This window comes from Antechinus flavipes, chromosome 5 (assembly GCF_016432865.1).
Source record: "Antechinus flavipes isolate AdamAnt ecotype Samford, QLD, Australia chromosome 5, AdamAnt_v2, whole genome shotgun sequence".
Taxonomy (NCBI): Eukaryota; Metazoa; Chordata; class Mammalia; order Dasyuromorphia; family Dasyuridae; genus Antechinus; species Antechinus flavipes.
Window position 1 is genome coordinate 221,137,307 of NC_067402.1, and position 72,089 is coordinate 221,209,395.

The 72,089-nt window shown below is 34.9% G+C and overlaps 3 protein-coding genes and 1 pseudogene across 3 annotated transcripts; 1 reads left to right on the forward strand and 3 right to left on the reverse strand.

Moving 5' to 3' along the window:
• Positions 1 to 5,390: 5,390 nt before the first annotated feature.
• Positions 5,391 to 6,329, reverse strand: LOC127538390 (olfactory receptor 6C3). Its single transcript, XM_051962128.1, has one exon. It carries the CDS (start codon positions 6,327 to 6,329, stop codon positions 5,391 to 5,393), a length of 939 nt encoding a protein of 312 aa, XP_051818088.1.
• Positions 6,330 to 20,994: 14,665 nt separating this feature from the next.
• Positions 20,995 to 21,933, reverse strand: LOC127538385 (olfactory receptor 6C3-like). Its single transcript, XM_051962124.1, has one exon. The coding sequence runs from the start codon at positions 21,931 to 21,933 to the stop codon at positions 20,995 to 20,997; it is 939 nt and encodes a 312-aa protein (XP_051818084.1).
• A 24,661-nt stretch (positions 21,934 to 46,594) lies between these two features.
• On the forward strand, positions 46,595 to 47,757 carry LOC127564505 (methyltransferase-like protein 22; annotated as a pseudogene).
• Positions 47,758 to 50,656: 2,899 nt separating this feature from the next.
• LOC127564507 (olfactory receptor 6C74-like) lies at positions 50,657 to 51,595 on the reverse strand. The gene has a single exon (XM_052001079.1). The coding sequence runs from the start codon at positions 51,593 to 51,595 to the stop codon at positions 50,657 to 50,659; it is 939 nt and encodes a 312-aa protein (XP_051857039.1).
• Between the last annotated feature and the right edge of the window lie 20,494 nt (positions 51,596 to 72,089).

The following is a 72,089-nucleotide window of genomic DNA, read 5'->3' on the forward strand; positions in this document are numbered from 1 at the left end:
GATTTTAGGGAATTATACCTGTTTGTTCTCTTCTTCCTAACTTGGAAAGTCCCTAACCTTTCCTCAATTATAAATCAAAATACCTAATTTTGCATCATGGTTAATTATTTTCTTTTAATCTATCAGTCTTATTTGATTAATAGTTTGTAGTGTCTAAATATCTGTCAAACCTCTATTTGGGATCCAGTGTTGAAGCAAAAGGTAACTTTTCCCAGTATTTTGGACAATTTATATGCATTTTTTAACAAATTGATATCCTCAGAAAGGCAAACCTTTGTTTCCTCAGTGATATCATATTTCACTTGCCATACTATAATCTGGAAAGTAATTTGAAAGAAACTAGCCCACATCCCTGTTACATTTGCAAAAGCAAATCACATTCTACTTTCAGTTCATTCTCATAAGCATCAAAAACCTTTTATTTATTTGTGCACTGCTATTATGCTAATAAAATGATTAAAATGCCCACACTCTATTATTTAGAGATTCTACCAAATTGCACATAACAAATGATAAAAAATAAAGGTCAGATATGCTACAAAATATTTATAGCTTCCCTTTTCATAGTTGTCAAAATCCAGAAATGAAGTAAATGCACATTGGTAAGCGCTAAACAAATTATGATACACAAATATAAGAGAATATGCTAAGAAATGATACTTGATTGATAATCATGAGAAAATCTTTGAATGAATGGAAAGGCAAGTAAAAAGAACTAGGAAAACAATACACAACCAGGATAAAAATGGGAAGGATAACAATAAAGCAATTGAAACAAAATGCTGAGAAATTATTATGATCAAGTTTGACCCCAAAGAAAATATATGAGAAATCAATTGAGTCTACTTCTTTGAATATATGGAAAATTTCACATAATATCAGATTATGATATATTATTTAGTATTTTTGGCTACTTTTAAATTTTAGTTTATTAAAAACAGAATAGAAAAAAGGAAGACATAAAGGAAAACAAAACAAAACAGAATATTGTCATGTGCTCAGCAGAACATCAGGGAAGATTAAAAATATTTACCAATAAATTTCCAGTTCAAGAAAGAATATATAATAGTAGAAGAAATTATATTCCATAGTGTCCATCATTTCTTTGCTTCTTCATAGCTTGTTCTTTTGTTCTTGGCTGCACACCTTTGTTACTTTATTCTTTTTTGACCATTTTCATTCCCCTACCTGACCCAAGCAGGCTACAGTTAAGTACACACACACACACACACACACACACACACATATACACACACACAAATACATATGTGTTCACACCCACCTATAGACCCACACACAAATACATAGAACTATATACTATATGCTTCATTATGGTACCACAGTTTTAAAAGCTCTATTAAGTTATACAGCTTTCACAGGAGCACAACAAGGAAGGTGAAGCATCTTAAATCAATGCCATTTGATAACCTATGGGAGAAACTAGGCATGTTTGGCCAAAAGAAAAGAACATTCATAAAAGACATGATAGCTGTCATTCTGAGGAGAGATTAGACTTGTTCTCTCTGACCCCACCGTGGAGAAGTAGGTTATAGAAATTTGAAAAAAAGTGAAAATTTAAGTTTGATGTTGGGAAAATATTCCTAAAAATGAGTGTTATAAAAAACAATTAAATAATGGGCTTCCTAGAAAAAGAAGTGCTCCTTGGAAGTCTTCAAACAGAGGATGATTGACCACTATTAGCAGTTTTAGAACAAGGATTCTTTTATGGGATTTATAGCTGTTGAGATCTCTTTCTAAAGCTCAAATTCTTTGACACAATTCTGGTTTTTTTAATTTTCTTGTTGACATATGAGTGGAAATAAAGGGAATGAATATTCTAACCCTGTCCCTGACTTGGCATTTAGCTTATCATTAACTAAAATCCTTAGGAAACTGAAAACTGAAACATCAGAAGAATATTACAAATACAGAATCTTTTCTGAATAAAAAGTGAAAGCTAATGAGTCATCTTTGGTACTCATTTCTTCCAAGAGCTACTCTTCACCTTTTTGGCTTTAATACATTCAAGGAGAGAGCTACTTCTTTTACATGAGCTGATATGATGAGATCATAGGCCTCTGTGCTGGCCAGATAGAAGGCACAAATTCAATTCTAGTCAAAGACATAAAGAAGCACAGCAGCTCAGCCTTTGCAAGCCTTCTGGGGGCCATAGACACCATTCTTTAAAAAACCTCGTCAAATTTCAGAAGTTCTCTTTGTAGACTCCTTTCTCTCATAACAGCTACATTCTCTCTCTCCCTGTCTCTATCTCTCTGTCTCTGTCTCTCTTTGTTTCTCTGTCTGTATCTCTCTGTTTTCTCTGTCTCTGTCTCTCTCTGTCTCTTTCCCTCTCCTTTCTCTCTCTCTCTCTCTCTCTCTGTCTCTCTCTCTCTCTCTCTCTCTCTTCCTCTCTCTTTCTCTCTTTCTCTCTGTCTTTCTGTCTCTGTTTTTTCACACACACACACACACACACACACACTTACACTTCATCCACTTATTTAGAAATCAATTGCTGGGAAAATGCAGGCAATATATCAGACAGCAGAGATTTATTGCTCTCCATTTCTATTTACTGCTATATAATCCAAAGAATACTAATTCAATCATCTTGAGAAATTCTCACATTTTGTGTAGGTATGGATATCATGTATGCATCACTGTTTGGAAGCCTACTATTTTCCCAAAATTTCTAATTTTTTTCCTAAAAATCTTTTAACCAAATTAGATGGGGAAAAGAGTGATATGAAGGACCATCTCCATCTTCTCCCCTTTGCTGTACTTCTAAAACTCAAGCATCTCTAATATGAAAACTTAACTAAGAAACATTTAATATCAGAGGTAAAATTAATAGCCATACTGCATCTTGAATTCATTTTTTGGCTTTTCATATAAACAATTCTTATATTTTCTAATATATATATACATACATATATATGTATATATATGCATTGATGGTTTAATTTCACTGCATTCAATTGTATACACTTTAGTTCAATAATTTGAATAAATTCTGATGAGATAGCACAGTGGTGAGAGAATTTGTCTGGAATTAGAAAATTGAGTTCAAATCCCAGCTCTGCTTCAACTTCTGCTAGCATGGATAGATCATTAAGCTCTCTGAGTTTTAATATTTTCAACTTTATTTAATCCTCTTTTAAGTCACTGTTTTGTTTCTTGAATGAATTATGTTGATGCCAATCTATTCCCACAGGCTTGCTTCTTTTCCCCCTTCTAGCTTCCCTACCTTATTTTAAGGTTTTTTTTTTTTTAATTAACTATCCATCTCTTCTTTCTTTAATAAAAAGTTTAATTAAAACATTGGTTTTATTCCCTTCTCTTTATTAAATTAGTTGAGATTAATTGAAATTTGCTTCCCCTTTTTGCCTCCAATCTTTTTTAAGTTATTTATAGTGACATTTAGATAGTACAATGGGATAGAGCACTGGTCCTAGAGTCAGGTGAATCTGAATTCGAATCCAGATACAAATACTTACTAGCTGCATGAATCTAGGCAAGTCACTTAACCCTGATTGAGCCCAAAGATTTAATTTACTTTTCTAGTATCCTTTTCCAAGATGTTTTTTTTTCCCCCTCTGAGTTATTTTTATCACTATTTCTCTCTCTTTTTTTTTTTTTTTGGTCTGTATTTTTACTTGTTTTTCATTGTTCCTCCCTTGTTCTCATAAGTTTAAAATTTCTGAAGCACTTGACTTTTCTTTCCTTTAATATATGACTCCTATACTATATACTTTATATAGTATATTCATCTCCCATCTTTGCATTTTCCTGCCATCCATCATGATTTGAAATTTCATTTAATGAGGGAAATCACAGAAGTAGGTAAACAATATTACATTGTATAAGCTACCCTATTTATTACTATTTCCTTCATATTGATTGCTTCCATGACACTGTCTATTCATCTTATCTTCTATTATCCTTTTTACCTTTTGCCTTCAATTTTTTTCAACAGTAGGGTGTTTTCCATCAAGTCTAGTCTTTTCATTATGTGACCTAAGTATTTGCCTGACACATAATAAATGCTTTCTGATTGATTATTGACTGATTCATAACGTAGGTAATCAAGAAAGGTCTTGTATAGGTAGTATTAGAGTTATTATATAACCAAAGTTAGAAAATTGATAAAAGAATAGAAGAAGTAGATTCCAAATATGAGAGAATATTTATACAAAAGCATTATTGCAAATGATGGAATGTTGTATAGGGAAATAGCTAGTAGAATGAAGATCAATATGAAATAAAACTGACAAGATTTTATAAATGGAGATCAAATCAGAAATTTGTTTTTTTTAATCTAGAGACAACAGAAAGATTGAAGATTGCTAAGTCATTTTATTAGATATGTGTTTTAATAATATCAATTTAGATGGGAGATGAATTGAAGAACCAAGGGCCTGGATGTAGGGAGACCAATTAATTACAGTAATCCAAGCAGGGAATGATAAAGAAATGAACTGAGAGATATTGAATAATTAGAGAAGAGGGAATATATTTATGGGATGTATTTAATATTAATTGCCTAGAAATATTATTAGCAACATTTATTAATTTCTTGCAAACTAATAAGGCACCATATAAAATATTGAAAGGGAAAGATTCAAACTCTGCCCGCAAGTAGTTGATAGTCTAATGTTTTGAAGAATATAATAAGAAAGATAGGAGAGGCAACAGACAAAGCATAGCATGTAGATTTAGGGATACTGAGTTTGAATACTGCCTAACACATCAATTAGGTATGTGACTTTAGGCAAGTCACTTAATCTTTTTCAGCCTCATTGTCCTCATCTATAAAATAAGGAAAATAATAGTGCATAGCTTCAAGGATGGTGATAAGAATAAAATAAGTTAATTTATGTAAATTGCTTCCAAAATTTAAAGTGTTATGTAAATGGGTTAATTTTATTAGTAGTACTATCCAACAGGAACAATAAAGTATTTCTTTTTCACTTCAATGAGACCATCAGCATCAGTACTTTGCACTTGGACCTGGACATTAAATTACAAAGTACATTAAACACCATATAAAATCTTCAATCAATGAACAATATTTTCATTGATGGATAAAATCCAAACTCTACTTTTCATTCAACCTCTATGAGAGGTTCAATCTCTATAAGATGGATAGGTTAGATATGGGGGAAAAGTTTATAGGAGGAGCCTGGCTTTCCAGGGTTGCCACAAATAGGTCTTAGTCATGGAATGCAGAATAGTAAAAGTTGCACTAATGGAAATGCAAATAAGAAGTTGGAAAAGATGAAATTAACTGTAATGTGAGGGAGTAGTGATTTGCAAGAATCAATTAACACTTAGATGTACTATTAAATATTCCTAAACTTCAATTTTTCTCTCACTGATAACAATATAACATTTTACTTTCTTGAGAATGGCATTACCTTTTGAACAACATCCTTAAAGGCTTGTTTTACTTGTTGGTTCCTTAGGGTATAAATGAAAGGGTTCAGCATGGGAGCAACTGAAGTATTAAGAATAGCTACTCCTTTGGTCAATGATGCTCTTTCTTTAGCCGAGGGATTCACATACATAAAAATGCAGCTGCCATAGGAGATGGAAATGACAATCATGTGAGAGGAACAAGTGGAAAAGGCTTTTTTTCTCTGGCTAGCAGAAGGGATTCTCAAAATTGTCCTAATGATATACATATAGGACAGAATCACTAATCCCAATGTAAACAGCAAAGTCACCAAAGCAAAATAAAAACCAATTATTTCTAAGAACTGTGTATCTGAACAAGACAGTTGTAAGAGGGGGAAAAAGTCACAGGAAAAATGATCAATAACATTGGACCCACAATAATCAAGCTGCAGAAGAAGCATGAGGGGTGGGAAAATAGTCAGGAATCCACCTAGCCAAGCACAGAGGACAAGAAAGATGCAGACTTTATTGCTCATAATGGTTGTATAATGCAGGGGCTTGCAAATGGCAACATAACGATCATAGGACATGGCTGTAAGTAAGTAAAATTCAGTAACCCCCATAAAAATGAAAAAGAATAGTTGAGCTGCACAGCAGTTAAAAGAAATGGTTTTGTTTCCAGTAATAATGGTGCTCAGGAATCGAGGAATGCAAACAGTAGTAAAAGAGACTTCTAGGAAGGCAAAATTCCTGAGGAAAAAATACATGGGTGTCTGAAGATGGGAATCCAGCAGGGTAAGGGTGATGATGGTGAGGTTCCCAGTAATACTTAAGATATAGGTAATAAACAGAAAAAGAAAAATCACAACCTGCAGTTTGGGGTCATCAGAAAGTCCCAGGAGGATGAACTCTGTGATCACTGTGTGGTTTCTCATTTTTGTTTCATTACCCAAATACAAGACCTGCTAGTGAAAATAAAAAAGCAGAATAAGGACAAGTGGAAGTGAAAGATTTAGTTACAACAGAACCACATATAAAATCACAGAATGAAAAAATTTCTGAACTAGAAGAGGGACCACAGCAATAATCATCAGCCAATATTTCATCAAGAATCCATTGCATAAGGCAAAGGAACTTTCTCTGTTTTGATCATTGTAGTGAATAAGAACCCACTATATAACAAATAAGTCATTTCCAATTTTAGACAGTTCTTGATTGTTATGAAATTCTTCCTGGTATGAAAAATCAGTCTTTCTGCAATTTTTATTCCTGTTCCAAGGTCACTGCCCTCTTCCCATGACACATACCAAGCAGCTTTCATGTTGGTTAGTTATGTCCAAGTCTTTGTTCCCCCATTTGGGGTTTTTTGGATAAAGATACTGAAATAGTTTGTCATTTCCTTCTCCAGCCCATTTTACAGATGAGGAAACTGAGGCAAAGAAGATTAATTGATTTTTCCAGAGTCACACAGTTAGTCTCTGAGACTGGATTCAAATGCTGGACTTCCTGTCTCCAGGTCTGGAGCTCTATTCACTGTGTCACTTGGTTGCCCACATGACATTTTTACAAATAAAAACAACTCTCCTTTCCCCACTAGGTCTGCCATTATTGAGACTAAATGTGATTATTTCCTTTGGCAATCTTCATATGACATGATCTCAAAACTTTTCATGTAACAGTCACAAGTTTATGAATCCTAAAGTGTCATGCACAGAAGTAAACACAAAGTAAATGCAAATCTGGTCTACTATCTCCTTGGTCTTAGATTTATATGCCACTCTTAATAAAGCCTAAAACCACATGAACTTTTCTTGGCTGCTATATAAGAAACTCACAAGTTGAGTTTGTCATTCTCTATCCCATGCTCACCAAAATCCACTATTTTCAGAAGCAAACAAAGCAAAAACAACAACAAAAACCTCATGTCTGGTCACACCTCTTTTTCAGATTTCTAAAGCTGATTTTTATGAAGTATTTTATGTATAGATAATTTTAAAATGTCTCTTCCCTTTCAAATATAAGATTCTAATTTAATCTCTATTAATTTTAATTTTTATAAAGAGATCTGAGAGTTACAACTTGTCAGATCTTTCTATATACTTTTTTTAATTATGTTAGCTTGAAGTTCAAATATTTTGTCCATAACAACATTTTAAGTTGGGTAGCCCAAGTCTTTCTAGCCTCATTTTACAGGTGAGAAAACTGAGGCTCACAAATATAAATAAAATACTAAGGATCACAGTACTAGTGATTACAAGAGTCTAGGACTCAAATATTAGGCCTTTCCATAAATTTATGGACAAACATATTCATTGAATATTTCATTCTCATATATCCTTACTTAATATTTTTGTGACTAAAATTGTTTCTCTGTAAAATATAAGCTATAATTCTTTATATCTATAAATAGAAAGAGCAATACTCATCTTGAAATTTAACAATGTAATTTTGCCAATGCAAACAAAAAATTATATACAAACTATAAAGTTCATAATGGTGAAATAAATAATTCTTGAAGATTCAGCAGACAATTCATTTAACATTCATAACTGCTGCATGGAAAACTATCTTCTTTCTTAAATAAACTGGAAAAATGTTACAAAACCTACAATTCAGACTTTCTTTTATAAGCACATATACTTTCTCTTCAATCTTATACCTCTCACTTAATTTGGAGCATTAACAGTATTTTATTTATTTTTCAATCTTTGAATATTCCTGAATGTATAATTAGGTAAAAAGCTAAAGTTGACTTAAATATACCCCTTGAATCAATTATGCAACTGTTGTCTGAAAAGTACTCTTCCTCTCTGTGATAGTAGTAACTGTCTAAAAGTATTGGTAATTATATTATTCATGGATATTACAAAATATAATTTGATATAACTGCAGCAATACCAATAGATTTTTTTTTTAAATTTGTAATTTCAAAACTGATAGCATTGATGTCTAAAACATAAAATTCTCATTTACAGGTGGTCAAATTTTGTCATTTTCCTGACTTTTTATTCAGCAAGGGTGCTCAAGTGTTTCTTATGTAAAGATTGTGAGGGGGGCAGTGTTACTTTCCTAGAATAGCTCAATAAATGATGACAAAAACTAAAGATGGACACATGGGCACCAGAATTATTTTCCCTACCATTTACTTCTTCTTTTTCCAAACATCATTCCACTTTTTCTTAGAATGTCACTCACAACTTCAAAACTCCTCTTATCGCTATGTTTTGTTGATGATAAATCCAAATAATACTCCTAACTAAAATTAATTTTCTGACTCTCATGACAATGAAAATCACTTCCCTAGGAGACTTATTAGCTTTTATAGGAATAATTTTAATTTAGTTGCTTTCAAATGTTTTTTTCAAAAAAAAATCTAGAAAAGTATTAAATTTGTATCTATAGAAATATAAACTTTCTCTTTCCAAGATCAGCAGTATTAATTTTCACACAGGACCTCCTTATTCTCAACCTTCATAAATATAATCACTTAAGAAAGGAGCTACAATCAAAATATTTCCTATAACCCAAATTGCTTAAAAGTCTCAGATATTGTAGGATTATATCAGTAATAACCACATATCCTCTCAAAGGGCAAAATGTAAAGCTAGAGAATCAAAGTGACAGTTCAGAGCTTAAAGTGGTTTGTCACATTTAATATGCAAGCTAGAAAAAGATTGGGTCCAGAACTCATTAATCATATATATTAAGAAATTATAGAAAAAAATTAAAAATAACTAAATAGCAAAAAAAATTAATTTGCATCTTCATTGGCAAATATTACTCACTTTTGACAGTTTTTTATGACTTCAGATGAAAGTGGAATACTGAACATTCTGAATAGTTTTCTTTCAAACTGAGATGAAATCCAGTCCTCTATAAAAGCAAACATTTCACTTTCACACAACTCACTTCTATCTCATCTTCCTTAGGGATATCAGTCATGTATGTAGATTTTTTAGAATCAAATAAAGAACTTCCCCTCATTTCCATCCCATGTCAGACAAAGACATATTTCACAGACCATTTGTTGATATCTACCCAAATGCTAATCTGGATTTCACAGCATTTTAAATTTTACTCATTGAAATTCTTAGATATCTTCTACCAAAGTCTAGATAGATTTCTTAAAGATGTCTTTAGGAAATAGAACATAAATTGCTTCCAACTTTTCTGGGCAATGAGCAATTCACATTTTTAGGTACGGGTTCATTTTAATCTACTCTATTTTCAGGAAATCTCTCAAAGTATATCACAATGAGACATATATAATATGAAAAAATCTATGATGAGGTCCTCTTAGTATTAAATTTTGATTAGAAGTGTTAGAGAATAGAAACAACTTAGAAAGATATTATAAAAGTATAAAAATATCAGTCAGAATGATTGATCAAGAAGCTGACTTTCCAATGTGAGTTATTTGCCATATTGTTCAAATAATATTTTCTTTTATCTCAAGAGAAAATATGAACTGAACTCTTTGGGGACAGGTCACATCCAATTTTACCCCATGAGGGGATACTGGAATGTCCTTTGCTTTCCAGCATCTAATCTCCTATATTCTATAGTGGATCTTTCTCATTGAATTGTGAATGAAGGGGTGCTCTCCCATAATTCCTATGTTAATATCCATTTTTCCTTCTTCATGTTTCTTACACTAGACTTGTGTATGATCATTCTCTTTTAAAATTTTAATGTATTTATTTATTTAAAACTTAAGTACAAAATAAGAAAAAAAAACAGAAAAAGAAAAAACAAAAAAAACAAAAAAAAATGTCCTGTGGCCCAGAAGAACATCAGGAAGGATTCACAGCATTAAATTTCCTTTTCAAGAAAGCATATATAATAATAGAAGACTTTGTATTCACGACTGTCCATCTTTTCTTTGCTTCCTTTTGGGTTTTATTTTGTTCTCTGCTATGTTCTTTGTATTTTATATTTTCCCCATTTAAAATAATATGTATATGCCTGATACAAAATGTAGATTTTTTGATTGAATTTTTTTAAGTTTGACTTTGACTAAGATGAATAATTGCTATGCCTATTTAAAAAAATTATAATCTTTATCATTGTTGCCATGTTTGTGTATTTGTTTTATTCTTGTTACCTCTTCTACTTTACTTCTACCTCTGAATTTGCCTATTACTTATCTTTTTTGCCCTGCCATGGATTCTTCCCTTATTTTCTCCTCCCACCCTTTCCTTTCCTCTTTATTATTTTCCCATTAATCTATAATAATATAATATATATTTATAAGAATTCAAGCCATTCTCCACTTGATAGCTGATCAGAGGATATGAACAATTTTCAGATGAAGAAATTAAAACCATTTCTTGTCATATGAAAAAATGTTTTAAATCACTATTAATCAGAGAACTGCAAATTAAAACAACTTTGAGATATCACTAGACACCTCTCAGACTGGCTAATATGACAGGAAAAGATAATGACAAATGTTGGAGAGGGAAAACTGGGACACATACATTGTTGGTGGAGTTGTGAACTGATCAAACATTCTGGTGAGCAATTTGGAATTATGCTCAAAAAGTTATCAAATCATGCATACCCTTTGATCCAGCAGTTTTACTACTAGTCTTATCTTCCGAAGATATTTTAAAGGAAGGAAAAGGACCTACATGTGCAAAAATGTTTGTGGCAGCCCTTTTCATAGTGGCAAGAAACTGGAACTGAGTAGATGCCCATCGGTTGGAGAATGGCTGAATAAATTATGGTATATGAATGTTATGGAATATTATTTCTCTACAAAAAAAATCAGGAGGATGATTTTAGAGAGGCTTGGAGAGACTTACATGAACTGATGCTAAGTGAAATGAGCAGAACCAGAAGTTCATTGTACATGGCCACAATAAGATTATAGGATGATCAATTCTGTTGAATGTGACTCTTTTCAAAGATGAGATGATTGATGCCATTTCCAATGATCTTGTGATGAAAAGAACCATCAACCCCCAGAGAGAGGACTGTGGGAAATGAATGTGGATCACAACGTAACATTCTCATTCTTTTTGTTGTTGTTTGCTTGCATTTTGCTTTCTTACTCATTTTTCTTTCCTTTTTGATCTGATTTTTCTTATGCAGCAAGAGAACTATATAAATGTTTCCACATATTGGATTTAACATATATTTTAATATGTATGATATATATTGGACTTCTTGCTGTCTAAGGGGTGGAGAGAAGGAGAAGAAAATCTGAAACACAAGGCTATGCAAAGGTCAATGTTGAAAAATTATCTGTGCTTATGATTTGAAAATAAAAGCTTTAAAAGAGTTTTTTAAAAAAGAAAATTGTCTGTTCATGTCCTTTGACCATTTATCAAGAAATACTTGATGTAAATATTATTTCCTAGTTTCATACCTCCCTTTTAATCTTGTTTGTGTTAGTTTTGTTTGTGCAGAAGCTTTTGCTCTCCAGTCCAGTAGTGTACTACTACCCCACTCCATGAATAGGGTACTGGCATACCTATTTTCATGCATTCCCCAATCATGTTATTTCTGGTAGGTATGAGGTAGTACATAAGAGATGTTTTAGCTATTCATTCTTCTAATCAATTGTGACTTTGAACATTTTTATCTGACTATAGATGGTTCTGATGTCTGCTTTTTGAAAATACCTTTTCATCACTATTTGACACAAATTTCTGGGAAAATTAGAAAACAGTATGATAGAAACTAAGCACTGGGCAACATTTCATATCCTATACCAAGGCCAAGATAGAAGAACTAGATAATAGTTGCAAAATAAATAATTTTGATTATATTAAATTTTAAAAGTTTTTTATTATAGTTTTTTATTTACAAGATATATACATAGGTAATTTTTCAGCATTGACAATTGCAAAACCTTCTGTTGCAATTTTTCCCCTCCTTCTCCCCACCCCCTTCCCCCAGATGGCAGGTTGACCAATACATGTTAAATATGTTAAAGTATAAGTTAAATACAATATATGTATTCATGTCCAAACAGTTGTTTTGCTGTACAAAAAGAATCAGACTTTGAAATAATGTACAATTAGCCTGTGAAGGAAATCCAAAATGCAGGTGGATATAAATAGAGGGATTGGGAATTCTATGTAATAGTTCATAGTCATCTCCCAGAGTTCTTTCTCTGGGTGTAGCTGGTTCAGTTCATTACTGCTCTATTGGAACTGATTTGGTTCATCTCATTGTTGAATAGGGCCAAATCCATCAGAATTGATCATCATATAGGATTGTTGTTGAAATATAAATGATCTTCTGGTCCTGCTCATTTAACTCAGCATCACTTTATGTAAGTCTCTTCAGGCCTTTCTGAAATTATCCTGCTGGTCATTTATTGCAGAACAATAATATTCCATAATATTCATATACCACAACTTATTCAGCCATTCTCCAATTGATGGGCTTCCACTCAGTTTTCAGTTTCTGGCCACTACAAAGAGGGCTGCCACAATCATTCTTGTACATACAGGTTCCTTTCCCTTCTTTAAAATCTCTTTGGGATATAAGTCCAGTAGTAACACTGCTGGATCAAAGGGGATGCACAGTTTGATAACTTTTTGAGCATAGTTCCAAATTGTTCTCCAAAATAGCTGGATGTATTTACAATTCCACCAACAATGTATCAGTGTCCCAGCTTTCCCACATCCCCTCCAACATTCCGCATTATATTTCCCTGTCATTCTAGCCAATCTGATAGGTGTGTAGTGGTGTCTCAGAGTTGTCTTTATTTGCATTTCTCTGATTAATAATGACTTGGAGCATCTTTTCATTTGGCTAGAAATAGATTCAATTTCTTCATCTGAGATTGTCTGTTCATATCCTTTGACCACTTATCAATTGGAGGATGGCTTGATTCCTTATAAATTAGAGTCAGTTCTCTATATGTTTTGGAAATGAGGCCTTTATCAGAATCTTTGACTGTAAAAATGTTTTCCCAGTTTATTGCTTCCCGTCTAATCTTGTTTGCATTAGTTTTGTTTGTACAAAATTTTCAATTTGATATAATCAAAATTTTCTATTTTGTGATCAATAATGATCTCTAGTTCTTCTTTGGTCATAAATTCCTTTCTCTTCCACAGGTCTAAGAGGTAAACTATCCTATGTTCTTCTAATTTATTTATAATCTCATTCTTTATGCCTAGGTCATGAACCCATTTTGACCTTATCTTCGTGTATGGTGTTAAGTGTGGGTCAATGCCTAGTTTCTGCCATACTAATTTCCAATCTTCCCAAACAGTGAGTTCTTATCCCAAAAGCTGGGGTCTTTGGGTTTGTCAAACACTAGATTATTAAAGTTACTGGCTGTTTTGTCCTTTGAACCTAACCTGATCAACTAGTCTATTTCTTGGCCAATACCAAATAGTTTGGTAACCGCTGCTTTATAATATAATTTTAGATCTGATACAGCTAGGCCACCTTCATTTGATTTTTTTTCATTAATTCCCTTGAAATTCTTGACTTTTTGTTTTTCTTATGAATTTTGTTATTTTTTCTAGGTCATTAAAATAGTTTTTTTGGTAGTCTGATTGGTATAGCACTAAATAAATAGATTAGTTAAAGTAGTATTGTCATCTTTATTATATTCGCTCTACCTATCCAACAGCACTTAGTATTTTTCCAGTTGGTTAGATCAGACTTAATTTGTGAGGAAAGTGTTTTGTAGTTTTGCTCATAAAGTTTCTGATTTTCCCTTGGCAGATAGATTCCTAAGTATTTTATACTATCAGTAGTTACTTTAAATGGAATTTCTCTTTGTAACTCTAACTGTTGGATTTTGTTAGTGATATATAAGAATGTTGATGACTTATGTGGGTTTATCACAAAGAGTGATAACTTGGTTTTCTCATTACCTACTTTAATTCCTTTAATTGCTTTTTCTTCTCTTATTGACAAATCTATCATTTCTGATACAATATTGAATAGTAATGGCAATAGTAATGGCAAATGGTTCCAGTTTGTCCCCATTACATGTGATGCTTATTGATGGTTTTAAATAGATGCTACTGATCATTTTGAGGAAAATCCCATTTATTCCTATATTGTCTAGTGTTTTTAATAGGAATGGATGTTTGATTTTATTAATTTTTTCTGCATCTATTGAGATAATATGTTTTTTTCTTAATTTGATTATTGATAAAGACAAGTATACCAATAGTTTTCCTAATATTGAACCAGCCCTGAATTGCTTGTATAAATTCTACTTGGTCATGGTATATTATCCTGGGGATGATTTTCTATAATCTCTTTGCTAATAATTTATTTAAGATTTTTGTATCAGTATTCATTAGGGAGATAGATTTTTGTCATACTTGGTTTAGGTATCAGTACTATATCTGTATCATAAAAGGAATTTGGTAGGAGTCCTTCATTCCTCTTTTTTCAAAGAGTTTATACAATATTGGAGTTAGTTGTTCTTTAACGGTTTGGTAGAATGTAAAGCCATCTGTTCCTGGGGATTTTTTCCTAGGTTGCTGATTAATAGCTTGTTCTATTTCTTTTTTTCTAAGTATTTAAGTATCTAACAAAATAAGTATCTAAGGACTATTTAAATAATTTATTTCCTCTTCTGTTAATGTGGGAAATCTATATTTTTGTAGGCATTCCTCCATTTCACTTAGGTTATGAAATTCATTGGCATAAAGTTGGGCTGAGTAATTGTTAATTATTGCTCAAATTTCCTCTTCATTGGTAGAAATTTCTCTCTTTTCATTTTTGAGACTAATAGTTTGATTTTTCTCATTCCTTTTTCTAATCAAATTAACTAAATGGTTTATCTTTTTTTTGTTTTTTTCATAAAGCCAACTTTTAGTTTTATTTATTTATTACTTCAATAGTTTATTATTATTTTTTTTATTTCAATAGACTTAATAAGACTATTATTAAGAATCAGTCAAACAAATTTTTTAATAGAAAAATAGAAGAAAATATGAAGTATCTCCTAGGAAAAACAACTAACCTGGAAAATATATCTAGAAGAGACAACCTAAGGATTATTGAGCTTCTTGAAAGCCATGACGAAAAAAGAACCTAGACATTATGTTACAGGAAATCATAAAAGAAAACTGCCCTGATATTTTCAAATCAGAAGGTAAAATAGGCATCAAAAGATTCCACCAATCACTTCCTGAAAGAGATCCAAAAATTAAATACCCAAAGAATATTGTGGCTAAATTTCACAATTATCGTACCAAGGAATAACTATTGCAGCCAGAGAGAAACAATTTAAATACCAAGGAACCACAATTAGGATTACTCAGGACCTATCAGCTTTCACTTCAAATATGGATTCTTTTATAAATAAAAAGTGAAAGCTTATGAGTCATGTTTGATGTCTTCATCTTATCTATGGCACCGTCACTCAAATCAACATTCTGTGTGACATAGCACACTATGTTATGTCACTTACTAGGTACCTATTTCCATTGCTATGTTCCCATGATCTGATCTAAGACTATTAGTTTCCTTGATAATAAGAAGTGCAGACTGCATTCAAATAAAAGGCCTGAGAAAACCTTCAGTCTCCCTAAAACTTCAATTAGCCACAAATATCATCCTTTAACAAACCTCATAAGAATGCATATAAAAACTGTGTAGACCATTCTTTTTTATCTATTGTTGAAGCTAGCTTAGAAGAAAATCACGGCAATTGTTATAAAATGTAGAAAATATTAGGAATAGGAGAGATTTAGTATTTCTCCTTTCAAACAGTTCAAACTCTGAACCTCAAATAACATTAATTCAGTTACTCTGTGGAATTCTAGTATTTGCAATAATAAATTGCAAAATCCATACATGAATGACTGCTGAAATCTGCAACTTTTATAGTTTCTATTTAACACATAAATATTCTTTTTTGTGTGTATGTATAATTTCCTATTTATTTAAACATCAGACTTTCACTAGAAATATGAAATGCAAGGATTTTCCCCCAAAATTATCCTTTATATTAGATATATCAATTTTGTTTTCTATTTCACTTAAAAGTCTCATGTGCTTCCATTCTCTCTGATGTTATGATTTCACTTAGGAAAACATTTGTATTATATGAATTAACCACACAATACACATTTTGAAGCTGTCTTCATTTATATTGTGATAGTCATCATGCATACTTTTAAGCCTTACTTTTTTTCTTCATAACTTCATAGGAGGTTCTGCATGTTCTCTGAGTTCTTCTATATTACATCTTTATAGCAATATCTACATATCTACATATCTCTTCATGTGAGTGTGTATACACACATATATACATACATTTAGAGGGGATGGGAGAAAGAAAGAGGGAGAAGAGAGAGACAGTGGGAAAGGGAGAGGGGGAAAGAAAAAGAGAGAGAGAGAGAGAGAGAGAGAGAGAGAGAGAGAGAGAGAGAGAAATTGGGGGAAGGGTGAGAGAGAAAGAAAGAGAGTTGGCTAGTTAGTTTTTGCTTTTGTTAAAAGACCCCCAAGTCTTGTTCTTCATTAATTTTGCTTAAGGCTGAAGGGGCCCTTCAAAAGCTATTGCCTATGTCTATAGATAGGCTTCTGCAAAGTCCTATGGAAACAATATAAGCCTAGCCCTTGGGTTTCATACAGCATAGATTTTGGAATTGGAGAAAGCTGAAAAAAAGACAACTTATGTGAGAAAGCAAGATTTTCTCTTTATATAAGGAAATGTCAGCAATCTTCCTTTGGGCTACTGCTTTATTTGAAATACACATCTCAGTAACTGATCCCAGTAATCAGTTTCTATAACTTGATATAAAATCAAGAAGTCAGTTAATAGAAGCCAAAAACTTCAGCCCAAGATATTATTGTTGGTATTCAGAAGTTATGGACAATTTTCTCATACTATTTTGTTTTTTTTATTTTTTTTTTTTTTTTTTTTTTGTTTTTTTGTAAGACTTTGTTTTAAACATAGTTTCATATTTGTCATGTTGTGCAAACAAACAAACAAAAAACAGATCAAAAAGGGGAAAAAAGCATCTCATACTATTTTGGACATTGAAATATCCAATATTTTTAATTTGTCATGTTCTTCTGTCATGATCCTTCATTTATCTTTGTTTATAGGGTTGTCAATGTCAGTTGTCTGCACTTGCAGAGAACATGTTTTTCTGAGGTTATTACCCTTTGCTTCTTTCCTATTAGTTTTTTCACTTCAATATCTTCATATTTCAATATTGTTGTATTCCTCACCCCTCATCTCTCTCAATCCCACTTATTTTGTCTCTATCTCTGTCTCTCTTTCTTCATTGTTTTAAAATCTTCCTCATGGATTCTTGATTTTTTTTTTCCTTTACTTTGCATATTGTGATCCACCACCACCAATTTGCCCTGAGAGTTCTAATTTTTCCATCTAAAGCTCTAATTTCTGACCTAAATTCATTCCTATTTTTATTTTATTTTATTGAATTTATTTCTTTAAATGATTCTGGATTTTCTTGTTATTGTTTCATCAATATTGATTTACACAGGTTCTATTAGTTCACTTTCCCTGATATTATAATGTTTATTTTAAAATAATATTGTCACAGAACCATGGAACTAAAGATAAAAAGTGTTCCTAGAAGCCATTTACTAAGCTTATTATGATTTCTAATTGTAAGTTTATTCAGATTTCCTCCCGTTTCAGGATCCTTTTTCTGGTTTACCTGCTAAGATACCAGGCTATTATTAAAATTTTTCTCTGAATGTTATTAGTGTTTCATTATTTTCCTTATGTCACATATTTTGGTTCACCTCTTCTTTCCTGGGTGTTCAGACTACAAACTAGGCTTTAAAGTTATCTCAGCCCCCTTGTTTTGATCTAGATAGGATTTACTACTCTGGGCCCTTGTCCTGAATTATCTTTTGGTGCTATAAGATTTGCTGTAGTTGATCTTCTAGTCTCCCTCCTAGTGCAGCTGCCTGAATGAATTTGTTTTCATGCTGACTCGCTCGTTTTTCTGCTCCACCCTTCCTCTTTTTTTGATGTTAAGCAGGGCAAGGAGTATATCTATTGAATTGATATTGAACTGCCTGTCTTCCCCTGTCAGAAAAAGCCTCTCTGGTTATTATCAAATATAACCAATTCTTAGACTGTCCTGTTTGTATTCAGTGATTGTGAGGATGGAACTCTTTATTAACCTCCATATCTATCCCCTAACCTCTATACATTCTTAAACAATTGATTAGAAATCTTTAGACAGGTCTGGGATTCTATCTGCCAGATGCATTCCATCTGGCTTTTCAATTTTCCTTCCAAGTTCCCATCTTTCCTTCCCTGATTTCCCAGAGAAACTCCCAAGACTTTCCCCTATAAAAAGATCTGGTTATAATGAAGATCTTTGCTAATTCTTTTTTTCAGGACTAAGCCCACTATGAAGTTACTCTTTCTCCTCCATAATGCCTTTTTTGGCATCTTTCCCCTTACTACAGTTAATTCTGGGATTAGTCTACTAAACTCCTCTATGGATCTAACTCATCAATTAATGACTTACTTCCACTTCAGGATGGGAATGTTTTCTTTCTACTGGATAATTGTGAGTTCAGGATCTCATGCTAATTCAGTTTTTCCTTGGTTACAGAATTCTGTCTTCTTATTTAATGTATTTAGATACTTAAAAACTTAAGTCACTATGGAAATGTATCTGATTTAATTCAGCAAACTAGGGAGCTAAAAATAAAAATAATCCTGCCTTGATGTAGTTTATTTTGTGCTGTGGAAATAGATGTATGCAAATAAATAAATATAAAGTGATTTCAGTATGGAGAGAATGTCCAACGCTCACCCATATTTTTAAAGAAAGAGAGAGAGAGAGAGAGAGAGAGAGAGAGAGAGAGAGAGAGAATACAAAAAAGAAAAGGAAACAAAATAAGCAAGAAAATAGAAAAGAACCTTGACCACAGAAAGCTACTATGGTGACAGGGAAGACCAAAACACTAACAAAATGTAAAATGTACACTGAGGAAATATCAAAGAATGATATGAATTTGTCTCAAGCCCAAAGAGGTTTCTTGGAAATGCTCATAGAAGACTTTAAAAGGCCAGCAAGAGAGGTAGAAGAAAAAATGAGAAAAGAAATGAGAGGTATGCAAGAGAGAGTCGACAGCTTGGAAAAGGAAGACAAATCCTTTAAAAATATAGTTGACCAAATATGAAAAAAAAAATTTTACAGAAGAAAAAAAACCTTCAAAAGTAGAATTAACTAAATGGAAAAAGAAATACAAACCCTAACTGAAGGAAATCACCCATTAAAAACTTTAGAATGGAGCAAATGGAAGCTGACTCTATTATACATCAAGAATTAGTTAAACAAACTAAATAACCTGCTTCCAGAAGGGTTCTGATCCTGTATAGGAGTGCCTTGCACAATCATGTTCTGTTGATAAGTCATGTGGCTTCTAGAAAGCTATTTGATTTTCTTCAGAGGCATTCAAAAAAAGATATAAATTTAAAATCTCCAGTCCAATTCTCTTTCTGATTCATTCACTCTCAAAAGGTTTAGAGATAATCCTACCTTGAGGAAAAAGGCCTTGAGTCTTAGTGCCATCTAGCCCTAGGAATATAATCGCAAGTATTTGTCTCCCTCAGCATTTGTTTTCTTTGAAATGAAAGGATAGCAATATCCTGAAGTCCTATCAACTCAATATCCAAATTGTAAACCAGCAATTCAACTTCAATGCTCTGAGAAGCAAGGAACAACCTTTAGAACCCAGCAAGCATTAGCTGAGATGAAAATTTATCAACTGCTCATGCCTAATCTGGAAGTGAATTTGATATGATCGTTGCTATTTTGAAACTGTGCTAAAAGTATACCCTGAGAGATGTGTGTGCAAGTTGGAGGGGAGGGGTGTTTATACTTTTGTACTTGTTTTAATCATAGCTGAAAACTGGAATGCTAAATTGATAACTACAGTTGGGAGAATATAAAAAGCTGGAGCTTCATCCAAGGGCAGGCTAAAAAAGATAATTATAATCCATCAGAGTAGAAAAGGCCAGTAAAATAACGAGCCAAAGGATGTTAACTAAATGTACAAAAGATTTTATTTTTCCACTGACTACTGGCACCCTCCATTTCTAACTACTTTAAATTTAATCACCTTACATATATTTTGTGTTTATTTGATATTACTTATATATGTATGCACTCTGTCTCCCAGTAGAACAGAAAAATAGGGTTTGCTGCATTTTTTTGTCTTTGAATCCTGATTCAGAATATATCATATGTGTGTGTGTATATAATCAGAAAAAGACATGATTAAAATAAATGCTTTTTGATTAATTGATTTTTTAACTGAAGTCATCAAGAAAAGTCTTGCATAGACAGTATCTGAATCATGCTTTGAAAGAAGCTAGAAATTTTATGAGTTAAAAGTACAGATAAAGTATATTACAGATATAAAACATTAATACAAAAACATTGAGACAAGAAGAAAGTCAAGGCAACAGGGAAAAGGAACAAATATTTATTATGCACTTACTGTGTGACATGAATTGATAGAAGTGTGAAAAAAGATGAAAAAATCAACTTTTATGGAAAGAAATAGTGAATTGCAAGAAATATAACACACCTGGATAAAATATGATGAGTACCAGAACTCCATGGCAATGAAGTCATGACTTACTGATGTCAATATAACATTTTACCTTCTTGAGAAAAGCACTACCCTTTGAAAAACATCTTTGAAGGCTTGTTTTACTTGTTGGTTCCTTAGGGTGTAAATGAAAGGGTTCAGCATGGGAGCAACTGAAGTATTGAGAATAGCTACTCCTTTGGTTAATGATGCTCTTTCTTTTGCTGAGGGATTCACATACATAAAGATGCAGCTGCCATAAGAGATAGAAATGACAATCATGTGAGAGGAACAAGTGGAAAAAGCTTTTTTTCTTTGACTAGCAGAAGGGATCCTCAAAATTGTCCTAATGATATACATATAGGACAGAATTACTAATGCTAAAGTAAATAACAGAGTCACCAAAGCACAGTAAAAACCAATCACTTCTAAGATGTGTGTGTCTGAGCAAGAAAGCTGTAAAAGGGGAAAATAGTCACAGGCAAAGTGATCGATGACATTGGACCCACAATAATCAAGCTGTACAATAAGCATAAGTGGTGGAAAAATGATAAGGAATCCTCCTAGCCAAGCACAGAAGACAAGCCAGGTGCAGACTTTGTTGTTCATGATGGTTGTATAATGCAGGGGCTTGCAGATAGCAACATAACGATCATAAGACATAGCTGTAAGTAGGTAAAATTCAGTTACCCCCATAAAAATGAAAAAGAATAATTGAGCTGCACAACAGTTAAAAGAAATGGTTTTGTTTCCAGTAATAATGGTGCTCAGGAATCGAGGAATGCAAACAGTTGTGAAAGAAACTTCCAGGAAGGCAAAATTCCTGAGGAAAAAATACATGGGTGTCTGAAGGTGGGAATCCAGCAGGGTAAGGGTGATGATGGTGAGGTTCCCAGTAATACTTAAAATATAGGTGATAAGCAGAAAAAGAAAAATCACAACTTTCAGTTTGGGGTCATCAGAAAGTCCCAGGAGGATGAACTCTTTGATCACTGTGTGGTTTCTCATTTTTGTTTAATTCCCCAAATACAAGACCTGCTAGTGAAAATTAGAAAGCAGAATGAGGACAAGTATAGGCAAAAGATTTATCTACTACAAAACCAACTATTAAAATAAAAAAAAAATAGAACCTCCTATTATAGAATTTAAAACTCTCTGGGTTAGAAGAAGGACCACAACAGTCACCAAATCCAACCCATATCTGGGCAAGAATACATTCTACAGGCTAACAAATGTGGACATTTAACCTCAATAAGTCTAGCAAATAACCCACTACAAACCAGGTGAGTCATTTAAATTTTGGATGATTCTTAATTATCAGGAATTTTTTCCTTGTATAAAAACATCTGAAATTTCCATCTTTGTTCCCAAGTGGCCTCCTTAATTTCTGGACTTCTGCAAAGTAAAAAAAATGTGACAATTTCTCTTCCACAGAAAAATTATTCAAATACTTGTAGATGATTATCATGTGCCTGTTTACTTCAACCAACAGCCATATGCCATGACTTAAAACCCTTCATCATCCTGGTCATACTCCTCTAGTTATGTGACTTGGTCACCAACATGTAAATAATAAAGTTGTACAACTCAAATTCTTTAGCACTGAATTAAAAACAGCAATACAAGGTATCCTAAACAGTACAGAGTTCAGTAAGTTTACCATCTCCCTGGTTCTGGACCATATGATACTTTTAATAAAGTCTAAGGTCACATTAAGTTTTTTGTTTTTTTTTTTTTTAGCTATGTCACAATTCTATCACAAGTTGTGCTTATAATTCACTATCCCCTTTCTACTTCCTCATTTTGAGATAAACTGCTCCTTATTCAATTTATATTTCGTTAAAAACTAGACCCTATATTCAAACTTGTTACATCTTTCTGGATCTTAATTTTTGTATCACATTAGCAATAGAAACTATTTCTATTTTAATATTCAAGCATTTTCTGCATAATAGATCTCTGAATTAGGTGGTAAAAGGTTAACCTTATTTTAAAGATGAGTGATTAACAGAATCTAGCACTAATAGCTTGGTCTTTTTCACTAGTTTATAAAAAGATTAAGCAAAACAAGTTATTCTTATGGCATAACTGAATTTCCTACAATTGAGTTCAATAAGAAGCTATTCTTTATATATGAAAATATATGAAGAACTATTATTATATTAAAAGCTAATACTTTCCTTTTCTCATGTCATAGTACAAATCATATTCAAGTTCCAAGGATCATGATTATGAAATGAGAAACAATTATTAATTGGACTCAATAGTGGAACAAACTCCAGTCCTGGTTCAGAAGGCAAATTTTGGGAAATCAGGTTGTTTCCTGGAAAGAGCAGGCAAAGTATCCCCTGCAAACACAAGGGACCCCTGTGTTTAAAGCCAAGGTTCAGAGCTGCTCAGAAAACTTGAGACAGTGCCCCCTTTATCCTAAGAGCAGAGTTCTACTATAAAAATAAGAGAGAGAGAGAGAGAGAGAGAGAGAGAGAGAGAGAGAGAGAGAGAGAGAATACAAAAATAAAAGGAAACAAAATGAGCAAGAAACAGAAAAGAATCTTGACTATAGAAAGTTTTTTAAAGTCTTTTATAAGCATTTTTAAGAAGCCTTTTAGGGCTTAAGATCAATTCATATCACTCTTTGAGATTTCCTCTTTTAGATATTTTCTCCTTTTCTGAGTTGGTCTTTAAAAAGCCAATAAGAGAGGTAGAAGAAAAAAAAAAGAGAGAGAGGTAAGCACTCACTCTCTCAGACTTTTGCATCTAGTTGCTCCCAATATGGGAAAAACAACATAATTTTTCATAATGATCTGATTGCTTGTAAATCCTCTCAGATAATGCAAGACTAGATCATATATAAATCATCAACTTATAAAAAATCGTATTAAAAAACACATATCTTCTCAAAGGATAAAATGTGATTCTAAAAAATCAAAATGATGACAGAGTTGTTTTTCACATTGAATTGATTTCTATGTACTTTAATACTTAAGTTTTGAAAGTCTTAGTCTAAAACCCAAGGATCATTCCTGCTAAGAATGAAGAAAATGAAATAACAATTCTCATTGACAAATACTACTCACTTTTGTAAAGTTTTTGATGAGTTCAGTCAAAAGTCGAGTCCTGGATTTTCTGTATGACTTACTTAAAAACCTAAATGTGGTACAATATTACTCTGAAAACAGGCATTGTTTTTAAACTTTCACATAGCTCATTCCTACCTTATCTTTTATATATGTATCCCACAGAAACAAATGTTACATTTTTAGATAATAAAGAATACTCCCTGTTATCCTTGTTCCATGCCAGACAAAGGGATATTTTCCAGTTCATTTTGTTATTATCCACCAAAAAAAAATCCCTGGATTGATATATTGAAACTCTAAGAAATAGTCTGCAAGAAATCTAGACAGATTTTTTAAAAAATGTTACTCTATTGTAGTTTTAACTTTTGTATGTCGTTAAATATATTCCACAACCTTTGGCACTCTGGCAAAGTTTATGAAATCCTTCTAAGAAAAAAGTTTAAATGCATAAAATAATAAAATATAGGATTAGAGAGCAAATGAAATAAATTGAAATAGTTACAAAATATTTTAAAAATCAAGTTTAAAGACCACAAGAAACTCCTGCCATCAAGAAAAAGAAGACAAGATGCTTTCAAACTTTCTAGCCAAGGATCATTTTTTATTACCCATAGCTGAATTTATTTTAATTAATTCTATTTGTTATGGGCTCTGAGGGATTCATTCAGCAAATTACAAAGGTTGTCAGGGAGAAATACATATACAAGTTATGAATGAAACCATGACAAAGTCCTCTTTCACATATAATTTTGATCAGAAAGTTTAAGGAATTATTGATCATAGAAATAACTGAGAAAGACTCTGTAAAGGAATGAAATTATTAGGAAGCGTGATTGATGAAGAAGCTGGGTTTCTAGTATGGGCTATCTCCCTCATTTTCTAGATAACATTTTACCTAAACTCAAAGGAAACTGTATTCTAAACTCCCTGGAGATAGACCAATTCCAGCAGAGAGTTCTACTATTTAACAAAATGAGAGGGTATTGGAATGTCCTTTGGTATCACAGCATCTCATTCTCATTTTCTATAATGGAATCTACTCATTAAACTCATTAAAGAATGAAAGAATACTTAGATTCACTTCCTATTTTTACATCCATTTGCTCCTTCCCCATCGTTTGCACAAATAGCTTTTATGTACCTGTTCAAACTCGTATATACAACTATTTTTGCATTATTTCAATGGTTTATATATTTACATATTATTTAAGAACAGCAAATATATTCTCATAAGATTAAATAAAAATAGCATGTGTTATCTCTGTTGCAATCATTAGCTACAGAAGGTAACTTCTGGAAAACTCTCTTTTTTTATCCTTGGAAAAAATGAAGACTAACTTTCTTTAAACAAGGATTTCAGTTAGGTGTTGAGAACATCAAGAAAAAAAATGGAGCAGTTCTTGCCTTCAAGGAACTTATATCTCATTAATTCTTATTTTATATGCATATGTTAGTTGTCTCTATAACTGAGAAGGAAGTGAATTTGTTTATTGATTTTTTAAGTTTTTTTATTTTATTTTCATATTTATTTTTAATTTTTTTCAAGTTTCATGTAAAACAATTTTTTACTTTTGTTTTTAAAACTTTGAATTCCAGATTCTCTCCCTTTCTCTCCACTCCCATCCCCACACCTTTTTAAGAAAACTTAAGTGAAGTTATGTAAAATAATTCCATAAAAGTCTTTGTTGTAAAATAACATTATCGAACCCCTTAAAAATGAAGTTAAAAAAAAACAAGCTTCAAATTGTATTCAGACATAATTAGTTCTTCCTCTGGGTATGGATAGTACTTTTCATCACAAGTGTTTCAGAATAGAATAGTCTTGTATCATTGAATTGCTTAGAATAGCAAAGTTATTCGCAGTTGATTATCCCACAACATAGCTATTAGTATACTACTTATCACATTGCTTGTGTGTATGAAGGACTTTACAATTTTTTCTGAGTGTTATCCTGGTCACCATTTCCCATAGAACAATAATTTTCCATCATAAACTCAAATCACAAATTATTCAGCTATTCCCATGTCCTCAATGTTCATTTCTTTGTTCTGAAAAAAGAAATATGATGATTTTTTTTTGGTACATAAAAGTCCATTTCTTTTTTTCTTTATAGTTTGTTTTGGGATTCATGCCTAGTGGTGGTATTGCTGAGTCAAAGTATATGCATGATTTCAGTCATTTGGGCATAGTTCATATATTTAGATCATTTCTCATTTGGAGAATGATCCTTGTTTTTTTGTTGTTGTTGTTGTTGTTTTTTTGTTTGTTTGTTTGTTTTTTGGGGGGGTTACTAAGTTCCCTATACATTTGAGAAATCAAGCTTTTATCAGAGGAACTTGTTTCAAAAAAATTTTTCCCAATTAATATTGCTAATAGTATTGTACTTGTTTAATCTATTCCTTCTATTCTTTCAACCTGATCTTCAAAAGTGTTTTACTACTGATCACCTCCTTTCCAAATATACTCTCTTTTCTATCATCCTCCCCCCTTCCATATATGTTTCCCTTCCCACTTTCCTGCATGGCAAGATGAATTTCTATACTTCTGAGTATGTATGAGTATACTCTGAGTGTGTATGTTTTTCCTCTTTGAGCCAATTCTGATCAAAGTAAAGTTTACTCACTCTTCTTCCCTTCCCCCACTCCTCCTCCATTGTAAAAGTTTCTTTCTTGCTTCTTTTATGGAAGATAATTTATACCAGTCCCTTTCTTCTAGTACATTCCTCTCTTACCCCTTAAATTTTAGATATGACCCCTTCATATTCAACTCACACATATGCCCTCTGTCTATATATACTCTTTGTAACTGCCATATGAGAAAATTCTGAGTTACAAGTATCATCCTCCTATCCATGAATGTAAACAAATAAACGTTGTTAAGCCTCTTCTGATATCTCTATTTTGATTATTCTTATTCTTCTCCTGAGTCCTAATTTGAAAATCAAAATTTCTATTTAACTCTGGTCTTTTCATTGTAAATGCTTGAAAGTCTTTTATTTCATTGAATATCTACTTTCCCCCTGAAAAATGCTGTTTTGTTGAATAGGTGATTCATGGCTATAATCTTAGATCCATTGCTCTTCAGAATATCATATTCTATATTCTCTGATCCTTTAATATAGAAGAATATACTTTAATTGTTTCTTTCCAGATGATTGTAATATGTATTCCTTGACTTGGGAGTTCCATAATTTGGCTATAATATTTCTTGGAGTTTTCATCCTTGGGTCTTTTTGAGGAAGTGATTGATGGATTCTTTCAATTTCTATTTTACTGCCTGGCACTAAAATATCAAAAATTTTCTTGATAATTTCCTTTTTTTTAATTTTATTTTATAATAACTTTATATTGACAGAATCCATGCCAGGGTAATTTTTTTACATTATCCCTTGCACTCACTTCTGTTCTGATTTTTCCCCTCTCTCCTTCCACCCCTCCCCTAGATGGCAAGCAGTCCTATATATGTTAGATATGTTGCAGTATATCCTAGATACAATATGTTTACAGAACCGAACAGTTCTCTTGTTGCACAGGGAGAATTGGATTCAGAAGGTAAAAATAACCCGGGAAGAAAAACAAAAATGCAAATAGTTCACATTCGTTTCCCAGTGTTCTTTCTTTGGGTGTAGCTGCTTCTGTCCATCATTTATCAATTGAAACTCAGTTAGGTCTCTTTGTTAAAGAAATCCACTTCCATCAGACTACATCCTCATACAATATCATTGTCGAAGTGTATAATGATCTCCTGGTTCTGCTCATTTCACTTAGCATCAGTTCATGTAAGACTCTCCAAGCCTCTCTGTATTCATCCTGCTGGTCATTTCTTACAGAACAATAATATTCCATAACATTCATAGACCACAATTTACCCAGCCATTCTCCAATTGATGGGCATCCATTCAATTTCCAGTTTCTAGCCACTACAAACAGGGCTGCCACAAACATTTTGGCACATACAGGTCCCTTTCCCTTCTTTAGTATTTCTTTGGGATATAAGCCCAGAAGTAACACTGCTGGATCAAAGGGTATGCACAGTTTAATAACTTTTTGGGCATAATTCCAGATTGCTCTCCAGAATGGTTGGATTCGCATAATAACTTTCTATTGTCAGAATCTTTTTCTATTGTTGCTCATTGTTCCAGTCTATTACTTGACTTTTAATGCTTTGTTAAAGAAGGCCTCCATTTCCAGGTTGGACGTCCCAAGCTATATTCAGAGATCCTCTTAGAGAACTGACCACAAGCATTGTTTCCTACCCTGGAAATATGAAAAATATCCCTTCCCCACTGTGGATGTAAATTCTGGTGTGCTAAAGAGGCAGAGTCCTTCCTCAGAGTTAGTAAAGATACTTCCTATGAGCTGAGGCATCTAGAAGGCCCTGCTGACAGCATTCCCCTTCCCCATTCCTGATTTTTTGGTTTCCCAAGGCCCTCTCACTCTACCAGCAAATCTTTCCTGCTGACCATCCAAGTTGTCTTTGTTATCACTGGGTTGAAGTGTCTAGAAACCACCAATACTTCTACTGATTCAGGTATTCAGGGCCTGTTTTTGCTTTGTTGGAGCTGGATCTGGGGTCAGGGCTGGAGCTGTGCTGGCATGGCCTGTGCTGGGACTGTGCACTAGACTCCTAAATTGATACCACAGATCTTTCCTGCTAACTTTCTAAGTTGTATTTGTCTGGAAAATATTCTACTTCATCTTTTTGTATGTTTTGATGCTCTGAAATTTGTTTATAGTCATTATTTAAAGGAATTTGGAATGGTTTTGAGAGTCCCTGCCTTTATGCCTCCTTTGGTGTGTGAATTTAAATGTTTTAATTATTTTGTTCCAAGTATGACTCCATTTTAAAAATAGATAACTGGTCTTTAGATTACTGAAAAGATTTGCTCACTTTTGATTTTTCTTTGAAGCTAATTCAAGAAACACAACCTCTGGAACTTCATGGGAAAGAGCAAAAATGATAGAATAAAGAAATCACTCAGTTGAACTATCTCAATATTCTCCTTGGAAAAACTTTAAAATTATGGCTCAAAATGAATTCTAGAGTGGCAGAGAAAACACAAGATCCATAGGAATTCTTCCTGCTCAAGGCAACATAGGAGGCTGGAAACAGAGATTTGTAATATGCAAAAGGATGCTAGAATAGGGCCCACCTGGATTAACCATCAAAGGTAAGGCTAGGTGGTAGTAATAGAAGAAACAGCAGTTTTAGGAGCTCTCAAGTTCAAGGTGGGAAGAGAATATGGCAACTAATCAGAAAGAGATTTCAGGATACCCCTATGATAGCATTCAATGGAGTATCAAACTGGTTGGCAATTCCATTGCCTTTACCTTGAGAGGAAGTTATACTTCTGGTATCAAGGGAGGAAGGTTCTAAAAAAGAATATCAACTTCAATACCAAAAAGTCAGGGATTTTCCTGAGTTAAGGCCATAATGCAAACAAAGAGAACAGTAACCACATGTCTGCCCAGATCATATCACTTTAGAAGCCCTGAAAATTTCCAAACCCTGAAGTAGCTCTGAAAATAATAGTGCAAAAAGCCTGAAGCTTGAGTTAGTATCCCACCCATCTCCCCAGAACCCAACACTATTATAAGGTTCCAAATTGAGAAATAAGCTAAAAGAAATGACCAAATAGTGAAAAAAATAAAAAGAACCTGTTTTGAAGACAGAGAATGTTAAGATACAAATTCAGAAGACAATAAAGTCAAAATAGCTACAAGCAAACCCTCAAAGAAAAAGAAATGTAAATTGGAATTAGCAAAGTAAGAGTTTCTGGAATAGCTAAAAAGATATTTTCAAAATCAAATGAGTAGTTGAGGAAAAACTAGGTAAAGAAATGAAGTCAAAGAAAATTAGAAAAAAAATTAATTCTCTCTTGTATTAATTCCTTATTATTGATTTAGTACCAATGGTTTTTTTTTTGTTGTTGTTGTTGTTTTTTTGTTTGTTTGTTTTTTTGTTTTTTTACCTTTTCCTCTTCCTCATCCAGAAAGGAAATCTTGGGCAAAGTTTTACCCAGGATAAGAAAGTATAAAAAATTCTAAGGTTAGACAAATGGATAGATTCCTGTTTATTGCGTTTGACCTAGGATAGAGGTAGATTCTGTCTTTGATATGTATATTTATGTCTCTTTTATCAAGGCTTGGATGATCCAGGTCATATACCCCCCAAGACACTCATTATAATGTTCATTCTCATTATAAAAGTATCATCCACATCTCTTTTTTTATTTACTTATTTTTATTAAAGCTTTTTATTTACAAAACATATGCATGGGTGATTTTTCAGTATTGATCTTTGCAAAACTTTCTGTTTCAAACTTTTCCCTCCTTCCCCTCAACCCCTCCCTTAGATGACAGGTAGTTTAATTCATGTTAAATATGTTAAAAATATATGTTAAATCCAATATTTATATATACTTATTTAGACAGTTATCTTGTAGTACAAGAAAAGTTGGATAAAGAAGGAGAAAAAAAACTGAGAAAGAAATTGCTTAAATAGTCTCATTTCAGAAAAAGAAATAGAACAAGTTATTAATCAGCTTTCTAAGAAAAAATCTCCAGGGCCAGATGGATTTACATGTGAATTCTACCAAACATTCAAAGAACAATTAATTCCAATACTATATAAACTGTTGGAAAACATAGGGAAAGAAGGTGTCCTACCAAATTCCTTTTATGACACAGATATGGTGCTGATAGCTAAACCAGGTAGGGTGAAAAAAGAGAAAGGAAATTATAGCCCAATTTCCCTAATGAGTATTGATACACAAATCTTAAATAAAATAGTAGCAATGAGATCACATTTATATTTAAAATAACTAATTCTGTATTTCCAGACATCTTATTTACCCTAAGTTATGCTTTTCTCTTTTTTTTTCACCCTTCCCTCCTCCTCAGTATTTTGCTTTTGATACTCACCTCCTTCAAACAGTTCTCCCTCTTTAGAGCCCCGCCCCATTTCTTACACCTTTATTCTAATACTTCGGCTTCCCCTTCTATTAGTTTTTCCTTTTCCTTCCCCCCTTTCCCTCTCACTTCCTTATAAGATGAGACAAGTTTCTTTGTGAAACTAAATATGTCTGATATTCTCTCTTAGAGCCAAATCTGATGATAGTAAGATTCGTAGAAAGCTCATCCCCGTCCCTTCTTTCCTTCCATTATAATAAGTTTTCTTTGCCTCTTCATGAGATATATTTTCCCTTATTTTGCCTCCTTTTCCCACTTTTTTCAGTACTTTCCACCTCTAGTTTTATTTCTCAAATGGAGGAAGAATCAGTATATTCCTCATTCAGTCTAATATACCACCATTGCCGATTATGCAATAAGAAAAGCAAACAGATGGAAGAAGGAGATTACACAATCAATCAGCCAAAGGCAATTGGAGGGGAAAAGGGGATTGCAATTAGGAAAATCAGAGTTGCATCCCATAGAGACTACTGAGATATCCCCTGGAGAGGTGAAATCTGTTCCTGTTCAGCCTATGGATCGCTTGCCTCCAGGCACAGTAGGCTTGACCATTTCACCTCCTGAGGGTGCTTACAAAACAGTGGCCATTCACACACTGATGTGGGAAACTGGGGAATTTGTAGCTAATATCCCAGTCACTAACACAGGTAGACAACCTGTGATTTATCAACCAGGAGAAGTAGTAGCATCAGGCTTACTATTACATACCCCTAATAGACAATCTGATGATAGTTGCCCTATCACATTGTATCTTTGATGAAGGACTGCTGTGGGGTGCCTCTTTCATAGCAAAAACTGTTATTTCCAAGGGTTTTTGAGTTACTCTTTCAACCACATTGGATAAAGCCAGTTCAACTTCTCTCAAAGCCTCTCCAGCTTCTTTTGTAAGCTGGCATGGTGAATTTAAAGCAGTGTCTCCCCTTAAAATGTCATATAGGGGTTGCAATTAATTGGTAGTTAAACCTAACACTGGACACATCCATTGAATATCTCCTATTAATTTTTGGAAATCATTCAAAGTGTTTAACTTCTCTGTTCTTAAAGAAAGTTTTTGTACTGTAAGTGCCTTAGGATATACTTCATATTCTAAATATTGAAAAGGAGCATGCCTTTGAATTTTTTCTGTAGCAATATGCAGTTTGTAGTTTCTTAGTGTTTCTGTGGTCTTTTGTAGGACCACATTTGTTCCTCATGTGCACATCCCAATATATCATCCATATAATGTAATAGCATAACTTTTGGAAGTGCTTTTCTTACTGGATTAGGATCAGAGGCTTTTCCACTGAGATCAGGATCAGAGGCTTTTCCATGAAATCCACTGAGGGCCCTGTCAGCCCCACGTTGGGTACCAAAATGTGGTGTTCTTGTTCTTCTTTAAAATAAAGGTTCTCTCTGGGAGCAGCTTTCTCGGGGAGGTTTTCTGGAGGCAGCCTTAGTTTCAGTTAAAAGTAATAATCACCCAAAATGCAGCCAGGTGATAAAATGCAAATGTTTATGTTCTCCTTCCAAAATAGCATGGTTACTTTTTCTTAGTGGTTACTTTTTTCTATCTTTCTGCTTGGTTCCAAGAGCTCCCTCCGAATGTCTCCAAATCCAAAGGTTTGTCCTTCAGCCTCCAGCCAGCCAGGTGGAAAATGAAACAAATCTCTCTTGCTTCCTTCACTTGGGGCTCAGCTAGCTTTCTGGAGAGCCTTTCAGACCAGCTTGGTCCCAGTGGGGGAAGTGCAGGAGCCCCAGCCACCACAGTGGTGTGAGATGAAGTCAGTCTGGTTGCCCCTCTAAGAGAGGGCTTCTCCTGAACTGAGTTGGCACTCCCCTCTCAAGTCTTTTCGTCTGAACTCACTTGACTGGCTCACTGAAGCTGTATTTATGCTCCTTCTCCAAGAGTGGGATTGTGGGATACGAGAGAGTGGGATTATGGGTTTCCTCCCAGAGTGTTCTCTGGTTTTAAGAGCTTCAAAGGAGGTGTGAATTCCAATGAGTACTTCTTGCTTATATGAGCTCCCTAAAGGTGTGAACACAAGCATTATTGTCTTTCAGTTCTACTTAGTACCTTGTTTCTTCTGGCCCATAACATTTCCTTGTAGGATCAGATCAATCATATTGAATCATGCTAAATTAGATAATTATTGTCTCTATCAACTCTAATGACTTAACAGTTTGTAAAGATTCCAACATACCACCTATTTTTACAAATAAAAATAGCAATAAAAAAATAAACAAACAAACAAAACCACCATAGTTTCAAACCTGCAACTCTATGCCAAGTCAGTAAATCCTTCCTAGATGCACTTTGAATAAAACAATATAGCTATCAAGGCCATAAAGAGAAATCTCATCCAAGTAAAATGAAATTGAATTATCTTAATAAACAGCCAGACTGATTAACATCCTCCCTCATCCCCAAAATCTCAAAACATTTCCAATATCTTTCCATCTCTAGTTTCTTTTTCATATTATCACAATAAAATCAAATTTTACCCTCATTCACTCTGTATACCCATAATAGAAATATAGTTCTCAAGATTTCTTTCCTTTTTACCTTTTTATGCTTCTCTTGAGTTCAGTGTTTGGAAATCAAATTTTTTGTTCATTTCTGAGCTTTTCATTAGAAATAGGTGAACGTCACCTATATTATTGAATGCCCATCTTCTTCCCTGAAAGATAATACTTATTTTAGCTGGATAGCTTATTCTTGGCTATAATCCAATTCCCTTTGACTTGCAGAATATCTGATTCCAGACCCTTCGATGTTTTAAGGTAGAAGCTGCTAGGTCTTAGATAATCTCAACTGTGTCTCCTTGGTATTTAAATTGTTTCTTTCTGGCTGCTTGAAATATCTTTTCCTTAGTTCAATAATTCTGAAATTTAGCTACAATATTAAATTAATAATTAGTAATCATAATTATAATTTTTATGTGAATTGTGAATGGAATGAACTCCTCCAAACTGTATTAGAAATCAGACCCCAGCAATAAGTTATTTGCAAGAAACATATTCGAAACTAGGAGACATAGAGAGAAAATAAGAGGCAGGTGCAGAATTTATAATGTTTCAGCTGAGGTTAAAAAAAAGGCAGAGGTAACAACTGTAATCAAAAATAGACCTAATTAAAACAAGTAAGCAGGGAAATTACTAACAGGTAATTTTGCCAACTGGTGCCACAGATAATGAAGTAAAATCATTACTAGACATATATAAATGAAATGTCATGACATTCATTTTCTTAAAGAAAAAGTTCAGTGAGGTAAAGGAAGAAATTTAAAACTATGATTAAAACTATGCTAATGGAAGACCTCAACTTTCCCCTTCTAGAATTAAATAAATTTAGTCAAAAAATAAATAAGAAAGAAGCTAAGGAGATGGAGATGAATAAGTTAAATATAATAGACCTCGGGTGAAAATTAAATGGAAACAGAAAGGAATATATCTTTTTTTCTCAGCTGTACATAGTACCTTTACAAAATTTGACTATGTATTAAGGCATTAAAGCCTCATAAACAAATGCAGAAAAATAAATTTTATAAATATATCCTTTTCAGACCACAATATAATAAAAATTACACTCATAGGAACATAATTTTTTACACAGATTTTATTTTATTCTATTTTTATTATAGCTTTTAATATACAAAACACATGCATGGGTAATTTTTCAACAATGATTTGGAGAAATATGTATATATATATATATATATATATATATATACACACACACATACACACATATGTTACATATGTATATATATATATATATATATATATATATATATACACAAATATACATATATTTGTGAGAAAACTATTGTTCTGTTGTGTTCAGATAGTTCCTGTGCGTGTCTTTCAATTTTGTTTTTATTGTTGTTGTTCAGTAGTTTTAGTCATATCTGATTTTCTGTGACCCTATTTGGGATTTTCTTAGCAAAGATATTGAAGTGGTTTGCCCTTTTTTTCTCCAGTTCACTTTCCACATGATCAACTAAGGTAAATAGGATTAAATGACTAAACCAGGATCACATATTTATTTTTTAATAACTTTTTATCGACAGAACCTATACCAGAATAATTTTTTACAGCATTATTCCTTGCACTAACTTCTGTTCCGACTTTTCCCCTCCCTCCCTCCATCCCCTCCCCCAGATGGCAAACAGTCCTATACATGTTAAATATGTCACAGTATATCTTAGGTACAATATATGTGTGCAGAATTGAACAGTTCTCTTGTTGCACAGAAAGTATTGGATTCAGAAGGTAAAAATAAACCTGGAAGAATAACAAAAATGCAAACAGTTTACATTCATTTCCCAGTGTTCTTTGGGTGTAGCTGCTTCTGTCCATCCTTGATCAATTGAAACTTTATTAGCTTTCTTTATCGAAGAGATCTGCTTCCACAGGATCACATATTTAGTGAGTGTTTAAAGTCAGATTTGAATTCAGTTCTTCCCCACCCTAGGTCCAGTAGTCTATCCATTGTGCCATCCAGCTTATCTCATTAGATTATTTTATTTTTAATTCATTTTATTTATTTTTTTTTAATTTTTATTTAATAATTACTTTATATTGACAGAATCCATGCCAGGGTAATTTTTTTTTACAACATTATCCTTTGCACTCGTTTCTGTTCCAATTTTTTTCCCCTCCCTCCCTCCACCCCCTCCCCTAGATGGCAAGCAGTCCTTTATATGTTGGATATGTTGCAGTATATCCTAGATACAATATATGTTTGCAGAACCGAACAGTTCTCTTGTTGCATAGGGAGAATTGGATTCAGAAGGTATAAATATCCCGGAAGAAAAACAAAAATGCAGATAGTTCACATTCATTTCCCAGTGTTCTTTCTTTGGGTGTAGCTGCTTTTGTCCGTCATTTATCAATTGAAACTCAGTTAGGTCTCTTTGTCAAAGAAATCCACTTCCATCAAAATATGTCCTCATACAATATCGTTGTCGAAGTGTATAATGATCTCCTGGTTCTGCTCATTTCACTTAGCATCAGTTCATGTAAGTCTCACCAGTCCTCTCTGTATTCATCCTGCTGGTCATTTCTTACAGAACAATAATATTCCATAACATTCATATACCACAATTTACCCAGCCATTCTCCAATTGATGGGCATCCATTCATTTTCCAGTTTCTAGCCACTACAAATAGGGCTGCTACAAACATTTTGGCACATACAGGTCCCTTTCCCTTCTTTAGTATTTCTTTGGGATATAAGCCCAATAGAAACACTGCTGGATCAAAGGGTATGCACAATTTGATAATTTTTTGGGCATAATTCCAGATTGCTCTCCAGAATGGTTGGATTCGTTCACAACTCCACCAACAATGCATTAGTGTCCCAGTTTTCCCGCATCCCCTCCAACATTCATCATTATTTTTTCCTGTCATCTTAGCCAATCTGACAGGTGTGTAGTGGTATCTCAGAGTTGTCTTAATTTGCATTTCTCTGATCAATAATGATTTGGAACACTCTTTCATATGAGTGGTAATAGTTTCAATTTCATCCTCTGAAAATTGTCTGTTCATATCCTTTGACCATTTATCAATTGGAGAATGGCTTGATTTCTTATAAATTTGAGTCAGTTCTCTATATATTTTGGAAATGAGGCCTTTATCAGAACCTTTAACTGTGAAGATGTTTTCCCAGTTTGTTGCTTCCCTTCTAATCTTGTTTGCATTAGTTTTGTTTGTACAAAGGCTTTTTAATTTGATGTAATCAAAATTTTCTATTTTGTGATCAGTAATGGTCTCTAGTTCATCTTTGGTCACAAATTTCTTTCTCCTCCACAAGTCTGAGAGATAAACTATCCTGTGTTCCTCTAATTTATTTATAATCTCGTTCTTTATGCCTAGGTCATGGACCCATTTTGATCTTATCTTGGTATATGGTGTTAAGTGTGGGTCCATGCCTAATTTCTGCCATACTAATTTCCAGTTATCCCAGCAGTTTTTATCAAATAATGAATTCTTTTCCTAGAAGTTAGGGGCTTTGGGTTTGTCAAACACTAGATTGCTATAGTTGACTATTCTGTCTTGTGAACCTAGCCTTTTCCACTGATCCACTAATCTATTTCTTAGCCAATACCAAATGGTTTTAGTGACTGCTGCTTTATAATATAATTTTAGATCAGGTACAGCTAGGCCACCTTCATTTGATTTTTTTTTCATTAATTCCCTTGAGATTCTCGACTTTTTATTGTTCCATATGAATTTTGTTGTTATTTTTTCTAGATCATTAAAATATTTTCTTGGAAGTCTGATTGGTATAGCACTAAATAAATAGATTAGTTTAGGGAGTATTGTCATCTTTATTATGTTCGCTCGGCCGATCCAAGAGCACTTAATATTTTTCCAATTATTTAAGTCTGACTTTATTTATGTGGAGACTTTTTTATAATTTTGCTCATATAATTCCTGACTTTCCTTTGGTAGATAGATTCCCAAATATTTTATGGTATCAACAGTTATTCTGAATGGAATTTCTCTTTGTATCTCTTGCTGTTGGGTTATGTTGGTGATGTATAAAAATGCTGAGGATTTATGGGGATTTATTTTGTAGCCAGCTACTTTGCTAAAATTATGAATTATTTCTAATAGCTTTTTAGTTAAAATCTCTGGGGTTCTCTAGGTATACCATCATATCATCTGCAAAGAGTGATAGTTTGGTTTCCTCATTGCCTACTCTAATTCCTTTAATATCTTTCTCGACTCTTATTGCCGAGGCTAGTGTTTCTAATACGATATTAAATAATAATGGTGATAGTGGGCAACCTTGCTTCACTCCAGATCTTACTGGGAAAGGTTCCACTTTTTCCCCATTGCATATGATGCTTACTGATGGTTTTAAATATATGCTCCTGACTATTTTAAGGAAAAGTCCATTTATTCCTATGCTCTCAAGTGTTTTTATTAGGAATGGATGTTGGATTTTATCAAATGCTTTTTCTGCATCTATTGAGATGATCATATGGTTTTTGTTTGGTTGGTTATTGATATAGTCAATTATGCTAATAGTTTTCCTAATATTGAACCAACCCTGCATTCCTGGTATAAATCCTACTTGGTCATAGTGTATTATCCTGGGGATGATTTTCTGTAATCTTTTTGCTAATATTTTATTTAAGATTTTAGCGTCAATATTCATTAGGGAGATTGGTCTATAATTTTCTTTCTCTGTTTTCAGCCTACCTGGTTTAGGTATCAGAACCATGTCTGTGTCATAAAAGGAGTTTGGTAGGACTCCTTCAATCCCTATTTTTTCAAATAGTTTATTTAGCATTGGAGTTAATTGTTCTTTAAATGTTTGGTAGAATTCACATGTAAATCCATCTGGTCCTGGGGATTTTTTCTTAGGGAGTTGATTGATAGTTTGTTCTATTTCTTTTTCTGAGATGGGACTGTTTAGGATATTTACTTCTTCCTCTGTTAGTTTGGGCAAGCTATATTTTTGGAGGTATTTTTCTATTTCATTTAAGTTGTCGAATTTATTGGCATAAAGTTGGGCAAAGTAGCTCCTAATTATTGCTCTAATTTCCTCTTCGTTAGTGGCGAGTTCCCCCTTTTCATTTTTAAGACTAACAATTTGATTTTCCTCTTTCCTTTTTTTAATCAGATTTACTAAGGGTTTGTCTATTTTGTTGGTTTTTTCATAGAACCAACTCTTAGTTTTATTAATTAATTCAATAGTTTTTTTACTTTCAATTTTATTGGTCTCTCCTTTTATTTTTAGAATTTCAAGTTTAGTGTTTGACTGGGGGTTTTTAATTTGTTCCTTTTCTAGCATTTTTAGTTGCAAACCCAATTCATTGACCTTCTCTTTCTCTATTTTATACAAATAGGCCTCTAGAGATATGAGATTTCCCCTTATTACCGCTTTGGCTGCATCCCATACATTTTGGTATGATGTCTCATTATTATCGTTTTCTTGGGTGAAGTTATTAATTATGTCTATGATTTGCTGTTTCACCCAATCATTCTTTAGTATGAGATTATTTAGTTTCCAATTATTTTTTGGTCTACTTCCCCCTGGTTTTTTGTTGAATGTAATTTTCATTGCATCGTGGTCTGAAAAGGATGCATTTACTATTTCTGCCTTACTGCATTTGAATTTGAGGTTTTTATGTCCTAATATATGGTCAATTTTTGTATAGGTTCCATGAACTGCTGAAAAGAAAGTGTATTCCTTTCTGTCTCCATTACATTTTCTCCAGAGATCTATCATATCTAACTTTTCTAGTATTCTATTTACCTCTTTGACTTCTTTCTTATTTATTTTGTGGTTTGATTTATCTAATTCTGAGAGTGCAAGGTTAAGATCTCCACTATTATAGTTTTACTGTCTATTTCTTCTTGCAGCTCTCTTAGTTTCTCTTTTAAGAATTTAGATGCTACCCCACTTGGTGCATATATGTTTAATATAGATAGTGCTTCATTATCCATGCTACCCTTTAGCAAGATATAGTGCCCTTCCTTATCTCTTTTAATTAGATCAATTTTTGCTTTAGCTTGATCTGAGATCAGGATGGCTACCCCTGCTTTTTTGACTTCACCTGAAGCATAGTAGATTTTGCTCCAACCTTTTACCTTTAACCTGCATGTATCTCCCCGCTTCAGGTGTGTTTCCTGTAAACAACATATTGTAGGATTCTGGCTTTTAATCCATTCTGCTAACCGCTTCCTCTTTATGGGGGAGTTTACCCCGTTCACATTTATGGTTAGAATGACCAATTCTGTATTACTTGCCATCTTGTTAACCCCGGTTTATGCTTTTCTCCCTTCTTTCCCCTTTCCCCCCTTCCCAGTATTAAGCTTGTGAGCACCACTTGCTTCTCACAGCCCTCCCTTTTTAGTATCCCTCCCCCTGCCTTAGAGTTCCTCCCCCTATCTTACCCCTTTCCCTCCCAGTTTCCGTATTCCCTTCCGCTTAGCTTATTCCTTCCCTTTTCACTTTTCCCTTCTCACTTTTCAATGAGGTGGGAGAAGTTTCACCATAGATTGAATATGTCTTAAGATTTTTCACTTAAAGCCAATTCTGAAGGCAGTAAGATACCCACTATATTCATCCCCCTCCATTCTTTCTCTCAGATATAATAGGTTTCCTATGCCTCTTCATGAGATGTAGTACCCCCACTTTACCCTTTTTCTGGTACAATGTCCTTTCCACATCAATTTCTAGAACAAGGTATACATGTATTCTTTATACATCTATATAGTCAAAATATAGTTCCCAAGATTAATCTTTACCTTTTTAGATTTCTCTTGAGTTCTATATTTGTAGATCAAACTTTTTGTTAAGTTCTGGCTTTTTCATCAGAAATAGATGAAATTCGCTTACTTCGTTGAATGTCCATCTTCTTCCCTGGAAAAAGATGCTCATTCTCGCTGGGTAAGTTATTTTTGGTTGCATACCAAGTTCCTTAGCCTTTCGGAATATCATATTCCAGGCCCTTCGATCTTTTAATGTGGATGCTGCCAGATCCTGGGTGATCCTTATTGTGGCTCCTTGATACTTGAATTGGGTTTTTCTAGCCGCTTGCAATATTTTTTCCTTCGTCTGAGGGTTCTGGCATTTGGCCACTATATTCCTTGGTGTTTTGATTTTAGGATCCCTTTCAGTGGGTGATCGATGAATCCTTTCAATGTTTATTTTTTCCTCTGTTCCTATGACTTCTGGGCAGTTCTCTTTGATAATTTCCTGGAAAATAGTGTCCAGGCTCTTTTTTTCATCATGTTTTTCTGGGAGTCCGATGATTCTCAGATTGTCTCTCCTGGATCTGTTTTCCAGGTCTGTTGTCTTCCCCAGAAGGCATTTCACATTCTTTTCCATTGTTTGATTTTTTTGGATTTGCTTGACTGATTCTTCTTGTCTCCTCTAGTCATTCAATTCCAATTGTTCAATTCTGATTTTCAATGAAGTATTTTCTTCACTCACTTTTTTAAAATCTTTTTCTAATTGTCCCATTGAGTTCTTTTGTTCTGTGGAATTTTTTTCCATTTCGCCAATTTTGTTTTCCAGTTCACCAATCCCATTTTTCAAGGATTTTACTTCTTTATCCACTCTCTCTTTACCTGACTTCTCCAGGTTCTTTTGCCAAGCCTCCCTCTCCTTTTCCCAAGCTTCCCTCTCCTTTTGCCAAGCCTCACTCTGCTTTTCCCATTTTTCTTCTAGCTCCCTTGTGAGAGCCTTTTTAATCACTTCTATGAGGTTCATCTGTGCTGAGGAACAGACGATCTCCTTCTTTGGGGATTCACCTGGGGACTGTCTGTTTTTAGTCTCCTCAGGATTTAGAGTCTGCTCTCTATCTGTATAGAAGCTGTCAAGGGTTAAAGTCCTTTTCAGCTTCTTGCTCATGCTGTCTAATAATCAAAGACAAACTAGCAAAGAAAAACAGAAAAAACTGGAGTCTTTCTTTGGGGGGGGGCTGGGTGTGTTATCGAGCTTCCTCTCCAGACTGCGGAGGCAGCAGTGAGGCACTGGCAGGACTGTGCTGGGCCTGCGCTCTGAGATCCCAGAGCGTGCTGAGTCACTGTGGCGGGGGAGGGGGGGCAGCCAGGTCCCGAGAGACTCCAGCTATTTGGGGTTGTATTCTTCAGCCCCGGTGTTTTTAGCTTCTCTGCTGGGCTGCTGACTTGCTGCTGGAGCAAAGTATCCAGTCCTGTAGCGAAGCTCTCCCCGCAGAGACGGCTGCGATCACTCCCCACCCCCTCTCCAGTCTGCTCCCGTGCTCTCACTGCCGCTGCCCGCCGCCTGCGCCCGATCTAAAACCGCCCCAGCCCTCCAGTAAAGACAGACCTTTCTTGGCGGATCTCAAGGATGGCTTCTCTTGGTAACTATTTGTGGGGTTTTTTTTTCAGTCAAGCATTAATTCAGAGGCTTGTAATGAAATGGATAGTGAGAGAAAGTGTGGAGCTTACACAACTGTGTGCCTCCTCTCCGCCATCTTAACCGGAAGTCCTAATCAATTTTAAATTTATGTTCCAGAACCAGCTACACCCTGAGAAAGAACACTGGGGAATGAGTATGGACCACAACATAACATTTCCACTCTTTCTGTTACTGTTTGCTTGCATTTTTGTTTTTTTCTTCTCAGATTATTTTTACCTTCTTTTTAAATCCGATCTTTCCTGTGTAACAAGATAACTATATAAATATGTGTACATATATTGTATTTAACATATACTTTAGCATATTTAACATGTATGGGACTATCTGCCATCTAGGGGAGGGGATGGGAAGAAGGAGGGGAAAAGTTAGAACAGAAGGTTTTGCAAGGGTCATTGTTGAAAAATTACCCATGCATGTGTTTTGTATATTAAAAGCTATAATAAAAAATAAAATAAAATAAAATCTGTGTAAAAAATTATGTTCCTATGAGTATAATTTTTATTATATTGTGGTCTGAAGGATATATTTATAAAATTTATTTTTCTGCATTTGTTTATGAGGCTTTAATGCCTTAATACATAGTCAAATTTTGTAAAGGTACTATGTACAGCTGAGAAAAAAAGATATATTCCTTTCTATTTCCATTTAATTTCACCCGAGGTCTATTATATTTAACTTATTTAAAATTCTATTCATCTCCATCTCCTTAGCTTCTTTCTTATTTATTTTTTGACTAAATTTATTTAATTCTAGAAGGGGAAAGTTGAGGTCTTCCATTAGCATAGTTTTAATCATAGTCAAGCTTTTGTTTGTTTTTACTACTGGCCTTGTGAAATCATAATGCCAAATGTAAAATGTGTATAAAAATTCCACATCCCTATACTAGCCACCTTATTTGAATGTCCACAATGTTAAGTTGTCCCTCAGTTTTTACATCATTCTTCCTTTAAAATATCAAGTTCAGAAATGGCTTCACCAAAATCAGTCTTTTTAAGGGAACAAGCTTTTTCTAGAGAGTTCATATCTCATAATAGATCACAGAAAAGTTGAAGGCCAGGCCCAAACTCCAAGATGATCTTTGGGCCCACATGTCATTTTTGTGAGGAACAGAGAGAAGATTACTTTCACTATCAGTTAATTTATCATCTTGCTTAGTTACAAATTTCGTGCAGGCAGCCATGTCATATCTTTCACCTTCCTTAGAGAATGTGGCCTTCTACACCAATTCATTTTTATTCATGATATGAACCTTAAAAGGTGTTCTTGACTCAGACAACCAAGCACTTAAGTCTAATTACCTATTGGACAATAACTCTATTAGCATATGTTTGGAAAAAATGGCCCTTCTCACTATTCTGTGCTGGCTCAATCTTTTGGTGTATATAGATAATCATAGGAGAGATTAGAGGGTGGAGTGAGAGAAGCCAGAAGCACTTGGCTGCAAGATGGAGAGGAGAAAAGTGTGGAAAATCTGAACTCTAGATCCTTGGCAAAACTCCTGGCAGTTTTGTCCATCTTCTTCACTCCTCCCCCTAAAGACCAAGGACTTTTGCTTATCCTGACTCTGGCTGACCCTGAGGCCTCCAGGGAGCTAGCTCAGACTTCACAATGATGGAATATATTCTGTCTGAAGTTATGGCAGACTGATGGATGGGAGTTCAGTACTATTTGGGATATAGCAATGGCAATGGCAGTGATGGAACAGAGAGTCCTATCATTTCTTTTTGTTTATGTGTTTTGTTTGTTTTTTTTTTTTTTAAGGAAAATAATTCTCTAAAAGTTAAAAGAAAAACAAAAGGCAATTATAAGACCTTAATAGGCTAAAGATTTAATGGGAATTTAAAAAACCAGAATTGAATTTACCAGCCAACGATTAAATTTCTAGATCCCCAAAGGTAAATCCACATCTTTTAAGAGAGAAAGCTGCTAGAATGGGAAGAAGAAATAAGGGACAAGGGATCTGGAGCTGTACTCCTACCAAATCCATAGATGAATATTAAAGGCATAAAAACTCCTGTAGTTAATCTCTCAGCAAAAGAGGAAGACTAATATTAATCATATTTCCAAAAGTGATTTTTTGTGAGGGCAAAACTGACTCTTTTTTTGTAGTATATTTACTATTATTATATTTCTGTCTTTTTTCTGTGAGACACTGAATGTACTGAATATTTCATTTTCTACTTCCTCTCATCATTCCATAATTACAAAAGAAAACTTAGAAGACTTCGAATAGTTCCAGGACCTCACCCTCTTCTCTTTTTCCTAAACAATAAATCAAGGTACAGAAGCTCAACAGATGATAATTAACAATTTCCATGCAAAGTAATATAAGGTTCTCATGCTAAAGCCCAAACAGTTGAAGTATCTACTTAATTTTTTTTAATAAATAACATCTTCTGCCTGTGGACCCTGTCATCAAGTTAATAAGATGTTCACCTCAGCATGGTACAGTGGAAAGAATGTTTTCAGTATTTTGAAGTAGAGGATATGAAATGCAATACTGATATTAATCTATTTGGAAGGTCCTTTCAAACTGTGAATCTATAATCCCTATGATGAAATGGTATTCTCCAATTTTATATGATCCAAAGGACTGAAAAAAAAAAGAAGCAAATCTGTTTCCATAGCAGTCCTATTGTTGTTAGGACTTTGTTCTTAACCTTGCTTTCATCATGGAATCAGGCTTGTCCAAAGGAAGTTCTTAAAGGAAGACTGTTAGATATTCTTCCAACACCCAAGTCACTCATGTCAAATGATTTTTCCACTCTGACCTTTGTAGAGAGAGCACCTCTCTCCCTTAAATTTTAGTTTGGATATTCTTTGTTTGTAATGGTCACTGCAGAGTCTTTCCAGTGCTTGAATATCATCTCATTCTTCTTCTGAGCCCAAAGCACTAGAAACATACACTGTAGGCTCATTGTCTATGCTGTGTCTCAGGTGCATTTTCTGCACTTCCTCCTTTTGGCTCATCAGGAAATGATGGTTATATAGCAAGGAACTTTACCCAAAGCCAAAGAAGGAATGAGTTACAAACCTAGGATTTTAACCTGTTCACTCTTGATTTAACATTCTTACCACAATCTCATACCACCTTTCTGTTCAAGCCTATTTTCATCAAGTGTTGTGTTTTTCTTCTTTAAAATATAATATATGATGGTTTTCTCTGCAAGTAAGTGGGTTTCTCGGGAGGTTTTCTGGAGGCAGTCTTAGTTTCAGTTAAGAGTAAATAATCACCCAAAACACAGCCAGGTGATAAAAGTTCATTTTATTGCTTCCAATATAGCCCGGTTAGCTTAGAGGCCTATCTCTCTGCTTGGTTCCAAGAGCTTTTGCAGTTCGTCTCCAAATCCAAAGGTTTTGTCCTTCTGTCTTTGCCTCTGCTTTCTTCAGCCTCCAGCCAGTACAAAGATGGAATGAATCTCTTGTCTCCTTCACTTGGGGCTCTGCTAGCTTTCTGGCAAGTCTTTCAGACCAGCTTGGTCTCAGTGGGGGAAGTGCAGGAGCCCAGCCACCATAATGGTATGAGATGAAGATGAATCTGGTTGTGCCTCTGAGAGAGCCTTCTCAATCTTCCGCTCAGCTCTCCCCGAGAGCCTCTGTCTGTTTTATATGAGAGAGAGGAATTGTGGGATATGAGAGAGAGAGGGATTATGGGTTTTCTCCAGAGTGTTCTCTGGCCCTAAGAGCTTCAAGGGAGGTGTGAATTCACAAAGTTACAAAGTTAACTTTGTGAATCTCCCATACTTGTGATTTCTAATGAGTAAAGCTGTAAACACAAGCATTCTATCAATTAGTTCTACTTAGTACCTTGTTTCAGGTTCTGGCCCAAAACATCTTCTTGTAAGATCAGATCAATAATCTATCAACTCTAATGAGTTAGCAATTTGTAAAGATTCCAACAATCAAGGATACTTTATAATGTTTGCATAAATCATTCTCATAAAATTTTTCTTATCTCAAGAAAATAGGAAACAGTATTGAATGTCAGTATTGGTAATGTATTGGTCATCATTTTTGGTAAAGACATTGTACATATTTTTTTTTCCTTTCTTATGGTATTGTCCGACCTCTTTGAGATATCTTTTTTTAAAATGACGTGTGATATCTAGCACAAATTCCTTTCTTATATGTTTGGTGAGGTATGATTGCTTTGTTAATTTAATTATTTTAATTTCCATTGGCATTTTATTTCATAGTATGTTGAACACTGAAGTCTTGAGATCCAAATGAGGAAGGTCAAAAAGAGGTCCTCTCTTTTTGCTATTGAGAGTAGATCAGTATAGTAAAGATCTTAGTTCAAATCTGACTCAGAACCTTAACTAGATGCATCATGTTGGGCAAGCATTAACATTTTATCTCAGCTTCCTAAACTGTAAGATGGGGGTAATAGCATCTACTGTCTAGAAATGTTATGAGGATTAAATGAGATAATGTGTGTAAAGAGATGTAATGCAATGCCTGACATATAGTTGATTTTATATAAACATTAGCTGCTGATGCTGTTATGTGCCAGCATATTTATTTGTCCCAGTTTGCTTGTGATCCCATTTTGAATGGGATTATTATTCTTTCACTTTCATTTTTATTTTCTCTGCACTTGAAACATAGTCACGGGGAGCAGGCAGCTCAAGCTTCCCCCAACTGGTGTGCTTGAAGGTTGGCTGATCCACTCAGACTCAGTCTTACCCCATTAGAAGAATGTTGTTATTCAGATTAATAACAACACTGCATGATGGTAGACCCAAACAGAAGAGGAAAATATGGATGAAATTACATTTAAAAGTGACCCTCTGATGCTGATTGATTGTCTATATTTCCCCCAAAAAAGACACCTCATTGTATGCCTGAATGCTATGGGCCAATCTATTTCTCTGTCACAATTCAAACTGGAAAAGTTCCTCAATTTAATACAAAAACATTCAAATAGAAAATATTGTACATAGTGACAGAAGAACTCAGGAATTTTGTGACAAGAATAGCTATGATATTGGTTATCTGAACAAAAATGAAACTCAAACTTGCTCTATTGGATAATGATGGTGACTTTGAAGTGGTAAAAAGAGCATGGACTTTCTTTGAGACAAACCAAAAAGAGCTATCAAGATAAATGATTCATCCTAAAATTTTAAATAAGAGATCATAAAACTTCAGTGTAGAAGAGAAAGAAAATATCTATTATGATATAGTTAAAATAGAGCACACCGTGGCCACCTCAAGAAGATATTGGTAAATAGGTATGGTGTTTCTAGCTGACTACATCTTGTTCCAAAGTGACCTATACAAAAGTTTCACTGTGCTTGAGTTTGAAGCCAATAATGGGATTGCCAGCATCATCACAGTAATGGTTGCTAGGACTGCAGATCTGAATACTGCACAGATGTGAATGAAGTTTTCTTGGCTATGTGTGAATGGAATGTTGCCCTAAATGGGAACTTGACTCAAACAGGAGAAGATGTAATTAAGGTTAAAGATCTGGACTGGCTGAAATATGACTTGTGCATTGATTCTTAAGTTTTTTTTTTTTTTTAAGATGGTCTGAAGAAATTTCTAATTTATATGATTATACTATGATCACAATAGCAGCTAGTATTTTTATGATAATGACCACACAGATGCTTTATTTAAAACACTCTATAGAATTACTCATAATTTGAAAAATACTTGCTCATTTCTACTTATCAATAGAAAAAAAACCTAAACTTCACATATAGATAGTTTACATGTGAAACTTACAATGATTTTAGATTTTACCTATATAATCTAGAGAAACTCAGAGATGACAAAATGAAGTTGGTAGTAGAGCCAATTGAAGCTACTTTCTCCCAGTTTATTGAACATGAATGTAGAGAGAAATTGGAACTCTAAAAGGGAGTTGCTATACCAGTAAGTTGATGTGAACAAAACTAAGAATATTCTCCTTAGTCAGTTTACTACAGTTCTTTATAAACTGCATTTTTAATGAAATCAAAAGCTATCAAACCATTGTGCTTTAGTTTTCATAACTGAAAATGGTTAATGTTGGGAAAAAAGAAACAAATATTATTATTTTCTCTCAAGATGATCTTGATCTCAAGTCAAATTCTTTTCAAGCTTATTTTCTTCCCAGATATTTCTTAATATATTGTGAGAACAGTACAACTCATGAGTTTCTTTAATAATTTTTCCAAATGAGGTTTTACTAAAACTAAATGATAGCCTTTTGACAGGGAAATCATGTCTGTTGACTGAGAGAGTTTCTAGGATCTTTTAACCTCCTTTTTGTGTGTACTATGTACATTTGTTATACTTATTTACAAAGTATGATTTTACTTGTGAATATTCAAATTCAAATACAAAAAGAAGTGGTAAAATGAAAGATAAATCTTTTTTTTATTCTTGTTTATCCTAACTGTTTCCTTCCCTTATTGTTTATAACCAAAATATATCATCTTAAATTCATGATCTGCTTTGAACCCTTCAGACTACTAAATTAATTAGCATTCTATGGGAAAATAGCAAAAGATAAGTTGCTTATTCTGAAGTCAAAGATAGAAAGATAATTATTTTCATTTGTTTTAGAATTCATAAAGAGTGAGCTATAGTATAAGAATTCAATTTAATTACATAAACATTTATTTAAGTATCTCTTGTATGTTGACACTTTCTTGTGCTCTAAACATACAAAAATGAATAGTGATTAAAAAAAAACTCTATCCTCAAGGAGTTTTTGTTCAGAAAGGAACACAAGTTCTAGGAATAAAAATGCTTTAGTCCCCTATCTCTGCATCTTATCATACCATCTCTGCAATACAGTGTTTAGCTATAAGTACAATATTTGAAGAAGAAAATTATTAGGTTAGACAATGTTTAAAGGAGAGGAATCAGACTGATAAAAAGCCCTTATACCATGAAATATGGTAAGCATTTGAAGGTACTCAAGGTGCTTTGACTTGAAGAGAAGACATAGAGAAGGGGACATTTTAGATAATCTTTTGGAGGAGATAAAATGGAATGATGTTGTTTATGTGGGTAGACAGGTTTGAATTAGCAAGGAATATGTCCAACTCTTCTTGTGAGATAGAAATGAAGGAGATGGTAGTGAGAGAAAGCATCTGAGAGATATAAGTTGAGAGAGAGAGACAAAAAAAAGAAACTCTTGATAAATGGTTTTAAATTTTTTAATACAATATGAGGCAACATTATTAGCTGAGAGGAAAAATCATGGAAAAATAGAGGAAAAATGAAAAGAAATGGAAGAAGAGGTATGGAAAGCAGGATACTGAGTTGATAAAGTTCTTTACGTATCCTTTATCTTCATTATCCACATGGATGATCCTCTTCTTTCCCCAAGATGTATTTATTATTCTAAGGAATTCCCATTTTTGTTCTAGAATGTCAAATATCCAGATGTTTATTTTTGTGATTGTCATTGAATCGACTTTAAATTCCAGTATAATCCAAGAACTCTCTTGTTTCTTTAGAAGGTCATACAATATGGGAAATGCTTGAAATCCTTCTAATCTTTCCCTTTTCTAAAAGAAAAAGAGTTTCTGGCACATTGTCTATGAATTCTCCTTGAAGTTCACATGTTTGAATAAGTGCTGAAACAATGTGCTTCTCCAATATTCTTTCACTACTCTGACCTTTAAAACCTCTTGTACTAGGAAATTCCATTTTCTGTAGTTCTTCTTTTAGACTGATAATGTGAGAAACATGTAGACAAACACATCAAATTCCACTGTCCTGCACAAAAATAATCATTAATGTTTTTTGGTAGGGCAAGGCAGTTATAAATCTCTTCCCCTTTTAACACTGTGCTTGAGAAGAAAAGCACAAGTAGAAATACAAAAAGGCCTCCAAATCTGTCTATTGTATGTCTTTTTTTGGCTAACCAAAGAGGTGGCTCCTTTGACCCAAACTAATCTCTCAAAAAGTCTAGACAACAAAAGCATCTTAAAAGTAACCACAGTCACTGAAAACCAGTCAGGAGTTGATTTTTGTCTTAACAAAATGCCAGAAGGCACATCTCTAATCTCTATATGAGGAGAGGATTATGAAATGCTCCAAATAAAAACTCACCCTTTCAAAATTGATCAAGGGAATTCCCTGTAATTAACTATTCTTGTATTATTATACATAGTTATTTCATCAGAATTTTAAGCTGTGTCTTGACCAAAAAAAAAAAAAAGATAAAAAGAAAGAAAGAAAAAGGCATGCATCTAACTTATTCTACTTCAGTTATGAATAACATCTCACCAGGTTCCATTTATACTTATCATATTTTATATTCTTTGGTTCAAGTTAGATCCTTCATTTTGTTGTCTATACGTGATACAATTGTGTGCATAAATCTGAAGCTATTATCTACTTTCAGGACATTCCTTTTGTGTATTGCTGGAGATCTCAACTGCTGTTATTTCTCTAGTATCATAGAAAGTGTATTGTAGCTTCATATACTGACGTGGACATTATGTTTCCTTTAATTTGTTTTCTTTTAAGCTTTGTTGTTTATAGCAGTCTCTAGACATTTTCCCATTAATTCTCACTATGTACCTGAAAACTAATTCAAAGAACTCATTCCTGCATCTGATACTTAAAAAAGAATTAGAATCTCCTTATCTGATATTGTCTTCTTAATCAACTAAGTGCTACCTTTCAAAAGCCTACCTTGAACCAAAAGCAGTGATAAAGATACAAGTTGTATCTCAACGACTTTGTTACCTATTTAGAATGTGAAAATCCTTAGAAATAATTTCTAGGTTATTTCTGGTAGTTTAATATGACCATATAGGATCAGCAGAAGACAACATTATTATTTCTTTGAGAAAGGAGCTGTTCTCTGGATTGCATCCTTGAAGGCTTGTTTCACTTGCTGGTTCCTTAGGGTATAAATAAAGGGATTCAATAAAGGGGCAACTGAAGTATTGAGTAAGGATATTCCCTTGGTTAATGATATTCTTTCCTTAACTGAGGGTTTAATGTACATGAAAATGCAGCTGCCATAAGAGAGGGAGAGAACAATCATGTGAGAAGAACAGGTGGAAAAAGCCTTTTTCCTCTGACTAGCAGATGGGATTCTCAGAATTGTCAAGGCAATAAAGGTATAAGACAGAATAACTAATGCCAAAGTAACCAAAAGTGTCACTAATGCTAAAATGAAACTAAGCAACTCAAGAAATTTTGTGTCTGTACAAGAGAGCTGCAACATGGGACCAGTGTCACAGTAAAAATGGTCAATGGCATTAGAGGCACAAAAATCCAGTTGAAGTCCCACAATCAAACCTGGAAAGATGATCAGGAAGCCAGAGATCCAAGAACTAAGAACAAGCTGAGTGCAGACTTTGCTGCTCATGATGGTTGAATAATGTAGGGGTTTGCAAATGGCAACATAGCGATCATAGGACATGGCAGCCAGAAGATAAAATTCAGATGCCCCAAGAAGGAAGGCAAAAAACAACTGGGTAAGACAGCAATTATAGGTAATGGTTTTGTCCCCACTTGCAATACTAACAAGAAACTTAGGAATGCAGACAGTTGTATAGGAAATTTCTAGAAGAGAGAAATTCCGAAGGAAGAAATACATGGGAGTCTTGAGGTGGGAGTCCAACAAGGTGAGGAGGATGATGGTCAAGTTGCCAGCAATACTTAATATGTAGGTGAGGAACAGAAAAAGAAAAAGTACAATCTTCAATTGCGGATCATCTGTCAGTCCTAGGAGAATAAACACTGTCACTGTTGTATGGTTTCCCATGATTGACTTCAAATTGCCACTATCCCTAGATATGAAAATAAAAAATATCTAAATGGAAAACCATAAAAGAGCAGTGTCATTCTCATTTCATAGAGCATTGAAAATAAGCATATTCATACATATGTACTGTATAAAATATATATGTATTTCCCTTTAACTCATATGTTCCTTTATTCAATTTGCCTCCTTAATTAAGCTGTTTATGTTAATATTAAATAAATTTGTATTCCGTAAGAATAGTCTGATTCTCATACAAAACTCTAAAGGATAAAGACTTTTCATAAATCCATTGAAATATGAAATTTATTTGATATCCTAGATAATCCATATGTGCATTTTTCTCTCTTTCCTCATGCCTAAGAATATATGATTTAACTGATTTGACTATTCCTTGTACTGTCATAGATCATATAAACTTCATGCCTCTGTAGACAATCACATAAGGCTCTGCAACCAAAATAATTTAATTATCTCATCAAATAAATCAGCAAATACATTTATAAAACAGACAATCAATTGGTGATCTACTCTTTGGTAATGATTCTCCTTGTATTTCTGTATGCTGGTTTCAGGACTACAGGCATATAGTCTTCACCAAACTGATCTGTTATTTCTTACGTGCTTGTTAACATCCAATGAAGTCAGTATTCTCTTAGAATAACATCCATTCCATGATGAGACATTAAAAATAATTCTTTAACAAGATATTTTTGATCTGCAAAAGTTTTAAAAACATATTAGGTGAGGATAGATTAAACTAAAAATTAATCCTATCCTTAAAGTACCCACAAGGATTTTAAGCACAGATCCACTCTAATTTGATTCCCAAGATCTGGTGTTCTAACAATATATCTCTCCTCTATCATTTATCATGTGCCATTTTCTTCATTATTAAAATTCATTTGGGTGGGTAGCTAGATGACACAGTGGATAGAGCAATGACCCTCAAGTCAGGAGGACTTGAGTTCAAATCCTGCCTCAAACACTTAACATTTCCTAGTGGGACCTTGGGCAAGTCACTCAACCTCAATTATCTCAGAAAAAAAAAATCACTTGGGAATCAACCTCTGATTTTTGCCTTCTCTGTCTAAAGTTACTAGATTTTAGGGAAAAAAAACATAATTTGGACCCTTACAAAATTCAGTCTGACCATTCTGTCAAAATGTAATGTTTTCAGAATTCTTCAGCTGGAGTAACTTACTACCAAGAAAGATGAGAAAATAGGGAACAGAAAGAAGGAAAAAGAACACAGGGAACCTAGGAGAGAGAATGGAATTAAGGAAGGTAGGATAAGGATCAAGGAAAGAAAAAAGAAGCAGAATACATGTTCTAGTATTGGAGATTCCTTCAAATTGTTCTGAAACTGTCTAAGCAATAAAAAACCTAAGGGGAGGAAGAGAGAGAGAAAAAGGGAGGGAGGAAGGATGAAAGGGACACCGACAGAGGCAGAGAGACAAAGAGAATAAAAACCAAACAGAGAGAGATAGAAAAAAAGACAAAGACGGAGGGAAGGGGAGACACATAGAAAGACAGAGAGAGAGAGAGAGAGAGAGAGAGAGAGAGAGAGCGCAAAAGAAAGTGGGAAAGAGAGGGCGAGACAGAAATGAAAAGCAATCCTCTGACTGCATGTCCAATGGTCTATGAAAGGCACTAGTACTGTTTTTTAAAATGGGCCCAACAAACAATTTTATAATAAGGTATCTGAAAGCCAGAGAGACAGAGCATTTAGAAGTGGTAATAGAAAGAAGCAATGACTCCAGTGTCATCAACTACTTGATATTTTGACAGTTAGTTAAGGATCTTGTGGGAAATGACACAAGACTTAAAGGTATAGCATCAAATTCAAAGGGTTCAATCAGGAATCACTGCTTTATAACTTCTATGATGATTGGTTTACTTCCTGGCTTTAGAATCAAATGCTTCAAATAACTCAGATAATATGCTACTAACAAAAGATGAAAATTACTCGACCTTATTTTGGAATTACTATGCAAATATAGATACTTTTCCAGGATCCCACTGACCTTTGATTGTGTGTGTATGTATATGTATAGATGCACATGTGAAGATTTCTGGGATTGTTATACACAGTTCTGAAAGAGAGAAAGAAGGAGGTAACATTATATCATGTTGAGAGTTATCACCCTTTTTAAGTGTTGATATTTGTTTTTATGCTATTATAATTAACAATTTCCACAACTACACTGGCTAATTTTTGACAGATATTGCAAAATTTCAGGACACAGGAAAGAATGTGTGGGAATCTAGCCCTGCTTCAGGGTAACTATGCAAATATAGATTCTTTCTCGGGCTCTCATTTAGATGCTAAAGTCATGAACTGTGTGTGAAGGTTTGGGGGATTGTTTATAGACAAATCTGAGAAAGATAGACATAAGAAAAAGAAAGAAGAGGCAATGAACAGTATTCAAATATACACATTTGGGAACATATGTGGAGAAGTTGGTAGCCAGGTATACCCTGATTTCTTTATGCAGAGACCATGAGAAGGAACTTATACTGCTGAAATGTTGAAAGTGCTATGGCTGGTACAATGATCAAGGAGACATTGCTATGATGAACAGAACTAGTTTAGTGTTTCTAATCTTCAGAATCGTGTTTTCCTTCTCTCAATTTAAAGTCATGAAAAGAGAAAATCTTGAATTCAGTTGCAGTTGATCAGTGAAGCAGCTACATCCAAAGAAAGAACACTGGGAAATGAGTGTAAATTGTTTTCATTTTTTGTTTTTCTTCCCAGGTTATTTTTACCTTCTGAATCCAATTCTTCCAGTGCAACAAGAGAACTGTTGGGTTCTGCACACATATATTGTATCTAGGATATACTATAACATATTTAACATGTATAAGACTGCCTGCCATCTAGGGGAGAGGGTGGAAGAAGGGAAGGGAAAAATCAGAACAGAAGTGAGTGCAACGGATAATGTTGTAAAAAATTACCCATGCATATATACTGTCAATAAAAAGTTACAATTAAAAAAAATTAAAGTCATGGAGAAAGCTTCTATATATGCAACTCTCTAGTGTCTAAGTAGGGGGAAAAAGTCATTTCCTTTCAGTCAGAAATATTTTGCATGGATTTGTGTTGTGGAGTTTTTCAATGAACTGTGCTGGCCAGCCTTCCTTCTCCCTCCTTGCCTTCTGCCCATATCCTTTTTGCTAATAGATAGCCCACTGTAAGATTTAAATAAAGGAAAACAAACTCTTCTTTCTCCTCCTTTCCCCCCTCCCTCCTCCTTCTTTTCCTCCTCCTCCTCTTTCTGCTTTTCCTTCTCCTCTGTCTTTTTTTCTGTCTTCTCCTCCCCTCTGTCTCTCCGTCTTCTTCTTCTCCTTTCTGTCTCTCTATCTCTCTCTCTTTCTGTCGCTCTTTCCCACTCTTTTTTGTTTCCCTTCTTCTCATTATGCTATGCTGTCCGTTTTTGTGTTTGTGTGTGTGTTATTGAGTGAAGAAAATGGTAAAGGTACCTGTGAAATAACATTTGCATATTAATATATTCTCTTTTTTTTTCTTTCCAGCAGAAAAGATAAAGAGGTATGGATTTGCTTGAGGTAGTTTTCTTCAGTCAATCCAAGGTGAAAAACAGTAAAAAGAATGAGGGAGAGTGATGGAAGAGGGGGGGAAGAAACAGAAATAGAGACAGAGAAAGAGGGAGAGAGGGAGAGAAACAGGAAGACAGAGGAGAGGGACAAAAGGAGGTGGGGAGAGGAGAGAAGGAGGAAAAGAGTGAAGAAGAGAAAGGGAAAGGAAGAGAGACAGAGTCTAAAATTGTATCAAATTGTTATTATTCATTTTTGTTCTCAAATAGGATCAGTAATTATATCAAATAGAAATGAGTTAGAAGACCAAAACTTGAAAAAAAGTATTCTTTCTCTTGCAATTATTTTAAGGAGGATACTACTGAGCTGTTCTTTTCTCCTCTCCCTCCCATTTTTTATCCTATCACAATTGTAACAGTATAAAGTACAATCATATTTGGAGTACATATGTATTACATTATGTGTCCCATAAGATAGAGAAAAAAGAAATATTATAGTTGATATATATGGACCATACTCACTTTTCTGATAGTGCTTGGGATAGTTTCTTTCCAGCTTTATTTTTGAAATCTTGAGATGTTAACCTAATGCTGAAATACATTCAGTTAGTCCTTGGGGACATATAAAAACAACAAACCTATATTTCTCCTAAAAGTGCACTCTCCCAAATTCACATTTATATTTGTAGAAATCATCATCAAAGTAATAAGTTAATTTTCCAGTTGTACCTACTCCATACTAACCAGAGAGAACATTTTCTAACCCATTTTCTCCTTATAAATTGAAATGGTGTCTTAGGATTGAAATCCTTGGTGCAGAAAAGATTAAGACATCTTTTTTTTTCTAAATCTTAGAAATTTGGGAGGAAGGAAATGTTGATCAAATAGGAATAAATGCCACCAAAACTGTCCTAAGAATATCAAGTACCATCACGGTACTTATCTTAAGAAGGTAAATTAATTTCTTTGCAGATTTTAAGCCAATAAAATTTAGACACGTATTATTTGTTGTTTTTGTAAGACTATGAAAGGTTTATTGTTAAACAAACAAGAGACCTTGGGGATCTATTTTTAGAAGATGCTAATGAATCCCTAGCCTAACTGATTGTTTCAGAGATTTCAAATGTTGAGCACAAGGGATGAAATCCACAGAGGCAGTAAGCAAGGTGCAACAAATGAAGGACAAAGACATGCAGAAATAATATGCTAAGCCCTATGCTAGCTAATAGGTTTACAAAGAAAAAAAAACTAAAATAAACTCTTTTTGTATTAATTTTTTATTATAGCTTTTTATTGACAGAACATATGCATGGGTAATTTTTACAATATTATCCCTTGCGAAAATATTTTTACAGTCAAAGATTCTGATAAAGGCCTCATTTCCAAAATATATAGAGAACTGACTCTAATTTATAAGAAATCAAGCCATTCTCGAATTGATAAATGGTCAAAGGATATGAACAGACAATTCTCAGATGAAGAAATTGAAACTATTTCTAGCCATATGAAAAGATGCTCCAAGTCATTATTAATCAGAGAAATGTAAATTAAGACAACTTTGAGATACCACTACACACCTGTCAGATTAGCTAGAATGACAATGCAGAATTTTGGAGGGGATGTAGGAAAACAGGAACACTAATATATTGTTGATAGAATTGTGAATATATGCAATCATTCTGGAGAGCAATTTGGAACTATGCTCAAAAAGTTATCAAACTGTGCATACTCTTTGATCCAGCAGTGTTACTGCTGGGCTTGTATCCCAAAGCCATCTTAAAGAAGGGAAAGGGATCTGTATGTGCAAGAATGTTTGTGGCAGCCCTCTGTGTAGTGGCCAGAAATTGGAAACTGAATAGATGCTCATCAATTGGACAATGGCTGAATAAATTATGGTATATGAAATTATGGAATATTATTATTCGGTAAGAAATGACTAATAGGATGATTTCTGAAAGTTCTGGAGAGACTTACATGGAGTGATGGTGAGTGAAATGAGCAGGACCAGGAGATCATTATAAACTTCAACAACAATACTACGTATATGATGATCAGTTCTGATGGACCTGGCCATCTTCACCAATGAGATGAACCAAATCAGTTCCAATGGAGCAATAATGAACTGAACCAGCTACCCTCAGAGAAAGAACTCTGGGAGATGACTAAGAACCATTACATAGAATTCCCAATCCCTATATTTTTGCCTGCCTGCATTTTTTATTTCCTTCACAGACTAATTATACACTATTTCAGAATCTGATCCTTTTTGTACAGCAAAATAACAGTTTGGACATGTATACTTATTTTGTATTTAATATATACTTTAACATATTTAATATGTATTGGTCATCCTGCCATCTAGGAGAGGGGGTAGGGGGAAGGAGAGGAAAAATTGCAACAAAAGTTTTGGCAATTGTCAATGCTGTAAAATTACCCATGCATATAACTTGTAAATAAAAAGCTATTAATAAAAAGAAAAAAGAAAAAAAAAGTTATCTTCTACAAAGAAAAAAAAATATTGTCCATTCCCCTCACTTCTGTTCCAACTTTTCCCTTCCCTCCCTCCACCCCTTCCCTTAGATGGCAGGCAGTCTCATACATGTTAAACATATTAAAGTATATCTTAGATACAATATATGTGTGTAGACCTGTATAGTTCTCTTGTTGCACAAGGAAAATTGGTACAGATTCATTACAAAAAGATTCATTAGCATTAGCATCAGAAGGTAAAAATAACCAGGGAAGAAAAACAAAAATGCAAGTGGTCTGCATTCATTCCCCAGTATTCCTTCTCTGGGTATAGCCGATTCTGTCCATCATTGATCAATTGGAACTAAATTGGATCTTCTCTTTGTCAAAGATATCCACTTCCATCAGAATACATCCTCATACAGTATTGTTGGTGAAGTGTATATTGATCTCCTGGTTCTCATTTCACTCAGCATCAGTTCATGTAAGTCTCTCCAAGCCTCTCTGTATTCATCCTGCTGATCATTTCTTTTTCTTTTTTATTTATTTATTTAATTTTTTTTAAATTTTTTTTATCATTTCTTATAGAACAATAATATTCCATAACATTCATATACCATAATTTACCCAACCATTCTCCAATTGATGGGCATCCATTCAATTTCCAGTTTCTAGCCACTACAAAAAGGGCTGCCATAAACATTTTGGCACATACAGGTCCCTTTTCCTTCTTTAATATCTCTTTGGGATATAAGCCCAGTAATAACACTGCTGGGTCAAAGGGTATGCACAGTTTGATAACTTTTTGAGCATAATTCCAAATTGCTGTCCAGAATGGCTGGATCCATTCACGACTCCACCAACAGTGTATCCCAGTTTTTCTGCATTCCCTCCAATATTCATTAGTATCTTTTCCTGTCATCTTACAGGTGTGTAGTGGTATCTCAGAATTGTCTTAATTTGCATTTCTCTGATCAATAATTATTTGAACCACCCTTACATATGAATAGAAATAGTTTCAATTTCATCATCTGAAAATTGTCTATTCATATTCTTTGACCATTTATCAGTTGGAGAATGGCTTGATTTCTTATAAATTAGAGTCAATTCTCTATATATTTTTTGGGTTTTTTTTGTTTGTTTTATGTTCCTTTTCTGTTTTTCTTTGTTCTTATTCTGTGTATTCTCTTTTATTTTGTTTTTTTGTTTGTTTGTTTGTTTGTTTGTTTTATCTATACATTTTGGAAAGGAAGCCTTTATCAGAACCTTTAACTGTAAAAATGTTTTCCCAGTTTGATCTGGGCATCATATGACTATTAGTGATGGTTATTTTATCAGATCCTTTGGCAAATTATGTATCTGTTATTAAACAACAAAAATAGCTAACTTATAAAACCTGTTTGGTTACAGGGAATCTTTGTATTTCTCAAAGATTTTTTGTTAACTTATACATAGATTTGGATAAATTTTAGCAGAAGTGCTCATGCTGATGATTTCATATCTCCTAAAAATACTGAAATAAAAAAAATGTTAAAATAAGTAGTCATTGGTATTTAAATCATACAAGTGAAGACAGCATTAAAATGGGCAAATGAAATGCTTTTTAAATACATGTGTGTCTTCGTATGTATATTTTTACATATCTGTAAACATATTTGTATATTGGTATGTCTTTATTTATATGTATATGTCCACATTATTTATAACCTTTGGTTCAAAGGGCCAATTGAGTGGAATTCTCTTCTTAGTAGAGATTGATTACTCAGTGCTTGTGCCTATGTGAGGGATAGGCAGGGTCAATGTGCTAGAGAAAAGAGAAGTACAGTTTCTTTGGGGTTCTAGTATCGAGATGTATCATTCTATCCTTTCTTCTGGGAGAGAAAGACTCTAGAAAGAAACCTACATGTAGAGCAAAGCAATATTTATGATATATCTATTCCCAACTTGCTGCAATAGAGATTTCAGGGAATTTTGCATATCTGGGACTCTTTCTCTGTGTGTGTGTGTGTGTGTGTATGTGTTTGTGTGTGTGTGTGTGTGTGTGTGTGTGTGTGTGTTTTGTTTCCAAAGTACAAGGTCATTCATTCTTCTTTTGATTGGTGTATAGTCATATCTATACTTTCTTTGGTTTGTTATGTTTGTTGTGTGTTTGTATATATGTTTCCTATGTGTGTTGGATATATGGGTTTGTTTGCTATTTGCTATATGTATTCATAGTGAAACTGGCAAATTATGGGGAAAGTCTTGAATATATAACATCTTCTTTGCCATTAAAGGATAGCAAATAAAACTATAGCTTGAACCTAAAATCATTTTTATATTAATAATATTTAAGGGAGGAGATGGATTTAATTCTGGCTTCGTACCTCTTTTCTTTGAGGAGAAACAAGATGGCCATCTTTTGATCAGAATCTTCTACTTTTCCTTCCTGATAATAATCAAAATCTCCCTTTGAGATAGTAGAAGAAGATGCTAAAAATATCTGTTTTTGCCTCCCTGTGATCCATATCTAAACAGACCCATGTGGACAGAAATAGATATCGGTGGAACAAAAATATATTCATAAATGCATGAAGTTTTATGAATACATAGAATAATTATACTAAATACTAAATCATTTGATTCCCTACAACATCCTGGTGAGATAAATGTAATTATTATCCCTATTTTACATGTGAGGAAACTGAGACAGAGGGAGATAAAAAGAAGTTTCATGGCTTTTTGCTCATATTTTTTACCTTTTTCTTTTGTTTTAAAATTTTTAAATTTCATCTCTAGCCATTGAAGGTTGCCTGTTTGCCAGGGCAAACACAAGATAGTTCTAAGAGCTGGAGTATAGCCAGTTACCTGGCTATTCTAAGGCAAGTAGATGAGCCTAGTGCTGGAGTTTGCCTGCTTCACAATATTGAGGTTCAGAATCTACCACTGGTTTGCTGAAGTGGAGTTTTCTATTGGCTTGCTGGAATGCTTCCTTTCCTGAATTGTTCTCCCCTTTAAGCAAGTGAGACAAATCCATATTGCAGATTTCACAAGTTTCTTGGGCTCAAAGATTGTTTCACCTCATCTTCTAATTGTTTTTACTATTCCAGAATTTGTTTTGAAGTGTTATTTTATGGTTGTTTGGAGGTGATTATGGGATACTTACTGCAATTTTCTGCTTACTCGACTATCTTGGCTCTCAGAAGTCCAACATTATTTGTATGTTTAAAGAGAAATTCATAGTTCCCTTTGCTAATCAGAATAAACTTTTTTCCACAAGAAATTTCCAGCTCACATTTGGATAGTCATCCAAAAAAGAAAAAAAAAACTTAGTAGTAAAGTAAACCAAAACAGAATTTTATTTTACTTACCAAAGAAAACAATAATAATATTAATAATGAGGTATACCCTTAGAGAAATTTATTTTCTTAAAAACTATTTTAATATAATTCCAAAGTGAAAAACAGTATCTTTCTTACTTGGACAATTCAAAAGCATTTCTAATTTTAATTTGGTTATCCTAAAAATGAACTCAATAAGGCTCAATAAGACAATTAAGATATGGCTCTGAAATGTATTATTTCCTATTAAGAGAAGACTGATTATTAGGTCTTTAATTCCATTGTAACCAAGAATTTCAGACTAAGGATTATTGAGGTGTAATTTCCCAATATTTTATAATTGAAGCCTTAGTACTATATACTTAATATCTCCCCCATCCCCTTTGTTCTGAGCCCAAACTAATCTCAAGCAATATTTGTTAATTTTATATATTTACTAATTTTAGGATATCATTTAGCAATTATTTTTCTGTTCTTGGGTCCAAAATTTATCTATAGCAAGATACATTCCTTTACTTCAGCACAGATAGAAAGTTCTCTGCATTGTTTATCATATAAGAATACAACTGTGACCACTCTGGTCACTGCTTGCCAGTTTTACCTTATCTCTAGTCTCCAGACATCTGTGGCTACTGCCTCATCAAGCAGTAGTTCTTTGTTCAACAGAGCAATCAGACACAGGAGTTTGCAAGCACAAGTCTTTATTGTATGTGATCACATCCTGCATTCCTCTACTTCCTGGTCCCCATTACTTATATTGGGTCTATGAGGTCACATGCACAGCCAATAAGAGAAGGAGACATGTCCCATTAATGATCCATACTCAATACAGCCAGAGTTTCCACACTCAAGGCAATTCCTGCTACCTACAGAAGACACATCCAGGTGATTCAGGCACTAAGACCTTTTTACTTCCTTGTTGCATCATGATGGGTTCCTCTTTGGGTCCTTACAACTCCCTTTTCTTGTTTAGCAGGGACAGCTCATAGCATGAAACTGGCTTTAACATCAACAATGGCTCACTTAATTAGTGAGATTACAAGGTGTATAAAAATAGGACAAAGGCAAACAAAAAATAAAATAGTAAGAGCTGGGCCCAACAGGGACCAAAACTAAGAAAAAGTAAAGTTCTGTGATTTCAATTGTATACACTTTTCCACATCCAGCAAAGTAAGGCACAAGGAGTCGGGGGGAGGTGTATACAAGAAAGGTCATATCTTCAGCACTGCCTCACTAAATTTGGCAGGTGGGTCTGTTGGTTTTTTCCCCACTAGTGTGGAGGCATTGCCAACAAGTAGAAAGTGGGGAGAAGCTTCCCCCCAGACCACCATATATATAGCGAGAGGCCATGGGAGAAGCACCCAAGTCCATTGTCCAGTTTTGTCAGCCTCTAGATGTTGCACATCAACCAGGGCAGTCCAATTCAGCTGTGACACTGGTCCTGTGTTCACCATTTTTGGTATCATGGTCAGGAAGGACATGGCTATTATCAGTGTCTGAAGGGCTGCTGACATCTGGCCAATCCTTCTGGGCTGTCATCAGGGGCGACATCATCATCTGTTCCTTCTCTTCTTGATTTCCCAGGTCATGGTTGTTTTTGGTCAGAATCCACTCCTCGGTTGCTGGCACTGCATCTGGAACAACAAGAGCATATCTGAGTCCCCAAACCCTGACCCAACCCAGGCCCTTCCAGGTGACATCTAAGCTCTTCCACATCACTGTAAAGAGGGGGCTCTTGTCTTTGTTAGCCAGTTTATTGTTTTGCCCTACTTTTTGCATGTGCCAGAAGCACATTGCTCAGGTAAGATTCACAAAAAATGAAAATTGCAAGTAATTATATGTATATATTGCTGCATCTAAGTGAGCCAGCATGAGTCAGGTGGAAAGTCATGCGAAGCCCAACACTCCTTTTTCTTTTTTATATATCAATGGAAAAAACAATGATAAAGATGGCTGATCACATGCCTAACTGTGTCCCCAGATTGGAGTGAACACATGGGGAACTGGGAATGTGTATCCATGGTTACATGGATGCATTGCCTCTTAACATGGATGACATCCATTTGCCAAATTTCATTGGGTCTCAAACCATGAGGGCTCTCCCCTGGAAGGAGTGTAGGAGCGTGGGAAAGAAGGCAAGCTGTACAGGGTTTTTACTATACTTCTAACTTCCTCTTTTGTTATCCCAAATTGCATATGTAAAGCTGGAGCAGTCTGATGATATTTAAAATAATATTCTCGGGCTACCTGAAATAAAGGAGTATTGGCCAACATAGTTAGAAGACTATCTGCCTTTAAATTTTCAAAAATAGGACCTAGAAGTCCACTATGTGAGTGGACATGCAAGATATAAATCTTACCTGGATGTTTTCTCACTTGTTCTTGAAGTGTAATGGGCTGAGGCTCAAGCTGATGCACTGAGGTCCCAAGTACATGAGGCTAAATAGTAATTGGACCATACTCTATTAATAAATAAGCTTGGAGAAAGAATGGCCCCTGCCCACTCTTTGTGCAAGTTCTGATATGTTGTATAGGAAATGACGATTTTGGTGGGTGGAGGCAGGGGAGTGGAAAGGGAAGCAGAAAGAGAACCTGCTGGCTGGAGTCTTGACACAGCTGCTCGCAATGCTATGGCGACCACCCTTCACCTCCGATTCCCCTCTGCTAGCTGGCTTCCTATTGCAGCTGCCCATATTGCTATCACAATCCTTCTTGCCCATATTGCTATCACAATCCTTCTTCATCTCTACTGAGAATAAAGATTGAAGATTTTTCCCTTAACCTGAATTCCTGACTCCGTCTGATTTTAAATATGTGGTCATCACATTTAGTGCCCAAGCATGGGAACCAAGGACCCTACTTTCACTGAAGAAGTCTCCAGTGATCAGGAACTTAGGTGAGTATTGCAATAGACAAACAGGGAACTTATTTTCTTAAAGACTAAACTAGTAACCTTTTTTGGCTGAAATGGGACAGATGCTAGCTAAGGATTCTCCACCTCCCACCCCAACGCCCCCACCCAGGAGTGGCGCATGCTTAAGCTGATAGAAGATCAAGGGCTACTTATAACTTGGGAACAGAGAGCTAGACTTGGTTACTTCCTTGTTGCACCATGATAGGTTCCTCTTCAGATTCTTACAACTCCCTTTTCTTATTTAGCAGGGACAGCTCATAGCATCAAACTGACTTTAACATCAACAATGGCTCACTTAATTGGTACATTAAAACATACCTCCCCTTGGTTCTTAGAGCAAATCTCTCCAGATAATTGGACATTAATTGGGCAACAGCTCTCCACATATTACAACGAAAACGGTCCTCATTCAATTTCCATTGAGGCATTTTATTTATACAATATAATACAGTTGGCCTTAAGAAACCCTATAAGTTCTAGAAGAAAATGAAAAAACTCTAGGAATAGCCAAATGGGGAAGCCTGAGATAAAGGAGGAAGACAAAGAACAGATTAATAACCATATCCCCACAGGTCATGGAGACTTAAGTGATGACCCAAGGGTGGGGTGAATCTGAGGCAACTTCAGCCCCACCTAAGGAGCAAGTAATTGACTCTCCTTCGTCAACTCCACCCTCTGGGATGGAGGGAGGAGAGATAGTGGGGAGGGTGGGGGAAGGGATAGTGCAGCTCCAGCACCAGCAGCTCCCCCCCAGCATCCAGCCGCTACTATGACTAGATTGCAAAAGGGACTAATTAAGGCCAAAGCAGAAGGGAGAAATGTATCAGAATTTCAACACCACATTTTTCCTGTAATTCAACAGTTTAATTCTTCAGGTCAAGAAAGTAGAAAACACACTCCTTTTGATATAGAAATCCTCAAAGATCTGAAAAAGGCTTGCACTCTTTATGGGTCTACATCAGCTTATGTTAAGATGTTATTACAGAATTTGGCTTTTGAAATCTTGACCCCTAATGACTGGAAATCTATAGCAAGAATATGCCTAGAACCTGGACAAAACTACTTGTAGCTTTCTGAATATAGTGAGCTCTGTAGGATACAAGCCCAACAAAATAGTCGAAGTGGAGTTCATGCTGCAATCACTTGTGACCTACAAACAGGTGTAGGTTCCTATGCAGACGTCGCAGTACAGGTTAATTATTCTATAGCAGCATATGAGCAAATTGCTGCTAATGCTATCAAAGCATGGGCTCCTCTCCACAATTAAGATGACAAGGGTGGGGCCTTCACAAAAAATAACACAAGGGCCAAATGAACCCTTTGCTGACTTTGTGGGACATTTGCAGATAGCTATCACAAGAACAAATGAGGAAAATGCAATAACAGACATTTTGATAAGGCAACTTGCTAAGGAAAATGCTAATGAGGTTGCAGAAGAATTATACTAGGACTCCACAAGGATGCTCCTTTAGAGGAGCTCATAAGACACTGTGCCACAGTGGGCACAAATGCCTTTTATAGTCAGGCTATGATGCAGACTTCCCAAAATCCCAACATGAGAAGACAGGTCCCTCTTTGCAAGGGACTTCCAGAGAGACTTGTAAATGCTTTCAGTGTGGAAAAGTAGGGCATCTGAGAGCCCAATGTTGGTTTAGAGATAGAATGAGAAAACGGTGGGAGAACAAGACCCAATACCCCATGTCCAAAATGCAACAGAGGCTTCTATTGGGCCTCAGAATGTAGACAGATTCAGGAATATGGGATGAGGGGCCCAGCCCCAGAGCCCAAGGCAAAAAACACTTGGGGCATGATGGTGGCCAATGGTGCACCCAGAAAGTGCCTAGAAGTCCAGTACCCAGACATGACCAATCAGCCAGAAAGCTATATGATGGGAGAAGGAGATTACACAATCAACCAGCCAGGAAGCAACCTGATAGGAGAAAGAAATTACAATTGGGGAGCATAGAGCTGTATGCAGCTGGGACAACTGAGATAACCCCTGGAGAGGTGAAATCTGTTCCTCTTCAGCCTATGGATCCCTTGCCTCCAGGCAATTAGGCTCGACCATTTCACCTCCTTTTTATACGCACAAAACAGTGTCCATCCACAAACTGATGTGGGAAACTGGGGAATGTGTAGATAATATGCCAGTCACTAATACAGGTAGACAATATGTGACTTATTATCACCCAGAAGATGGGTAGCATCAGGTTTACTCATACAGAATCCTAATAAGCAACCTGGTGATAGTCACCCAGAGTCTGAATCCAGACCACAAAATCCAGGAATATACTGGACAGCAGCTATAACAGCTGACTGACCTATGCTCATGATCTATATAAATGGTCTACCATTAGAAGGATTGTTAGACACAGGTGTAGATCGTACAATCATTAGAGGTGTCAATTGGCCCAGTCACTGGCCAAAGATTAAAGCAGACACCTGCATGTCTGGAGTAGGAGGATCAATAGCAGCTGAAGTTATGGACTTTTGAAGGCAAAACAGGAGTTTTTACTCCTTTTATAGTTGAAAAAATGCCCATCAATCTTTGGGGAAGAGACATTTTACAGCAATTAGGGTTAAATGAGTACTTCAGTTTTTTAAGCAGGGCTGCTGTTGAAGGCCTGCCAACACTTTCACCTGTTCCTATCCAATGGAAAACTGATACACCAGTGTGTATAGAACAGTGACCCTTAAGTAGCGATAAAATTCAGGCCTAATTAGATATACTACAGGAGCAGCTTGAACAAGGGCACTTACAACTTTCTCTAAGTCCTTGGAATTCCCCAGTAAAAAAGAAATCTGGAAAAGGGAGGATGCTCACTGATTTAAGAAAAGTGAATGAACAGATGGAAACTATGGAAATTCTTCAGCCTGGACTTCCATCTCCTATTCAGACCTAGAGAATGGCCTCTTTGGGTCATAGATATTGAGGATTGTTTCTATTCTATCCCTCTGGATAAAGAGGATATGAAAAGATTTGCCTTTTCAGTGCCCAGCGTTAACTTAGCTGAGCCTTATAAAAGGTATGAATGGACAGTTTTGCCACAGGGAATGAAAAACAGCCCCACTGTGTGTCAAATGTATGTTGCTGCTGCTCTTGCTCCAGTAAGAAAAGCATTTCCAAAAGTTATGCTATTACATTATCTGGATGATATATTGGGATGTGCACCTGAGGAACAAATGCTAGAAGCATGTCTACAAAAGACCATAGAAACACTAAGATACTACAAATTGTACATAGCTGAAGAGAAAATTCAAAGACATGCTCCTTTTCAATATTTAGGATATGACATATACCCTAAGGTGCTTACACTACAAAAACTGTCCTTAAGAACAGAGAAGCTAAACACCTTAAATGATTTTCAGAAATTGATAGGAGATATCCAATGGATGCAACCAGTGTTAGGCTTGACTACCTATCAGTTACAACCATTATGTGACATATTAAGGGGAGACAGTGCTTTAAATTCACCATGCCAGCTTACAAAAGAAGCTCAAGAGGCTTTGAGAAAAGTTGAACTGGCTTTATCCAATGTGGTTGAAAGAGTCACTCAAAAACCCTTGGAAAGATCAGTTTTTGCCACACAAGAGGCACTCCCAGCAGTCCTTCATCAAGGAGACAGTGTGATAGAGTGAGTGAACCTCCCAGCACAACCAGAACAAAGCCTTACTCCTTACCCAGTGCTTATGGCTAGAATTTTATTAAAGGCCATTAAACAAACAGTACAATTATCTGGGACAAGACCTGACAAGATATACACCTTTTATACCAATATACAAGTTAATGTGTGCTGTGAGACCATCCCAGAGTGGCGAATTTTATTAGCCATGGCTCCAAATTTTACACACGGGTCTCCATTAAAGATAACCAGACTTTTACATAATTGGCAATGGATTCTTGAAGAAAAAGTTTCTAAAGTTCCTCTTAAAGGACCAACTATCTTTACAGATGCATCCAAACATAATATTTGTGCTGTATACTCATGATTTAACCATAAAAAGAATAGTCAGAACTCCTTTTCAGTCCACTCAGCAGAACGAATTATATGTGATCATGCTAGCTCTCACTTATTACCCAGAAGACATAAATATAATATCTGATTCAGCCTATTCAGTTGGTGTGGTACAACGAATTGCCACAGCCCAAATAAAATTTGCAGCTTCTAATATATATCAGCTCTTTAAGGAACTTCAAGAGCAAGTGAGAAAGAATCCAGGAAAGATTTATATCTTGCATGTCCACTCACATAGTGGACTTCCAGGTCCTATTTTTGATGGAAATTCAAAGGAAGATAGCCTTTTAACTATGTTAGACAGTACACCTTTATCTCAGGAAGCCTAGGAATCCCATTCTAAATAGCATCAGGCTGCTTGAGTTTTACGTTTACAATTTGGGATAACAAAAGAGGAAGCTAGGAGCATAGTAAAAGCCTGTACAGCTTGCCTTCCTTTCCATGCTCCTACACTGCTTCCAGGGAAGAACCCTCATGGTTTGAGACCCAATGAAATCTGGCAAATGGATATGACCCATTATAAATCTTCTGGTTGTCTGTCTTTTATCCACGTTGTGGTAGACACCTTTTCAGGATTCACTTTTGCAAAACCAGCAGCAAAAGAGACAGTACGAGTGGTCACTGAATTCCTCACACAAGCATTTGCCATTATGGGTGTGCCACAAGCAATAAAAACAGATAATGGACCTGCATATACCTCCAAACATTTTGCACACTTTTGTGCACAGTATAAGATTTTACACACCACTAGTATACCTTTTAATCCTCAAGGACAGGCAATAGTAGAGAGGAGAAACAGAGACATTAAGATGCTGCTCCATCAACAAAAGAAAGGGGGAGCCACAGGTAACCCTAGAGAACTTCTAAATCTAGCCCTTTATACTATTAACTTCTTGATTTTTGAAAAAGATGCACTGGCTCCAGCAGACAAGTTTTATAACCCACAGAAAGGACAATGTCCAGTGTGAGCAGCTCCACTATCTTTAGATAATCACTAGGTGATGTGGAGAGACCCAGAAAGTGGTGAATGGAAGGCACCAGATAGGCTAACAACTTGGGGGAGAGGATTTGTTTGTATCTCTATAGGAAGAGAAGGAATCAGATAAGTGCCAACGAACCATAATCACCTTGTCCATCGCAGAGAGATGAAGCAGACCCTTGAAACGAAGGACAAGATCCAAGAAATATCGGGTGGTTCTGTTGCTGATTGTGCTCACCATTGAAAGAACGTGGCAGTTATGGCGTTTGACTCATGGACATAGAAAACCTTCAGGAATCATTGGATTCTTTGAGACATAAGACTATTGTAGGACTTGAAAGCCTTCAGGAATCATTGGATTTTCTAAGAAATGATAAGACTGTTGCAGGACTTCAAAATCTGCTGGAATCATTGGATTCCCTAATACATAAAAGGACTGTTGCAGGATTTCAAAAACTTGGGGGGACATTGGATTCCTTGATATGTGAAGCAATGGACAATAGATTGGTTTTGGACTATCCCTTGGCTGCTGAAGAAGGCGTATGTGTGACTGTTGTTTACATACTCTCCTTCTAAGACTTCTGGCAATCTTTTATAACACCATGTTGATTTATATTGTTTGTTATACTGCTACTTGCGTGTACAATTCATGTTTATTACACCACATCAAGCCTGCACTGATTGTGGGGAGAGTCATCACTAATAGCCTCTGCGTTATTGCTGTGTGCTTGTGTAATACCTCCCATGCTGATGGATTTGTGCATACCTGTTTCTAATAAGACCCTTCAGCCCAGAGACCTGCTAGCAACCCCCACTTCCCTTTGATGCTTTTCATCTCCCTTCCTGAGATGTCAGGGAGGGCGTGATTATCTCCTTTTTAGTGCTTTTACCTCCCTTCCTAAGAAGTCAGGGGGGTCATGATCACCTCCTTTTTGGTGTTTTCACCTCCTTTCCTGAGAAGTCAGGGAGGGTGTGATCACCTCCCCTTGGGGGCTCTGACCTCCCTGAGGAGTCAGGGATGGCATGACCATCTATGTTCTAAAACAAAAGAAAGTGGGAGATGTAATGGGCTGAGGCTTGAGTTGATGCACTGAGGTCCCAAGCACATGAGGCTAAATAGTAATTGGACCATACTCTATTAATACATAAGCTTGGAGAAAGAATGACCCCACCCACTCTTTGTGCAAGTCCTGGTGTGTTGTATAGGAAATGACAATTTTGGTGGATAGAAGCAGGGGAGTAGAAAGGGAAGCAGAAAGAGAAACTGCTGGCTGATGTCTTGACATAGCTGCTCACATTGCTATTGCAACCGCCCTTCACCTCCGATCCCCCTCTGCTAGCTGGCTTACTGTCGCAGCTGCCCATATTGCTATCACAATCCTTCTTGCCCATATTGCTATTGCAATCCTTCTTCATCTCTACTGAGAATAAAGAATGAAGATTTTTCCCTTAACCTGAATTCCTGACTCTGGCTGATTTTAAATATGTGGTCATCACATTGAAGTTCCTTAAAGAGCTGATATATATATTAGAGGCTACACATTTTATTTGGGCTGTGGCAATTCTTTGTACTACACCTACTGAATAGGTCGAATCAGATATTATATTTACATCTCTTGAATAATAAGTAAGAGTTAGCATGATTGCATACAATTCATTCTTCTGAGTGTACTGAAAGGAAGTTCTGACTACTTTATAATTAAAGCATGAGAGTACACAGCACAGATACTATCTTTGGATGCATCTATAAAGCTAGTTGGTCTTTTAAGAGGAACCTTATAAACCTTTTCTTCAAGAATCCATTGCCAATTATGTAATAGCCAGATTATATTTAATGGAGACTCGTGTGAAAAATGTGGAGCTGCAGTCAATAAAATTTGCCACCCTGGGATGGTTTCACAGCATACATTAATTTGTGCATTGTTATAAAAGTTGTATATCTTGTCAGGTCTTACCCCAGATAATTGTACTACTCACTTAATGGCCTTTAATAAAATTCTAGTCACAAGCACTGGGTAAGGAATAAGTAAGGCTTTGGTATGGTTATACTGGAAAGGTCACCCATTTTATCACACTGTCTCCTTGATGAAGGACTGCTGTGGGTGCCTCTTTTGTAGCAAAAACTGATATTTCCAAAGGTTTCTGGGTAAACTCTTTCAACCACATTGGATAAAACACTTCAACCTCTCTCAAAGCCTCTTGAGCTTCTTTTCTAAGCTGGTGTGATGAGTTTAAAGCACTGTCTCCCCTTAAAATGTCATATAGTGGTTGTAATTGATAGTAGTTAAGCCTAACACTGGATGCATCCATTGGATATCTCTTATCAGTTTCTGAAAGTCCTTTAAGGTGTTCAACTTCTCTGTTCTCAAAGAAGGTTTTTGTACTGTAAGAACCTTAAGATATACTCCATGTCCTAAATATTGAAAAGGAGCATGCCTTTGAATTTTTTCTGGGGCTATATACAATTGATAGCCCCTTAATGTTTCTCTGGTCTTTTGTAGATATGCTTCTAACATTTGTTCGTCAGGTGCACACCTCAAGATATCACCCATGCAATGTAACAACAAAGCTTTTGGAAATGCTTTTCTTACTGGAGTGAGAGTAGCAGCCACATACATTTGACAATAGTAGGGCTATTTTTCTTTCCCTGTGGCAAAACTGTCCATTCACATCTTTTATAAGGCTCAGCTAAATTAACACTGGGCACTGAAAAGGCAAATCTTTTCATATCCTTTTTACTCAGAGGGATAGAATAGAAACAATCTTTTCCCCACAGATTGATGGGGCCTTTTTTTTAACTGCAAAAGGAGTGAAAACTCTTGTTTTATCTTCAAATTTCCATCTCAAAGGGGTAGCACTAAGTTCAGCTGCTATTGATCTCCTTATGCCAGACATATAGATGTCTGCTCTAATCTTTGGTCAATGACTGGACCAACTGGCACTTCTAATGATTGTATGATCTGCACCTATATCTACAGTTTCAATACATCATGGTTGGTGTAAAAAATTAAACGGGAATTTTGGGGAAGTTTTGTTGAAGCTGCAGATGAAATCTAAAGGTCAGCAGAAGACACAGAACAAATATTTAATCCAAAATTTACAATGAGTTATTGTAAACATCCCATAAAAGAAAAAGAAATAAAAAATTCAGGAGGGAAAGTCAAAATCTTTATATAGATTTTTTTCCATTATAGGGGCACTGAATTCATAATTCCCAAGATGTGGAAGGGATAATTGTTATTGTC

Coding starts and splice junctions, on each gene's coding strand:
- LOC127538390 (XM_051962128.1), bottom strand. CDS start 6,329: ATGAGAAACCACACAGTGATCACAGAGTTCATCCTCCTGGGACTTTCT.
- LOC127538385 (XM_051962124.1), bottom strand. CDS start 21,933: ATGAGAAACCACACAGTGATCAAAGAGTTCATCCTCCTGGGACTTTCT.
- LOC127564507 (XM_052001079.1), bottom strand. CDS start 51,595: ATGGGAAACCATACAACAGTGACAGTGTTTATTCTCCTAGGACTGACA.